The following is a 72,089-nucleotide window of genomic DNA, read 5'->3' on the forward strand; positions in this document are numbered from 1 at the left end:
TGTTGTCTAAACGTTTTTTTTTTATTCTTCTCCAGGAACAGGAAGGAAAAAGACTTTCAGTGATAGCGATTGATGAGATTTAGCAGTTTGGACAATAAAGCTGTGCCTTCCATTCTCAATGGATAATAGCTGATCATGCCACTTTGTTTTATATTCAAACACATTCAATGACTGCAGATAAAATCACTGTAATTCCAGTTTTAATATTTGTGGTCTTCCTTGTACATAGCCATAACTTTTTAAGCCACTGATGTATGCTGACTTACTGCCATTAAAGTTATAAAAATATTTGTCTTGTTTGTCAATTACTTTCAAGTATCTTCCAATAATTGTTGATATCTGACTACAGACAGTTTTGCATTGTTTTTGGAACTGATTGCTTTCCTTCAGGTAGTTCTGTTATTCATTTTACAGTGAAGGTTATTGCTCTGGTTTTGATTTCAGCCTGTTAGCAGAAGTCTGTTGGGTTGCCACAGAATGCTTTTTTTAGTTCGTAGACTTTGTGTTATTAAGAAAACTGCCTCTTATTTGAGATCCGAGTGGGGTTATGTGTTATTAAATTGCTTAGATTTTCACTTGGGAAAACATGTTCAGCTTAGTAACTGGTCAATGGATATCTCTGGATCCTGTCTTACGAATAAAAATGATTTCACATTGTTGCTACTACATGTTGCATCAGTATTATAGATGTTTAAGACTGAAAGTTTTCGTTATCTTAAATATACATTTGACATAAAGGGGGGAGGTGAGAAGGTTACCAGGGTCATTAATCTTTAATAAGAGTTCTTAGAACCAATTGTTTTAGTTGTTCTTCCATTGCTATACAGGTAAACAAATCTTTGGTACATAAGGACTTGGGAGAACTTTAACCATGGGCAAATTACTCCATAGCAATAGGCTTTGTGCTGGCATTGGGAATAGGTCCTTTCAGTAGTAGATATCCTGGCAAGCTGGATAGCTTGCTAGTAACCGTCTTTCAAATGCTTAGACTAGAAAAAGTGACTTTACAGAGAGGACCATTTCTCCAACAGTTGAATGCATTCCCACTTAGAATTTAAATGCTTCATTCATCTTAGGGAGGAACTTACTCCAAGACATTGTCTCATAAAAGGTTCGGTATCTACAGTATTCCTTAACCCTTTCGTTACCAAGCTGCCCGAAAAAATTTTGATTAATGTGACCAAACCTGCCCGTATTTACCTATTCATATTTAAATGAGAATATCGGCAAATCTCTTTGGTGCATTCGTGAAAACAAGTGATTATATTTCATAAACAGTTCATCTACAGTTTTGTACAACGATCGAAGTGTAATTTTAATTCTGTGGATTTTGGGGGATTTTTTTCCGAAATTTGTTCCTATTGTTTTCAAAATTTGTAATTCTGACAAAAGATGGATATGAATTTCATTATATCAAGCAGCGAGTCAGAATTCGAAGGACTTTCTACTGAAGACCTTGTTAAATCTGTCTACGACTGAAAAAAAAAAAGCATGTGGTATTTGATAGTGAATCTGATGTTTCATTTTCCAAAGTGAAAACTGAATCTGACAGCGATAGAGAAATGAATTGGCACCTGGATGGAGTGAAATTTTAAAACCTGTTTTTTTCTGAAGAAACTGGACCAAACCACAGACTTTCCCAGGAGAGTAAAGCCTTAGACTATTTCTTTTTACTTTTTCGAATGAGCCTATTTAAAATCATTACGGCGGAAACGAACCGTTACGCTGAATGTAAACAAAGCAAAAGAATGGATAGTTAGTGGTTTCCCACGACCTTAAATGAAATAAATATGGGTATCAGAAAGTTACCCAGAATAACAAATTCTATAGTAAAATTTTGTTGTATACCCAATTGAATATTAGCTAATAACCCATTTTCTATAGCGATGTTTGAACAAAATTTTAATAATTTTATATTTTGTTGAATCTACCTGCAATTAGTCGCTTTGTGACAAAAATTATAGTATAGAATATTTCATTAAATTATCTTCCAAAAATCAGATTAATATATTGATAAATAAAAAAGTTATAGTTGTTTAATGAAACCAGACTAAATTTAGAAATTAATTGAAACACATGAGGGGTGTATTTTGGTCAGAAATATAGTAAAGGGTTAATAGGACCTGGTTTCAGGTCACAGTTCACTATGTACAAGCTATTCTGTTTGTACTGGCTCAGACATACTGTGGATAACCATTATTTACTTCCTGACTACGTTGATTTGGGTTCAGTATCTAGAAATTTGTGGGTTTGGTTGACAAGCCTGTTATGTATCTGAGTAAACTTGCATTCTCCCCATCATCTGCTTGCTGGTTACAAACAGTGGCCTTGCTATTTATGCAGATGGTGTCATTCTGTTCTACCACAAAAGTGCAACTACATTATCATTGTTTAACATCTTGCCATGCTAGCATGGGTTGGACGATTGGACTGGCGAACCAGATGGCTGCACCAGGCTCAAATCTGGCAGTTTCTACAGCTGGATGTCCTTCCTAATGGCAACCACTGGCACGAGGGCCAGTCAGGCGGTGCTGGTAACAGCCATGCTCAATTGGCACAGGCAATGACACCTCAGTTGAATGTTTTTTCAAGTGCCAGTAGAGCAACGCTAGTAACAGTCATGCTCGAATGGTACTTTTTACATGCCGCTGGCATGGAAGCCGGCTGCTCTGGCATCGAACACACTTTTGGATGGTGCTCATAGCGCTCCACTAGCACGGATACCAGTCATCAAATACTGCGCTGTCTTAGGCAAGTTTCCTTCGACTGATACAATTTTCTACATAGCCATGTTTTTGCTGTTTTGATAGATTGGCATCTGGTGGTTGAAAAAGTGCCAGCATATTTTCATGATCTGTACCCTCATGGAAGAGTAGACATTAAAGTTATGATTTGCTGCCAATGGATTGATACAACTGCTTAGTTAGGATATGGTCTACAGTGATCATGGACAGTTCCACTAGTATGATTTGGTTGTACCTTTTCTCTGACATTCGTAGCTAGAGGTATTTTCTTCACTTTTCGGCTCGCATTTAAAATGAAAGGATTTTACATGCCTGGATGTCCACATGTATAGACGTGGACTCACTTATACACACTTATAAATTGAGCATTCCACCCTTAGAAGGATGCTGTTTGTCCTAGGTCTGTTCATGTGCACTGAACTGTTTTCAGATTATATGGCTTTTAGAAGTAGCACTGAAATAGAAGCCCTTTTATTTTTGCACCAGCCAAGTGAAAGAGAATTTTTGTTTTTGTACAAAGTACCAAATGGCATAGTTTATGGGGAATCCTTTTGTCCTCATTATCATGAAAGTCTATTTTCTACACTAGTGACCCTAACGTGGTGTGGCAGCAAGTAACACCTTAATATTTTAAGTTTTACCGTTAGATAGCATTGAATTCAAAATATTTTCTCCCAGCGGAGCTTTTTTTCTTCTAACTACTATAATGTTCCCCTGACATTATATGGCAGTTGTAGAACTACAGTGGCACTGTTATTACAAATGCTAAAGACAACTCAGCCACTGCTATGCAATATTTACAACAGTTGTTTACATCCTGAAAATCCTTATTTGTACACAGATTTTTTTTTTTTTTTTGCCATTTAAATAAATTCTTTGAATACTCTCTGAAAAGCTGCTGGTTGTGGAATCTGCCTTATGTGGTCTATCAGAAGGACCAGCTATCCAATTTGATAAGGCAATGAAGACTGGGGAAGGACCACTGCCTTTCAGAATTCATCACAGATGCTTAGGATATGTGGCAGTGATTATATGGCCTAGCCACCTGTACAGTTAATCATATCCATATCCAATGACTAGCAGTATTTATAGTCAATTGCTACAAATGTAAAAGTGATGCCCAAGTTAATTTTAGAGGTGCCAATACAAACTGAGAGACTAGGCTGTTATAGTTCGACTTAAAGCCTTGATGAGATGCAATTTGGTTTTGTATCCAGGGAGAAGCACCTGATGCTATCATCCTGGTAAAGCAGCTGCAGAAATATTTAGCCAAGAATAAACCTGAACTTGGCTTTTGACATGGAGGAAAGCCTTTGACACAAATTCCCTGCTCCCTCATCTGGTGGTCAATGCAGAAGCAAGGGATGAGTGGTTGGTGAGAGCTGTTCGGGTAATGCTGTCAGTAAGTTGGTGGTTGGCAATGAATTCAGTGTACGGGTAGTTTACTAAGAATCAATTCTTATCCCCTTCTTGTTCATCAAAGTCCTCCAAGAGATAACAGTCTGCCCATGGGAGCTCTTGTTCTTACAGCTAAGACACTATTCTAAAGTAGAGGAAATTTCAGGTTTGGAATCTAAAGACCTTAGAGTTAACTTAGCAAAGACAAGTAGGAAACACAATTCCCATAAGGTAGATAGCCCTGCTTGATATGGAGGAAAGGTGTTGGCAGAAATTCCAAATGATGTAGCCAGTGCAAGCTATGCGTGCTTTAGTATCACAAGAAGTAGTCTTTGTGTATGGCAGATGTGCAGGTACAGTAAAAAAACTAAGAATCACCAATATCAGAAGGAACCCTTAGAAGTACTAGATGGCTTCTGTTACCTTGAGTATTAGCATTAAAGTAGGTATTCTGAAAGTATAGTTGCTAGTATGAGAACAAGCTGGGCAAAAGGCCTCCTTCAGAGTGAAAAGCAGATTGTATAATGCCTGTATACATTACAACAATGCTACATGGATTACGACCACAGAGGATCTGCAAAGGTTTGAGAGAAATGAAGCCACTTACATTACCTGTTCAGTTCCAGTTTAACCCACTCTCATTACTGTATTTATTTTGAGATGCTCTGTGTTTCTTTCAATTACTCTAAATATAACAAAGAATTTAGTAAAATAACTTCGTTATCATTAAGCTGGTGTTAGGAACATAAATTGTGACTAAGATTTGGTGGAAGATTTTAATTCAAAACTTATGAAAACAAGACATTTGTACTACAGAGCCAGGGCCGGTTTCAGCCGGGTTGGTAATGAAAGGGTTAAGGCAGCGAGCTGGTAGAAACGTTAGCATGCCGGGCAAAATATTTCGTCTGCCGTTACGTTGTGAGTTGAACTTTGCCTTTCATCCTTTCAGGGTCGATAAATTAAGTACCAGTTATGCACTGGGGTCGATGTAATCGACTTAATACCTATGTCTGTCCCCTCTGTGTTTACCCCCTTGTGGGTAATAAAGAAATAGGTAGTGTAAGTGTGCACGTACAACAGAGTAGATGAGAAAAGTAGCATTCAGGAGAGAAAATTGCTGGTATGTATGGATGAGGACAGCTACATTAAGAAGTGTCCAACTTTAATTGTGGAGAGAATGTATGGAAGGGGTAGAAACATGGAATGAAGTGGTGAGAAAGGATCCTTAGACATTCTGCCTCACTGGGGAGATGACAAGAGACTGAGACTCCTGGCAATTTGCTGTGCTTGAGGAAGAGTGTCAAACTAAGTAAAACTTTGGCTTTCCATACACATAGGTATGTCCTTTACAGCTATGCCCCTCTCTCAGTCAATGCTGTAAAGTGGTCGATGTTTAGCTGTAGAAACCATGCCAAAACTGATAATTGGGGCTTGGTGTATCTCTCTGGCTTGTCAGCTCCTGTTATACCGTCTGACCCAGGGCAGGTTGGAAATGGACGTTAAATGATGATGTTAAAAATAAATATCTATTTTCTAACACTGAGATTTACATTTTCACAAATTTTTGATCGAAATGAGAGCTCTGGAACATAGTCCCTAAAGTAATCCACATTCTATTGAAGTCTTTGAAAGTTTTTCTCTAATGGTCTTAATTCTAACTTAAAAGTGTAAATCTTATCTTTATTTAAACCTGCTTTACAAAGACTATTAAAATAACAGGCACATCAATAAACCACCAACTTCAAAATTAACATCAGCAACATTCTTATAATCACTTTTTCCTGCGTGCAAAATAGTCCTGTCACAACAGTGTCTGCTGAGCAAGTCGTCCTCAAAGTTTTACAAACCCCATCTTCCATTCATTACAAATCCTTTTAAAACTTTAAAAAATGCATGATAGCACTTCCAATCACATGGTTTTGAATTCAGGTCCACAGCATCGCACCTTCAGCAAATGTCTTGAGCTTGGGATGACCAAAGCCTTCCAAGTGGATTTGGTTACAGAAACTGAAACTGTTGTGTGAATGTGTGTATATTGTCTTGACATTATGTGGGAGGCATGCACCATCTGTTGGTATATTTCTGAGGCCTTTTGCGCAACCTGCACAGCAGAGTCCAGTCAGTCCCCGTACTCTTGAAATACCTTACCTGTCATGACCATACGGCTGACCAACACAAGTTATCAACCCAGCTGGACCTTCCATGAAGAGAACACAATAAGCAGGATAACCTTGTAAATAAGTGTCTGTCATTCATCTCCAATATTCTGCACATACATGTCTGGCAATGGGAAAATGTTGCCTGGCTTGAAAACAGGTGAAGGTTGACAACAGGAAGGACATCCAGCTGTAGAAAAGCTGCAAGCATGGAAAAGTGGACAATAATGTTTAAATTTCCAGTCATATACAACCAGGTGAAGAAGACAAACATTTAGTATCCACTTCTGTGAGTAAATCAATATTTTTCACTCTTAAGAATCACAGTATTCAACTTTTCTATCATTGTCATCATGATATTAAATATTTTCACTTACGGCCATATCACGTTGAAAGCACCGGTTCTCGTCCGATCACCTAAGTTAAGCAACATTGAGCCTAATTAGTACTTAGATGGGTGATTGCTTGAGAAACCTAGGTGCTGTAAGCGTCACGCAATCTATAGGTGCAGGAGTGGATGTGTGGTAAATAGCTTGCTTACCAACCACATGGTTCTGGGTGCAGTCCCACTGCGTGGCACCTTGGGGAAGTGTCTTCTACTATAGCCTCGGGCCGACCAAAGCCTTGTGAGTGGATTTGGTAGACGGAAACTGTAAGAAGCCCGTCGTATATATGTGTGTTTGTCCCCCCAACATCGCTTGACATCTGATACGGGTGTGTTTATGTCCCTGTAACTTAGTGGTTCGGCAAAAGAGACCAATAGAATAAGTACAAAGAAGAAGTCCTGGGGTCAATTTGCTCGACTAAAGGAGGTGCTCCAGCATGGCTGCAGTCAAATGAGGGAAACAAATAACGAGTAAAAACACTTTATATTATATTGTTGACCAACTGACAACTCATACATTTGTTCCTTTTATGACATTTATTTAACCTGTTAGCATTCAGATTACTTTGTCAAATGTTGACATTGTTTTGAATTAATCAAGCATTATCTTGTAGGTGTGATTGCTTATTTTTAGAATGACACTAAGGAGTAGGCATGACGGCTGGATTTGATCAGTTTGTTTACAAGACAGGTAGAGTATCTGGTCATCAAATCTAAGTAGAGACGTCAAACTTGAAATCTTCAAAGCCACAGTCGAACCAATTCTACTATATGGCTCAGAAACCTGGACGTTATCAAAGAAGCTTGAGAGGCGGTTGGATGGAACCTACACTCGCCTCCTTATGAGAGCTCAAAATCTCCCGTGGAAGCGCCATCCAACCAAAATGCAAATATATGGGAAACTACCACCTGTGTCATCTCTTGTGAAAGGTAGGAGAGTCCAGTTTGCTGGACATTGTTGTAGAGCTGAAAAAGAGGTAATTTCTACTCTCCTCTGGAAGCCATCTACTCGCAAGGCCAGAGGGCACACACACTCTCCTACCCTGATGTAATCTCCAGGGAAACAGGCATCCAGCAACAGGACCTCCGTAATGCTATGATGGACCGTGAAGTCTGGCGTAGCATGGTAAATTCCATTGTCTCGACCACGGTTGAACAATGTTGATGATGATGGGTTGGACAGTTTGACAGGGACCAACAAGCCAGAAGGTTGTGCCAAGCTCCAACAAAATTTTTGGCATGGTTTTCTACAGCTAGATGCTTTTCTTAATACAAACTGCTTTACAGAGGGTACTGAGTGCTTTTTGCACAAATCCTTGTGAAAATATTACAACCCATGATCTGCAGGACCAAACAATGATGATGATGATTTGGGCTGGATATGGCCAGTTTAAATATAAGCATTTTAGAACAAGTAATCTCAGCTGAAAGGTTAATAAAGATTTGTTAAAGACATGTAGAAACTCTATGAGATGCACCAAGTGTAAGCTATGGACACATAAGAGATGCAGCAATGTCAAAGGAAGGCTAACTAGGAAGATGGTTTTTGTATGTGGCAGATGCTCAGGAACAATAAACACTGAAAATGCTCTGAGACCAACTTCCGTCACTTTCCAGGGAGAAAAACTAGAAATAGTTGATAGTTTCCGTTACCTAGGTGACCAAGTCAGCAGCGGGGGCGGGTGTGCTGAAAGTGTAACTGCTAGAGTAAGAATAGCTTGGGCAAAGTTCAGAGAGCTCTTACCTCTGCTGGTGACAAAAGGCCTCTCGCACAGAGTGAAAGGCAGACTGTATGATGCGTGTGTACGAACAGCCATGCTACATGGCAGTGAAACATGGGCCGTGACTGCTGAGGATATGCGTAAGCTCGCTAGAAATGAAGCCAGTATGCTCCGATGGATGTGTAATGCCGGTACTCACACTCGGCAGAGTGTAAGTACCTTGAGAGAAAAGCTGGACCTAAGAAGCATCAGTTGTGGTGTGCAAGAGAGACGTTTGCGCTGGTATGGTCATGTGGCGAGAATGGATGAAGATAGTTGTGTGAAAAAGTGCCACACCCTAGCGGTTGAGGGAACCTGTGGAAGAGGCAGACCCAGGAAAACCTGGGACGAGGTGGTGAAGCACAACCTTCGAACTTTAGGTCTCACTGAGGAAATGACTAGAGACCGAGACCTCTGGAAGTGTGCTGTGCGCGAGAAGACCCGGCAGGACAAGTGAGTCCACAACCCGTGGCCTTCTACATGGGATGGAGCCAGCCTACGTATGCATACCTTCCCTTCTTGGGACACAAAACTCTACTTGTGAAGACGTGTTGAGGCAAGTGAGGATCAGAATCGAAATCGATCAATGGAAATTGCGGATGTGCTACCAGTGCCGGTGGCATGTCGAAACTCTGCCTGTGAAGACCCATTGAGGCAAGTGAGGATCAGAATCGAAATCGATCAATGGAAATTGCAGATGTGTTACAGTGCCAGTGGCATGTAAGAGAACTTTCTGTTTCGCGACCGTTGCCAGCACCGCCCCGTTTCGTGTCCGTTGCCAGCCTCGCGTGGCCCTCGTGCCGGTGGCACATAAAAAGCACCATCCGTTCGTGGCCGTTTGCCAGCTCTGTCTGGCACCAGTGCGGGTGGCACGTAAAAAGCACCCACTACACTCACGGAGTGGTTGGCGTTAGGAAGGGCATCCAGCCGTAGAAACACTGCCAGATTTGACTGGGCCTGATGAAGCCTTCTGGCTTCCCAGACCCCAGTAGAACCGTCCAACCCATGCTAGCATGGAAAACGGACGCTAAATGATGATGATGATGATGATGTTAATAAAGATTAGTTAGTAACTGCAGAAATTATTTACAGACAACACAATAAGTGAATATTTTGATGTTTTTTAATCAGAGTAAGTGTTTACATACAATATCAGTAGTGCAAAAATTCATGGCTATATACAAGTGAAACCACATATGTAAAGAACTGAATAAAAGTGACTTTTCTGCAGTCACTGGATGTGGATGTGGTTGTGATTGAATGTAAAAAAAAAAAAAAATCAAGACGATATCACCATCTAACACCCAATAACAACGGAAGCCACAGCTGTCTCATCCAAGATGTTAAATCTCATCTGTCGCTATCACTATAAGTCCTTTTCTTACCCGTTCCTTTAAAAAAAACAAAACATGAAACAAAAATAAAATTGTTTTGACAATATTGCAATTAGGAAATAAATACTCAATTATCTATCTCAAACTTCAAACTAAAATGCAAAACGAAAAAAAAAAAAAAAAAAAAATGGTTTATATACCAATACTGTTTCGTCCGCCACTATAACCTCTGTTTCGACCATAGCTGCTGCCGTAACCACCACCACCACTGCCGTAGCTTCCGCCGCCACCATAACCACCACCACCACCACCGTAGCCTCCACCGCTACTGTAGCCTCCACCACTACGTCTACTGCCATAGCCACCTCCGCCATAGCCACCACCACCACCACCGTAGCCACCACCACCACCATAGCCACCGCTACCATAACCACCACTTCGGCCACCATAACCACCACTGCGACCTCCATAACCGCCGCCGCCGCCGCCACCACCACCGTAGCCACCGCCACCATAACCTCCACTGCGTCCACCATAACCGCCACTGCGTCTTCCACCAGCATAACCTGCAAATAAAGTTAAAAATTCAGAAAACCATAGCTGTTGACTTTCATGAACAGGATTTCATCATACTTATATTGGAACTAATAAAAACAAAAAATGAATTAGCCATCAACATTTCCCTGTGTAGACCCGACACCATAAATGACAACTTTATACTTAGACACCTAAACTTATAAAGGTCTAATTATTTAAATATAATTTTAGTAATATGCAATATAGCCGAAAAGCTGCAGAAAAAATCCCGATAGACAATATTGCATTATACTGAACACTTTGCCTATCACGTGTGTTACTGGTGATTCCCACAGTACAGAATTGATATAATATTTATTCTGTACTGCGGGAGTCACCAGTGACACTCCTGCTATACATCAATGTGGTAAGTTTATATAATGAACTGGAACATATACATATTACGGAGATGTACTTGCATAGCAAGTGATTTGATCTGAGATCGTGAGCTGGAACAAAAACAATTGCAGCATGGAAGGTGTTTGTAAGCCATTTAAGAAACACACAAAAGCCGTTCGATTCACTTCAACATTTAAGTTTAATTTGTCAAAATATTTTTGTCAGTGAACAGGTTGCGGTCTTATAGCAACGAAAATATTTTGACAAATAAAACTTAAATGTTGAAGTGAATCGAACGGCTTTTGTGTGTTTCTTAAATGGCTTACAAACACCTTCCACGCTGCAACATATACATAGTTAAAAAGAAATGTTTAAATTTATAATGAAACGAGGTTGCTGGTGCAAAAAGAAAATATGACATGAAATGGGTTTGGTAGGCCAAGTGTCAGTCAATTTTACTCAAATGCACCTCATACATGATTGGTTTCTCCTCTTTTAAAATATCTGACAGAATGTACTTTAACCCTTTAGCATTTAAACCGGCCATATCTGGCCAAAAGTATTCTGCCTGTTTTATGTTCAAAATGGCCAGATCTGGTCTCTCACACCAACCCTACAATATCATTTTAAGAATTAACAGCTACCTCATCAAAATCTCAAAGCTACAAGATAATGCATGATTAGTTCAAAACAATGTGGATGAAAAAGCATTAATTTTGGCAGATTAATGCGGACACTAAAGGGTTAATATTTCATTCACAATAGGTCCTAACAAAATGAGATAAAATCAAAAGCTACTGTACCTCGATTTCTGCCATCGTTGTCACCTCTGTTTCTTGCAAAACAGCAGGAAACAGTTCTGCCATCAATATCAGTACCATCATATTTGTTCAAAGCACTTTTGGCTTTTGATACAGATTCAAATTCCACAAACGCAATTCTAAAATAAAAATTTTAAAAGATGGAAAATTCCACTTTGAAAATAATTCATTATACCAAAATCAAACAAAAAAATACACTATATCATGAACAAATGTTAACTTGCTTATAAATAACAAAGTCATTTTACACACCCTTTTGGTTTTCCTGAATCTGAAAATATTGGCATTCGTACAGCAGTAACATCTCTGAAATATGATCGCAAAGAATCTTCTGTTGTCTCATAGGATAGATTTCTCACTAGTAGCACATTGGATTCTTCAGGTTGATCTTAAATTGACAAAGAGGAAAGAAAATACATACATTAAAATTAAGTTAATTCAAAGTAAATCATTTAATTTCAATCCAAATTTCTATCAAATGAAAGTTTAATAAAGGAAATAAAATTACCATCTCTAAAACCTCTCCTTTGCCGTGAAGTACCTCCTGCATAGTCTAAGAACAATTTTCGGTCCCCACATTCGGTCCCCTGTTTGTTTTCAACGGCATCCTTTACTTCTTCAGCAGTATCAAACTCAACATAGGCAAACCTGAAGAAACAAAAACACACATATTACATTTAGGAAAAAATGTTTTTTATATAAAACTTGCTTGTACCAACCCTTACTAGTTAAATTAATGTGCTTTTACATTTGCTAAATGAAAAAATTTGTATTGCAAAACACATCTGATACTACTGAAAAGAGAATATCTAAATATGTGACTGTCTAACTGGTAAGCATAATTTCAATAAAACCATCTCTGTAAACTTACCCTCTATGTGTATCTCTCTTGCATGGAATTCGGACATTTCGTGCATCAGGAAATATTTCCATCAGACTGTTCCTAATACTCTCTTCTGAATCATCATAGGACAAGTTCTTCACAAACAGTGATTTTGAATCATCTGAAAAAAACAAAACAAGAGTTTATAACTGAAATTATATTGTTCAGAGAACAGGAAAGGGCATTTTGTATAATTAACTCAAATGGTAACAGTGTATCTGAGACAACTCAAGTTTATCTATTCATACTGAAATCAAAATATTGATGTAAATTATTACTGCATTAGTATTAACTATTTCACTAGACAAACACTTGCCATGTACTGTCTGGCATTCTTATAATATGAATTGTATTCTCTAATTTTTTCTAAATCTTTATCTTCCTCTTATCTCCATAATGTATTATCCCTTTTAAAACTTTATAAGCTTCAGGTTTAGAAATAAAGAACCTGAAATTGAACAATTTTTGGAATGCAGTAGATAAAAAAAAAAAATGTAGCAAACATAGCACATGACAGGTTGAACCAGATGCTTCAAATTACAAGGGTTTAAATAATGTCAGGCAGCAGTAGTGAATGCAATGATATCCAGAGTGAAACTTAAAATATTTCTCTTCCAAATTTTTTTAGAAGAAACCAGACTTCAGTCGGTTTTCTCAAAACTAAAAAAAAAACCCCACTGATTATTCACTTTACTTTATTCCATTTAAAAAGCTACATAGAATAACAGCAAAGATTAACTGCTATGCAAAACACAGCAATACATTTAATGGATAGAGCTTGTATATTGTCATACAAAGCCAGTCTAAACTCACAAATATTTTAGAATTACATTCATACTCAGAGAGAACATAAACATACCCTTATCTCTGTCTGTTCTTTCTGGTTTTGATGCCCCCATGGGCTTACCCTTCTCAAATATCAATATAGATCCTTTATATTCCATATCCTGCATGGCTAGGACTGCATCAAGGTCATCAGGATTAGCTAAGTCGATATGTGCAAACCTATAAAAGAAGAATACAAAAAATAAAAAATGAATGATAAAGAAGTAGTGAAAAGCACAGAAAAACAGGCATAAAATGGGTAATAAATAAATCTAATACACACTTTTTATTGTCTTGTTTACGGACAGATGCAAATTCAATTCCTTTCTTCTTAAGAAATTTCTCAAATTTCTCAGCAGTCACTTCCTGGGGAACATTTCTACACAGAACTGTCACTGGTTCTATAATGGATTAGAAAAAGTATTATATTCAGTCTTCATAACTTAAAATCATTACTCATATGGAAAACATTTTAAATTAATCTCCAACAACAAAAACTAATACATATTCTCAGGAGACAAAAATACACTTTTATTTACATTTCAACAACAATGCTGGGGGATTTTAATGGCATCGTACAAATATACAACCCCTCAGCATAGGTTACTCAGTAGTGAGTTCAAGGTACAGGCATGAAAGAAACCAAGAAGCAAGCCAGTTTGGAAAAGAAGGATATGGAAGCTTAAGGATCCTTTGAATAGTTAGAGATTTAGAGACATCCTAACTGAAACATTTAATGAGAAATAGGAGTTGCAGACTTGGGACAGTTTATTACTGGAAGTTCCTGCAAGGCAACTTGCTGAGAGCCACAGACCAAATTTATGGTTAGTGCAAAATCCCAACCAGACCTAGGTTAATGTGGTGATGGAACAGTGTAGTTGACAGGGCCATTAGAACAAAGAAACAGGCTTAGAAGGACTGGAAGTGTGGTGGTAGCAAGAAGCTACATCAGGCAGCTAGGAGGCAGGTATACTTAGCCAGGGGTGAAGCAGAAAGGAAAAAGCTTGCCAACGTTATGTAGCATAAGGGCCAGCAGCTTGAAGTGCTTTGGCTTGCATTGCAAGTCAGTGTGCCAGGGAAAATTGTGATATTGTTGGAGAGAAGTGTATTCACATGGATGATGGTTCACATGCAACGAAAGAGGTTTGAAAGTGCCACTATGAAAGGCTACTAAATGTAGCAAACTTTCAGGAGGAGGATAGTCTACCTACTGTGGATACAACAGAGGGACCAGCAATCCAAATAGAGAGGAGCATGATAGATAAAGCCATGAAGAATATGAAGACTAGAAAAGCCCCCAACCTTTCAGGAATCACTGTTGAGATGCTTAAAATATCTGGCAGTATGGGTTATGGCTTAATCACCAGTATAGTTAATCAGGTTGTACATGAGGGAGTCATACCTAAAGACTGGTGTAGCAGAATCATAGCCAACTGCTACAAAAATAAAGGTGATGCCTAAGACAAATAATTACAGAGAGGGTCATAGCCCAACTAATTAGGAAGAGAGTTAGTCTAGATAAGATGCAGTTTGATTTTGTGCCAGGGAGGAGCACCACCGGTGCTATATTTCTGGTAAGGTAGCTGCAGAAGTACCAATCCAAAAATAAACCTCTATACTTGACTTTTGTTGACATAGAGAAAGCTTTCAACAGGGACCCCTGCTCCCTTATCTGGTGACCAATGCATAAACTAAGGATAGATGAGTGGTTGGTGAGAGCTGTACAAACTATGTACAGGGATGCTGTCAGTAAGGCGATGATTGACAACAAGTAATAGCAATGAATTCAGAGTACAAGTAGGGGTTCACCAAGGATTGGTGCTTAGCACCCTCTTGTTCATCATAGTCCTCTAGGCAATAACAGAGGAATTTAAGTCAGGCTGCTGATGACCTTGTTCTTATAGCTGACTCACTACCAGAACTAGAAAAGAAATTTCGGATGTGGAAGCAAAGTCTAGAATCAAAGGGCCTTAGAGTTAATTTAGTAAAAACCAAAGTCTTAGTAAGTAGAAAAGAGGACAAATTACAAATCCCTTCAGGTAGATGGCCCTGCTCAATATGTAGAAAAGATGCAGGTAGAAACACTGTAAGATGTACCTGGTGCAAGCTATGGATACACAAGAGGTGCAGCAATATCAGAAGAAGGTTAACAGGGAAAATAGTATTTGTGCATGGCAGGTGCACCAGTACAATAGACACTAAAAGTGTACAGAAAATAGATTCCATCAAATGGCAGGTGGGGGGTACCTAGAAGTAATTGATAGTTTCCCCTATCTAGATGACCAAGTCAGCAGTGGAGGTGGATGCTCCAAGAGCGTAGCTGCTAGAATAAGAATAGGCTGGGCAAAGTTCAGAAAGCTCCTACTTCTTTTGGTAACTAAAAGCCTCTCCCTCAGAGTAAAAAGCAGATTGTATGATGCTCGTGTGCAAACAGCCATGCTACACAGCAGTGAAATATGGGCTGTGACTGCTGAGGACATGCATGGGCTTGAAAGTATTGAAACTAGCATGCTTTTCTGGATGTGCAATATCAGTGTGCATGTATGATAGAGTGTGAACGTCTTGAGTGAAAATTTGGGCATGAAACATCAGATGTAGTGTGTAAGAGAGACGACTGTGCTGGTATGGCCATGTGATGCATATGGATGAGGATAATTGTGTAAAGAAGTGCTGATCTCTGTGGAAGAGGTAGACTCAAGAAGACATGAGATGAGGTGGTGAAGCATGATCTTTGAACATTGGGCCTCACATCATCATTGTTCGACCGTGGTTGAGACAATGGAATTTACCATGCTACGCCAGACTTCACAGTCCATCAGAGCATTACGGAGGTCCGGTTGCTGGATGCCTGTATCCCTGGAGATTACATCAGGGTAGGAGAGTGTGCGCCCTCACAGAAGCAGTGACAAGTGACCGAGACCTCTGGCGATATGCTGTGCTTGAGAAGAATTGTCAAGTCAAGTCAAGCCAAGTGAAATCATAGTCATGGCTGATGCTGGTGTCATGTAATTGACACCTGTGCCAGTGGCACATAAAAAGTACCCATTACACTCTTGGAATGGTAGGCATTAGGAAGGGCATCTAACTATAGAAACCATGCCAAGTCAGACAGGAACATGGTACAGCGTTCCAGCTTATCAGTTCAAATCAAACTGTCTAACCCATGCCAGCATGGAAAGCAGATGCTAAATGATGATGATGATGATGAATACAAAGTTTCAAAATCACACAAAAATGCTGATGGATTACCAAAACTTCAGATCCAAGAGTCAATATAAAGAGTACCAGAATCAGATTTAGTTTACAGGATTGTCAAGTATTGGATGAATTTGATTTACAACCATCATCACCATCATCCTGATTATGAGCCACTGTCATTACTACAATCCCTGAACAAGGATGTGATACTTGCCATCATAAACAGTCATCATTATTGTTATTTCAAATTACATAATAAAATTTTGTATTATTTTATTGTTGAATGCTAAACATAATTTATTATTAATTTGAAATTGCAATCAACCACTGACATACCTGACAATTTAACTATTTTTGTTTTTATTTTTAATTATTCATATATTATTATTGGCACAAACTGCTGAAGTGAGCACTGCTATATTTCAACATCTTCATTTAATGTCCATTTTCCATGCTGGCATGGGTTGGATGACTTGACAAGAGCTGGCAATGCCAAAGGCTGCACCAGATTCCATAATCTGTTTTTGGCTCGGTCTCTATAGCTGGATGCCTTTCCTAATGTAAAACACCTTACAGAGTGCACTCGGTGCTTTTAAGATGGCACCAGCACTAGTGCTCTTTACATGGCTTAGCTACACATATAAAGTTCCACCATCATATTCCAGGGAATATGATTACTAGAATAATTATTGATTCAAAACCTCAACACGTCATTGTTGATGTAAGAGTTAAAACTGAAATTATTTTATTTCTTAGTTGATACAGCCTCAGCCTACTTTCATAACAACCAAAAAAGATGCCAGCAGTAACTCCACAAACAATGTTGGGTATGAAATCTTTTTTTTATTAAAATACAGTATTTAGAAGTCAACAATACAAAATTTTCTCTAAGTAGACTTCATCATACACACACACTAATCTTTCAAATTTCAAAGCATCTTACCATCATCAACTTCCTTCTTACGCTTCTTGGCTTCTCTCTCACCTGGTGTAGTTAAAAAAGAAAGATTCTATTTCAAACTATTTAACAATGGAAACAAAACCATGTGCGTCATAATTATGAAATACTATCAAACATTCATAAACAGAGAAATTAAAGTATATTCAAATTTAACTTTATGTACAAACTGTACAAATTTATTTATAGTCAGCATATTAAACAGCATTATGTAAACATGTAGCAAACATTTTGAATATGCAACACCGATTGAATTAGCAAATAAAAAGTGATCAAACTGAGAGAAACTACTGAATAGAGAAAACAAGCTAACAGAAATAACTTACCATTAGATTTTCCATTAGCTTTTGAATTAGGGGAATCATCTGGTTCTAAAGCAGAAGATGAGTTTTAGTTAAATATTAGAAAAGAGGGATATTTCTCAGTGATACTATCTACCAAGATATAGTTTATTTTATCAGCAATCAGAATAAAAGACCATCATATACCTTCATTAGAATTTTCCTCGTTAGAATTCTCTTCATCAGAATGACCTGACTCAGCAGCCGGTGTAGTATTTTTTACTGCTGCTTCCTCCTCCTCCTCCTCATCTTCCTCTGCCTCCTCACCTTCATTGCTCTCACTCTCCTCATCTTCAACACTTCTCTTCCCATCTGCCTCACTGTCGCCAGATTCTTCATCTCCTTTTGCTGCATACAAAACAAAGACAGACAACATTGAAGACTGAATCAGTATAATGTATTCAAGGCAAAAAATCCACTGTCTTACAATACTGGTATCACTTTTAAACTACAACAGTCTACAAAGTAATGCATTGTATTTCACATATCAAAACACATTGATATGATTTACAACAGCCATATTCCTACCACTCTATGTCACGCTGGTGAGACCCATATTGGAGTACGGGATTCAAGCCTCTACTCCTTATTTCCTCAAAGACATACATCATCTTGAAAGAGTCCAGAAGCTGGCTACTCGCATGGTTCTTGGTCTCAAGCATTTGTCTTATGAAGAAAGGCTGAAGACACCCGACCTTTATTCTCTTGAAAAACGCCGCCGCTGTGGTGATCTCATTCTCGCTCACAACATCATAAGCGGGAAGTGTAACCTCTTGAAAGAGCTGTTCTTCACACCTGCTCTAGAGTGTGGGCTGCGGGGTCACTCCTAAAAGCTCTATCTACAACAATTTCATCTCAATCGAAGGAGAGGGGCTTTCTCCGTCCGGGTTGCAGATCCGCGGAATAAGCTGCCGGATGAGATAGTGAAGATGCCGACGACTGCTCGGTTCAAAGTCTCTCTTGACCAGAAATGGCCTGAACTCTTTGTATGACCACCCTCCCTGTACATAACTTCCTGTCCCCCTACATGGCCTTGCTCTTTGTATGACCACCCTCCCTGTACATAACTTCCTGCCCCCCTACATGGCCTTGCTTTTGCTTTTTGAGCCAATAAAAATTGAATTGAACAAATCCAAATTACGAAAAAATATCTAAATGTGTGGGAAATTCAATTAGCAGGTATGACTATATTATCAAGCGATTCAATTTTCACTTGCTTAGCTTCATCTCACTGTGAGTCACTTAAGTGTCATCTACCGTAGTCTTGGGTAGAGAGAAGCTGTATTAGAGAAACTGGACAAACTGAAACTTGTGTGACCTGGTTTAACACCAGCAGAATTCACTCTACTAGAAGCAATTGGGATAACTTTTCTTGACCAGCCCCTGAAGCACTAAAAAAAAAGCCACGTAGACTGTTCTTGGAAAATAAATACAAATAAATAACACAATATCTTTCAGTAACTGTTTCCTATCCTACTTAAATGTTTTATATCAGTCTGAAACTCTAATGGTGCATGAGAAAATGTTTGTCATTAAGCCAGGACATATTGCAAAATTATGAATGAGTGATTGAAATACAAATATCTTAACCTTTTCATTACCAACCTGCCTGAAACAGCCTCCGGCTCTGTAGTACAAATGTATTGTTTTCGTAAGTTTTGAATTAAAATCTTCCACCGAACCTTTAACACTAGCTTAATGATAACTAAGTTATTTTACTAAATTCTTTGTTATATTTAACCCTTTCGTTACCAACCCAGCCAAAACCGGCTCTGGCTCTGTAGTACAAATGTCTTGTTTTCATAAGTTTTGAATTAAAATCTTCCACCAAACCTTTAACACTAGCTTAATGATAACTAAGTTATTTTACTAAATTCTTTGTTATATTTAACCCTTTCGTTACCAACCCGGCCAAAACTGGCTCTGTAGTACAAATGTCTTGTTTTCATAAGTTTTGCATCAAAATATACCACCAAACCTTAGTCGCAATTTATATTCCTAACACTAGCTTAATGATAACTAGGTTATTTTACTAAATTCTTTGTTATATTTTAAATAATTGAAAGAAACACAGAGCATCTTAAAATAAATACAATAACAAAAGGGTTAAAGTAATTGAAAGAAACACAGAGCATCTCAACAGAAATATGGTAACAAAAGTGTTAACCAAATCTTACCAGGTGAATCGTTATTTTGTTTTACCACATTAGCATTTGTAGCTTCTGCAACTTCCTAAAAAAAAAGAAAGAAATCAAAAAAATTATATATAAAACAATAAAAATTCATATAAAGAAATCATTTTTTAAAAATCAACAGAAACATCTGGCACAATGAGTCTGTCGACAGGTTGCAAGCAATTGCACCAACTTTTGTAGAAAATTAACATCAAGCCACTCATACTCTTCCTGCTAGGTTAAAAAATTTAGAGCTACTACATCATCATCATCATCGTTTAACGTCCGCTTTCCATGCTAGCATGGGTTGGACGGTTCAACAGGGGTCTGGCAAGCCCAAAGGCTGTACCAGGCCAGTCAGATCTGGCAGTGTTTCTACAGCTGGATGCCCTTCCTAACACCAACCACTCCGAGAGTATAGTGGGTGATTTTATGTGCCACCGACACAGGTGCCAGACGAGGCTGGCAGACGGCCACGCTCGGATGGTGTTTTTTTATGTGCCATCGACACAGGTGCCAGACGAGGCTGGCGAACGGCCATGATCGGATGGTGTTTGTTACGTGCCCACAGCACGGAGGCCAGTCGACGCGGTACTGGCTACGGCCACGTTCGGATTGTTATCTTATGTGCCACCGGCACTGGTACCACAAGGATACAAATTCCATTGATGTTCATCTATTTTGATTTGGTTTGATTTAATAGTTAAATCTAGAGAGAGTATAGAGATGCTAAAGTGTTGTAAATATGATCTAAGAAGGAATGGGGTCTCAGCCTGCTTCCTTAGAAGCAAGGAACACAGGTACAAATTCCCCTGGGTTAGTAGCAGCAATGATGTGGGTGGAAAAGGCATGTTGTTGGCAGAGAAATGTATTGATAAAATAACTGAGCCACAGAATATGTAATAGAATAATTAAGTTAAGTTTTGTCTTGGACAATATGAGAGACAGTTATCTCTGTATATACCCTACAATCAGTTAATAGATGAACAAAATGGCCGGTTCTGAGACTCTCTTATAGAATACCTCAATAGTGAATGACTAACCAGCTTATAAAAGCTGGTGATGTTAATGAATATGTTGGCTAATACATGTCTTTTGTGGCTATGGTTATTGTTGAAGTAATAAGAAAGAATCAAGGCCTTGGAATTCTGTGACACTGATGACCTAACAATTTGCTAACACCAACATCATGAAGAGGACCAATCAGGTGAATACATAAACTAAATTGATTTCATGCCTCCCTGGAAGTGGGACAGGTTGTTGTGAAAAATGTAATACCTAACATAGACAAGTACTCGGAGTAAGAGCTAGGAAAACTCATAGCATAAGCCAACTTGAAGATGTAGACACTTAAAGAGCCAATGACCAGTCATAGGTTCAGAGAAGTGCTGGACACCTACCTACAATAGGGGATAATAGAGTACCTATGACACAAAATGCTGAGGGATACAAACTAGATCTGTGGCTGGTGTAAGCTTATAGCTAGATAGGTGATATACTGGTGGAATATGGAATACTGTAGATACTTGAAACTAAGAAACAGATCTGGAAAAATTGCAGGAAAGAGACAACAAAGAGCAATACCAAGCAACCGGAAGAGAAGCTAAACATCAGATATTCAGAGCTGAAATAAAGAGGTTTACAGAGGTTCGGGAATGTGAAGTCTTTCAGATTAGAAGGTAGTATATGAGAGAAAATCAAGATGTCATTGAGAAACGTATACAAAATGATAATGGTACACTTACTCTAAATGAAATGGAAAGAGGCAAAAAAGTACAATTGTAAGAGACTGTTTAATGCAGAGAATGTACAGGAAAGAGAGGGTGTATTCCATGTAAACCCTGCAAAGTTGACAGCATTATATACAGTTGCGGCCAAAATGTTCAGAACGGCATTGTTTTTGTCAGAAAAGTAGGTATAAGTTTTTATCAAAGTTGTTTTATATTCTATAATTTTCACAGACAATAAATACGATATTAATTATTATTGTCTGAGATTTTGGTGTAATTTGAGAGGATAATACAAAAGTTATGGATGATTTAGTGATTTACTGCAAAACCCATGGCAGCCAAAATGATCAGAATGGTTGAAAAAATAATAAAATAATCAAAAATGACAGAGAATACTGGAATTATTTAATATTTAGTGTGAAGCCCTTTAGCTTCAATCACACTTTGACAACTTCGACTGCATGAGGAAATTAAATTTTCAATTTCTTGCTGGGTGATCTTATTCCATTCTTCCCGAAGGGCATTCCATAATTGCTCGGTTGTTTTAGGATTTCTGGCTTTCGAATGTTCTCCTAGAATATTCCACACATTTTCAATAGGATTGAGATCTGGGCTTTGAGCAGGCCAATCCATAACAATAATCTTTTCAGCCTTGAGAAAGTTCATGACCACCTTAGCCTTGTGACATGGGGCATTGCCCTGCATGAATATGGGTGGTTGCTTAGTTGAATTTCTCAGCACAGGCAAGACATGATCTTTTACAAGTTGTTTATAAACTCCTGCATTTACCTTTCCATGTAATCACACCAAAGGGCCCACACCATCTCCAGATATCATCCCCCAAACCATGACACTTCCTCCACTGAATTAAACCCTAGTCTTAAGGCATTTAGGCGACAATTTTTCACCTACTTTTCGACGAACATAGTTTTTCCCCATCTGAGCCAAATAACAAACTTAGATTCATCACTGAAATGCACCGTTTGCCATTTTTCTTGAGACCACAACACACGTTCGGTTGCAAGGGTAAGACGACACTTTTTATTCTTGGAGCTGATCAGTGGCTTCACTGCAGGTGCTCTTGCTTGTAGGTCATGTTCAACTAAACGACGAGACACAGTTTTTCGAAATAAAGTTTTCTTCAGTACAATGCTCATTTCCCGAGAAACAGCAGCAGCAGTTTTAAATCTGTCCTTTTTAACCAACTTTACCATAGCACGATCTTCTCTCTTGGTCGTTTTTCTTGGCCTGCCTGTAGACTTTCTTGCTTCACACGAACCACAATCATCATAGACCTTAAGAATACCGTGAACAACACTTTTTGACTTGTTAACAACCTTTGTAATAGACCCAATACTTAAATTATCCTTCTTTCGAAGCTTAATAATCTGCTGATAACAAAGTACACTGCAGATATTCTTACTAATGTTTAGTAAACGAACTGTCAGGTAAACAAATTCAAAACATTGGAGTTCACCAGTTAAAACACGGAGTAAAAGCAACCGTTCTGATCATTTTGGCCGCCATGGGTTTTGCAGTAAATCACTAAATCATCCATAACTTTTGTATTATCCTCTCAAATTACACCAAAATCTCAGACAATGACAATATCGTATTTATTGTATGTGAAAATTATAGAAACTAAAACAACTTTGATAAAAACTTATACCTACTTTTCTGATAAAAACAATGCCGTTCTGAACATTTTGTAGTTGTAAGTGAAATTAAGGATATAAAGGCAGATCATGGAAATTGCAGAATGAATTAATTAGAAAGAAAATTAACCTAGATGAGATGCATTCAATTTTGTGCTACAATTTGTACCATCTCTCTAGTGAAATAACTGTAAAAGAACTTAGATAGGAGTGAACCCTTTTGCTTGGCATTTGGCAACCTGGAGAAAGCTTCTGACAAGGTTCTAAGTTCTGTGATCTGGTGGTCAATAAGAGAAAGACAAATGGTTTGTAAGGGCCATACAATCCATATACAAAGGCATCTATTATAGTCTTCCAGGTTGTAAACAGAGGACTTTAAAACTGGCTGTCTTTGAGACATACTACTGTATATTGATGATCTACTTCTTATATTTGAATCTATAGAAGAAATTTCAGACCTGGAAACAAAATCTAGAATTGAGATTTCTCAAAATAAACATGGTAAAGACTAAAACTTTATTACGTAGGAATTCCATTCAGTATACCTGATGTAAACATGAGGTGCTGTAAGACCATAGACAGACTGATAGAGAAGGTAGCCTTCATTTGTAGCAGATGTGTAAGGTTAGTTAGTAATAATACCCATGAAATACATATTTTTCAAATGCTGAGAAGTCTCAAAGATGTAGTTGAGGTGGTGTATTGAAAGCATAAGTGACTAGAGTAAGAAGGGAAGTATAGAAAGTTCAGGAAGTTATTATTGCAAAACAAAGAGCAGAATGTATGGTGATTGTGTAGTGAAACACAGACCTTAAATGCAGAGCATCTATGGTATCTGGAAAGAAATCAAACGAACCTGCTTTATTAGATAAGTGTGCAAGAAAGAAGATTGTACTGGTGTGGGTATGTAATGTATACGAAAAAGGTCAGACTTAGTGATGAAGTGGTGAAGACTGACCTCAAGAAGTTAAACTTAAAGAAGAAGATGACAAAGAACAGTGATAGATGGGAACACATAGTGCTCAGAAGACCTGGCCACTATGCAGGCATGGCAAAATAGTTAAAATAATGGTGATGGTAATAGTGGCTGGAATATATATCATTGGATCTTTTGCCTATTATATTCCTACCAAACCTCCATTTGCTACCATATTCATTAGCCTCTCATCTATCCTATTCACTTCACTATGCTGCCTATATAACCAGAGATGTTATCTGATTTGTTTGCATTCAATCCACTCACCACCATACAGCTACCACGCCACTTCTCTTCCATCATGATGCTTGTGTTAACATGCATGGAATCTTCACCCTCAACTATTAACCACCATTCTCCACACATGTAACTCTTCATTAACTTTTACCAATCTCACCCTCATCCATCTCTAATGTTGCCCCTTAGTCACTCTCTCTTACCCAGTTTTATTACTTATCCATAACACTAATCATGCTGTTCTCTATTCAATCTCTTTATCAATAACAACAAATAGTCATCAATGTCTCTCTTCCATCACTCCTTCCCCAACCATTCTATCACTGTTTCACTCCATCACAATCATACTATCTTTCTCTCCTCTTTCACCCTCTTGACGAACGCTTCTAATCACACTCTTGGTTATGTCTGTCTTGAAAGAACAGAGACTACATAGACAGAACTCTTTAGTTTTGCAAGGGATAAGGCAACTTTTCTAATGGTGGTACTACAATAAAATGCACTTTATAAACACTATAAAGTGATCGAATAACAAAGACAACACAGAGTAGAGAGGATTTTAGTCGTACCACTTTGATGCTGGTCCCATGATAAAATGCACCCAGTACACTTAAAATAGTTGGTGTTGGGTAAGGCACCCTGCCAGAGAAACCATGCAAAAAAAAAAAAAAAATGAAATGTACAAGCAAGATAATATCTTGCAACCCGTTTAGGAATGTAGTGATTCCGAGACAATGATGATATGTCCAAACCATGACAGCATGGAAAGGGCGGCATAAAATAAATTATGATAAGCATATTAATATTTATTAACTTTGAAATAAGAAAATAAAAATAGAATATATGAACTTACAGCATCCATTTCTTCTGGTTCTGAAAAAGACTCTTCATTAGATTCTTCAGCTTCAGCTGACTTTTTTGGATTCTATTTCAAATTATAAAATTCAGTAATTGAAACAAATATTCAAACTCAAGTACATCATCGGGAAAATATAAGCAAACAAAATAAGTATATTTTGTATAAAATTATTGTACCCCAACTGAATGCTTCACAAAAGCCTGTGATACTTCTGAACTGCAGTAGCCGTCTAAACCTATTTCGCATCCCAGCATTACTTTATCCAGCGATTCTATGTTTTCTTTTATACTAGATCTGAATTCATTACCGCCAAGAGGTTCTGGTCTCACTATTAGAGAACTCGTGTTTAAGGGACCGATTAGTATTGAATTTATTTATCAAATACTCTCTAGTGTTGGTCGATTTTCTACCACGAAAGCATTTAACACGTTCTGCTCTTGAATCTTGCTTCCAAATGATTGGCGAAGAACGTCATAAAATCATGTTTTCCATGGCAATACTTCTTTTAAAAACATATTTAATGAAAGTTCATTTCTTAACAGACTACGCTGGAAGCATTTCAATCTTATGTTCACCGCCCTTCCTCCACATATCTCCCCAAAATATAAAAAAATGCAGAAAAATTATTTTAATAAAACATCACTAATACTACTATCTACACACTGATCAAGATCGGTTGGACCTTATGATAGTCATGAAACTCATCCGCATTAGAAAATAAAATTCACTAAATACGAAGTGACCATAGGCAATATCAAATAAAAAAAACAAAAAAAACATTTCTTTGTCGTTAATTATGAATTATTAATGAACGAGACAGATATAATAGTTCATAAGCAGAGAATAACTGCTTAAAAATTCAGTTAGATGCCTGAATTTCGTGAACTATTTTAAGGATCAACCAAACATTTTACAATGACAAACGATATATTTATTTATTTTAACACAATGGTTAACAGATTCTTTGTGCTAGAAATGATATCACAGTTCGAGAAAAGGGTTTATGAAAAGAAAATATGCAACATTGATTGCTCAAAATTTTCAGTTAACTTCACGTTTTGAAAATCTTATCTTCGTTACGTTTCTTGTTATTTTAATTGCAAATGTCATGGTTGATAGACATCGTATTCCGATTCCTTGCTCACTTATCTGAAGTGGTTCGAGACAAGAAAACCAGAAGTAAACACAACTCATAAGCTACCCAAACAGACGTATCTTCGTATTTGGGGCCCGCATTTTAATATTACATCAAAAGTTAACAAATAGAAATAAATAGATAAAAATTGATATATAAACAGGCTATTCTACAAGATGTATAACACAATTGCGTAAACTTTTTGATACAATGGTGTGTTGTACAATAAATAGTTTGTGCCGACAGAACGAACTCTCGTGAGAATAATTCTGACCATGACAAGAAATCATTTCTCATTCATGACAAAGCAATTAAGATAACCGAGCAACGTGCAATGACAGACAACATAGAATTTAACAGTATATAACTGAAAAAGTGCATCATGTTTACCTCATACCCCTTTTCATGGCGCAGCTTAGCCTTCACCGTAGACTCACAATACCGGTTAGTGGGTGTTGTTGTAAGACCAGGTTGACACCAGCTTGCACACAAACCAGGAAATCCATTGCAGCATCCAGAATCATGTGATAGTCGATAACCACTTGATGTTTGCACAGTAACCATTTACCGAAACACGGCCAAATCAAAACGATATCGCAGCCAATGGCTTATTTTCAGTAGCTCTCGAGCCAATGGCATTACTGACCGACACACGAGGAACCACGACAGGCAAATTCACCGCATGGGTGAAAAGACGCACGTACCAAAGCGACACCATAATTGCGAAAATTTACCGAATCGAGATCTTGTTTGTTTAATCAGTAAAATGTAATGATTTAATCATTATTACAAATTAGATCCTCTAAATTCCGAACAGGACCTAAATAATGATATAATAAAAGTCTTCCGCAAATCGCAACGATAAAAGGTTTTTAAATGTTATTGTTTCTAAAAGGTAACTAGAGAAAATAAAATATCAGAATTTCACAACCATATGTACTCAGGAATGCATTTTATGTAGTAATATAATAAATACACAAAGAAGTCCTAACTTCTTAAATCTATCGCCGTATTACGTTCTGCTAATTTCAGTTGACCTATATTAAGAATGTGTATGTAGTCGTCTTTGTCAGTTCAAACTCGTGGATCAAGTGCCACCGTTTATTTTTCACAGCTTCTACAAACAATGGCCTCTTTTATTTACAAACTAAACCAAGTTGTTTAAAATTAAGGTTGCATATGTATATAATAATATACATAAAAATGATATAGACAAATGCATATATCTTGCTTTTTCCCCATTTCTAGGAAATAAGCAATCAGATGAAGATGGGAGAAAAATTTAGGTTAAAACAAGTACTTGATATTTTCCATTTTAAGCAAAATCCGTGTATTTTGTCCTAAGATGCATATATATAAATACATATAAATATTTATCTATATATATATTTATATATATTGCTAATTTCCTAAATAATGTAGTTATACGAGATCTTAATAGTTATTTGTAATTCGGGGAGATTTGTGGGAGATTTAGAAATATTTTACACTCCCATTTCCTTCAAGATTAATGTTGTAAATATAAACCCGTTTACAAATAAATTTTATGTAATTCAAAATATTTTAGCCTCTAAATAAAACAGGAAACTATCGTAACATACCTTATTCTTTCTAGCAGCCATTTCACTTTGTTTTCTGGGATAATATACCGAATAAAAAGTTCAGCTGCTATGAATGTTCTCTGTAACTGTAGCTCGAAGCTGTACGTACACTTTTCTTAGCAGTGGCAAGGTATAGCCACCACCATGTAGTTTCGTATCTATTGAATAAATGTCTCCAGCATTTGATTCTATAATTAATTTTAATTTTATTACCATTTATTGCTGGATAATAAAAGCTGAGGTTATTTCATTGAACCCTTTACTCAGTGTAAATATATTTATTGAAAATCTACTGGAGTGATATCAAATTACGAGAGGTAAAATGGGCGCTAACTGGGTAAAATGTCGTAAATCAAGAAATAGTAATTAAATAAGTAAAATTATTTTCTTCATTGTCCTTAGCGACGAGTAAAGAAAATAATTACAATAAAACAAATGACTAATGAAAATAAAAGGACCGGGAGACAACCCTGGAAATTTGATAAATTAAAATTAATTGAATATTGAATGCAATGAAGAGTGAGCTAGTACTATGACAACTCTGAACATGTTTTAATATTATTAGACCTCATCAGTGAAGCAGGAATTAACCATAACATCATCTTACAAAGACTGGGGAGAGTATAGGATTTCAAAGAATTAACACTAAGGGATTGAGATAATTTGAAACAATGACTTGAAAAATACATAAATACACTTGCTACAGTAAAAGACAGGGGACGGAGGCAGATAATAGCTTGGCAGAAACGTTAGCATGCTTAGCGGTATTTTGTCTGTCTTTACGTTCTGAGTTCAAATTCCGTCGAGGTCGACTTTGCCTTTCATTCTTCAGGGGTCAATAAATTTAGCAGCTGTTGCCTACTGGAGTCGATCTAATCAACTGCCCCCCTTCCCCAACATTTCAGGCCTTGTGCCTAGAGTAGACAAGATTATTTTTACTGAATTTCTGTAGAATAAAGTGAGTGACATAGTTGAGTAGATCACCAGTAGATCTAACTCTAAGAGGCTGTACAAGTGATAATTGATGAGGGAGAAAGACTCAAAGTATTAAATTAAAGAATTGTTAATAACTATGTTTATAACTATAGTGATGTTGTTTTTTTAGCCTTAGGTATATCCTGGACCAGGACACCTGTTACCAAATGCAATCCAGCTGTTACCTTTCTGCTTTTATAGTAATTAGGACTATGGTCTCCATTATGTTTCCTTTTAAAGACAATGGGGACTTACTTGAAAAAGATTCAGCTGTTATGTCTAGCAGATGAAGCAATCACATAAAGGCTCCTTTGTTATGTCCTCTTTTAAGGTGTTGGAGGCAAGAGCAATAGACCAGAAAGGTTAACCTCTTCTTAGCCCACACACTCCTCTTGTACCAAAATTATTATCACAAAAGCTGAACCCAAATTCTGAATGTTGCAACAATAAGCATCACCACTCATTCATATTCCTAACACTTAGTTTTATGTGTGACCTATTTGCTCTAACTACAAATAACTCTCATTCTTCTCTTGACCTTCAGTACAGACATCATCAACATGCAAGCATGGTATCTCACCACAAACCACCATTGCCTCCATGAAAAGAGACCTCAAAAATATTTTCCAAAAGGGAGATATTAATCTTGTTTCATTCAACTGCATAAAGGAAGAATCACTGCTTATAGAAAGGAAACTGTACTGTACCTCTGATTTTCTAGTCTTGGACAATATGCAATTGAAACCAACCCTCAAAGTTTTTACAAATATGAGATATCACTATCTCTGATGATTTTCTTGGCAATGCTACACACATATCATGACTGAAGCCTCATCACAAAGACCAGCCTTCCTCTTTAATACTAGAAAATACTTCAGATCTCATCATCATTAAACGTCCGCTTTCCATGCTAGCATGGGTTGGACGAATGACTGAGGGCTGGTGAACCAGATGGCTGCACCAGGCTTCAATCTTGATCTGGCAGAGTTTCTACAGCTGGATGCCCTTCCTAACGCCAACCACTCCAAGAGTGTAGTGGGTGCTTTTTATGTGCCACCGGCACGGGAGCCAATCAGGCAGAACTGGCATCAACCATGTTCAGATGGTGCTTTTTACAGGCCACCGGTATGGGGAGCCAGTCAGGCGGAACTATGGGGCCAGTCAGGCAGTACTGGCAACGACCTCACTTGAATCTTTTACACATGTCACCGGCACAGGTGCCAGTAAGGTGATGCTGGTAACGATAATGCTTGATTAGTGTCTTTTACGTGCCACCGGCACGGAGGCCGTTAATGGTTTCTTATAAGTCTCAAATAAGACCCATAGTGTAGTACTGCCCCTATATCTAGGACAGTACTGGTACCAATTGTAACCTTCAAACAATCTTCACCATAGACTTAATGCAAAATTAGAAAAGTTTTTTGTAAAAGTAATTTCACATAAATATCTTACCCTTCTAAAAATTCATTATTTAACTTGCAACATATTGTTTATGCACTAAGCATACATTTACTCTAATACATGTAAGTCAACAGCTGACATCGTATAATGTAGTTATTATTAGATCACTCATAAGCTGCACTGCAGTCACAAACATGTTACACTGTTGACTCTAGAGTTTTAAAAGTGTAGTTTTTTTTGGAGAGAGAGACCTCTCTCTCTCTTTCACACACACACACACACACACACATAATATGTATGTAATTAATAAGAAGTTTGGGTAAGGCTGTGAGTAGCAGTTATAGATGCACTAAAATGAACTGACACAAAATGATTTAGTTTATTTTTATAGATTTTATTCAACCAATACAGTTTTCCACATCTACAATGTATTGTAAGTAAATATGAATGTTAGTCAGTTGCAATAGAATATCCCAAAGCTTGTAGCAGTGGGCTACTTTTGTGTGGAAGGAAGAAAGTAAATAAGGCAAGACTCATCGTTTATCTTTTAACGCCTGTTTTCCATGTTAGCATGGGTTGGACGGTTCAACTGGGATCTGGGAAGCCAGGAGGCTGCACCAGGCTCTAGTCTGTTCTGGCAGTGTTTCTACTGCTGGATGCCCTCCCTAACGCCAACCACTCCGTGAGTGTAGTGGGTGCTATTTATGTGCCACCGGCAGAGGTGCCAAGGGAGGCTGGCAATGGCCATCATCGGTTGGTGGTTCTTACATGCCACCGACACGGAAGTCAGTCAAGGTGGCGCTGGCATCGGCCATGTACGGATGGTGCTTTTTACGTGCCTGTGGTGGCTGGCAATGGCCATGTACAAGAAAACTTAATGTGAATCTGAAATCTAGATCTTGGAGAAGATTGCTAAGTAACTAAAGCAGACTGTCTGAAAATGAAGTAACTCAAGTTTGTAGCTAACCTAAGATTGCACAATGGATTGGGTTGAGCTATGTGAATTGGACTCAGTTTCACCTGAAATCATTGCAAATTTGAGAGGTGACACAAATAAATTCTGAGTGTAGATTCTGATAAATAATAGAAGCACAAAGATGGTGTGTGTGTGTGTGGGGGGGGGGGGTCCAATTCCCTGTTATGAATTACATACATATATTTGTGTGTACATACATATATATATGTAGGCACATACATATGTACACACACACATATCCTTCTAATAATGAGTCAGAAAAGTTTCCAGAAGGAGGTTTTTTTGGTAAGTATATAATAGAATTAATGTCTTAGGGGAACCACAAACTAACTAAAGAACTTAATGCTGTGAATGCATGGTATCAAATATTTATTTCAAGAATTCTGAAGAATTGCAATTTTGTTTTGTTCTTGGCCTAGTAATTGTTAATGCATTTGAGAAACAATATGAAATTTGCTACATATATCATAATTGGCAATATTGAAAAAAAAAAAAGGAATATAAGAAGAGAAATGAAAGGAAAGAAGTCGGGATGATATAGGTGAAGGTGAAATGGGTGGAATAAGGTGCCCAAGTAAAACTGCTAAATTCTAGTTTAGAGTACAAACATGTAGACAAGATACTAGTTCTAATTTGTGGGGAATATAAACAAGTGCATCTAATTGATTAGTAGTAGAGAAGTAGTAGAAATTTATTAAAAAGTGTCTCTGATTTGATGGTTTGGTTTGAAAAACATAAAGCCAAGAATGAACCTAATTGTATGACTGAGTAAAAAGTTTTGGGTTTTGGGGACAGATTATGATAATTGGCTGCTGTTGTTAAATAGTCTGATTTTACATTTATCTGAAGTAAAAGAAAAATTAATGATAGAACATTATATATAAATCAATCTAACTTAGATTGAAGGAGAAAAGAAATTAAATCAAAATGAATGTCTGTAGAACAGTAAATTCATGAGAAAGAATATGAGGCCTGATAAGACCGAAAAATTACTGTTGCTTTCTCTAGTTGCTTTAAAGAGCAGCTCAATTCTAATCTATTCTGGATCCATTCTAATCTACGCAGTCTATCTTATCCAAAAATTTCGATCAACTGATCTTACTGGAGTTATTTCCCTTGTTACACCAGCATGCAGAATACGCTCCGAGATATTTTCCCATCAGCCATTTTATCTATATTACGTTTTTCTTGAGTTTAAGGTTCCTTTCTCTGTTGTGTATAGACGTTCGAGATTTCATACGCATTATTAGTGTTGACTTTTATTTGCTCTTCCTCCAACTTTTGAAATCTCAAATACAGTGCTTCATTGTTTTAAAAAAAAAAATCTTAATGTAATATTTTGGAATCGTATTAGGTGAAATTTGAATTAATAATTGTTTCGTTACTAACAATCATTATCTCTATAATAAAAACAAAATCAAATTCTGGAGATATTTAATCAGTAAATACGAAACTATATCGTAGTGGCTACGCCATAAAGTGAATTAGACTGTGCGCACGTATTCATTCTTCTTTTACAGAGAAAATTCAGAGCAAGTGAAAATTTTGTTCGATATAATATTCCAGAAAACAAAGTGAAATGGCTGCTAAAAAGAATAAGGTATGTTGTTATGTTGGTTTCCTCTTTTATTTAGAGACGAGATATTTTGAATATATCAATTTATTTATAAGCAGGTTAGAATTGCAATATAAAACCTGAAATCCAAGCAAATGGGGACGGAATCCACATTTTTTAAGAGTATTTATAGATGGGAGTGCATCTCCAAAGAAATCACAGCAAAAATAACGATCGGTTAAAGCTTGTATTATGATGGCTTTGAGAAAATTCAATATCTATATATATATTTACCTAATGGCAAATAAATAACTTAAAATTTAAAATATCGGGTATTTTTTTTTAAACCTTAATAGCTTTCACTGCTTGATCTGATTGCTGGTTCATTGAAATAGAAAAAGCATATCCCTAATTTTAAACATTCAGTTTATAACTAGGCCATTCATTGTTGAAGAAATGTCTGGTGGTACTTGATGCAGGAGTTTGAATTGACAAAGATGACATATAAATATATATGATCAAAGGAAATTAAACACATAATGCTGCAGAGATTTAAGAAGTTAAATCTACTTCTACTTTATTATATATTAGTACCTTAGTTCTAAAGTATAATAACTTTTTTAAAAAATGAGATACTTTTATTGTCCATCTATAAATATTAATTAAAAATCAATTAGGTTAAGAGTTTTGTTTTTTTTAATAGATCAAGCATTTTAGACTTAGAATTTACAAATATAATTTGTAATAATGATTAAATCATTACATTATACTGATTAAACAAACAAGATCTCGATTCGGTAAATTTTCGCAATTATGGTGTCGCTTTGGTACGTGCGTCTTTTCACCCATGCGGTGAATTTGGCTGTCGTGGTTCCTCGTGTGTCGGTCGGTAATGCCATTTGGCTCGAGGGGTACCGAAATATAAGCCATTGGCTGCGATATCGTTTTGATTTGGCCGTGTTTCGATAAATGGTTACCGTGCAAATGATTCTGAATGCTGCAATGGATTTCCTGGTTTGTGTGCAAGCTGGTGTCAACCTGCAACAACACCCACTAACCGGTATTGTGAGTCTACGGTGGAGGCTAAGCTGCGCCATGAAAAGGGGTATGAGGTAATCATTATGCACTTTTCAGTCATATACTGTTTAAATTCCATGTTGTCTGTTATTGTACGTTGTTCGGTTATCTTAATTGCTTTGTCATGAATGAGAAATTATTTCTTATTATGGTCGGATTATTCTTAACCCATTTTGTTCTGTAAGCAGAAACATTGTATAGGAAGGCGGCGAGTTGGCAGAAACGTTAGCACGCCGGGCGAAATGCGTAGCCGTATTTCGTCTGCCGTGACGTTCCGAGTTCAAATTCCCGCGAGGTCGACTTTGCCTTTCATCCTTTCGGGGTCGATAAATTAAGTACCAGTTACGCACTGGGGTCGATTTAATCGACTTAATCCCTTTGTCCTTGTTTAGCCCCTTGTGGGTAATAAAGAAATAGGTATTTCGTCTGCAATTACGTTCTGAGTTCAAATTCCGCCGAGGTCGACTTTGCCTTTCATCCTTTCGGGGTCGATAAATTAAGTAACAGTTACGCACTGGGGTCGATGTAATCGACTTAACCCCTTTGTCCTTGTTTGCCCCTTCTATGTTTAGCCCCTTGTGGGCAATAAAGAAATAATAAACCTTGTATAGAAAGGGTTAAAAATGTATGAATGTAGACAAGATTGTATTTTGTGTACACAGTGTTTATGTCAATTTGGTAATTTTTAACGTAACCTTAAAATCCAATGCTTTTTGCAAAAGAAACAGATTTGTTTGCAAACTTTTGATTAGTTTCTGGAGGTATTTGTCGTGACTGAACCTAAACTAATCGTCTTGTTTTATACTATCTTAGAATTTATTTATATGTGAGCAATGAAGTGAAATACGATGTCAATCGGCCATGACATTGCAATTAAAATAACAAAAAACGTAAAGGAGATTAAAATTTCAAAATATGTCTAAGTTAGTTTGAAGAATTTTTTCCCCAACTCCCATTTTCTCACACTATGTAATCCTTTCCAGTACAACCATTTATCAAAATCGTATATCATTTGTTGCTGTGGCATAACTACATATGTGTACCCCGACCCACCACGACATTGCATCCTCATAACTTCCAGGAAAATGGATACTTTTTATCGAAATTTTCAACAAATAGCGCTGGATTTAAAATATATAGGGATTTATGGGAAAGAGTTCTGGGGGTGGGGGTCAGAAAACTTACACGATAATAAACCAGCCTGCTGGGTATTAACAAGTATGTAGAAAATGAATATGAAAAAAATTGCGCTAACGACCCGTGCAGGGTGAGGAGGGCTTTCAGAAAATCCACAAGATCCGATTTTCCGTCATAACTTTCGCTTTTTTTTTTTTTTTCATATAGAATCCCACGTTTTTGGTTATAGAGGATTCGATTCTGAAAAAAGAAATTTCAGAAATCGCATTTTCAAAATTTTAATCCCCCCGCCTCATTTTCCACTTTTTCCGGGAAATAGGTAGAAAAATAGGAAATTTCCGGAAAAAGTGAGAACTGAAGGGGTGGGGAACGGTTGAAATTTTTTAAATGCGATTTTTAAAATCTTTTTTTTCAGAATCGGATCATCCATAACCAAAAACATGGGTTTCTGTTAAAAAAAAAAAAATTTATATATATATATATCCATTTTACCGAAAGTTATGACGGAAAAATCGGATTTTGTGAATTTTCTGACCCCTCCCCCCGGGTCTTGGCGCAATTTTTTTTTTTCATATTCGTTTTCTACATTCTTGTTAACACCCAGCAGGCTGGGTGGGGGGTTATGCTCGGGTGAAGATCTGTATTTTGAGCCTTTTTTTCTCTCATAATTTTTAAGAAAATGAAAATTTTTTAATGAAATTTTATACAAATACCTTTGAAGCGGCATAGATTATGATTATAAAGAAATTTGTGGGGAAATTTTCCCGAGGGAGTGGGGAGAGGAATTTCGGATCAGGAAGACCAAAGAAGTTGTAACTACTCCGTTTTGTCGGGGATTCCCCCCATCCCCTTTTTTTTATTACACCACAGCCTTTGAAATGAGTGGGAGGGGGCATCTTTTTGTGAAAAAACTTTTAAACCCCCCACCACATTCCTCACCATCCCACTCCGGACCAATTTTTTTAACTTAAAAACTATGGGAGGAGCCTTTTTGATAAAAAAAATAAAATAGAATAAAATGTAAGTATTTTCAGTGGAAAAAGGTGTACGATTCAAGGGAGATTTGGCTGTTGTTTCTAGCACATCCCACTCTCACATGTATTGATGTTTTTTCAATATTTTTCTCCCATTAAGCATATTTTATGGAATGGTGATACTGAAGTAACACGTGCGCGGTCCATTGGTTGAATATACCCCACCTCAATCAAGCGAAACCGTGTGTGTGTATAAGAAAAAACATTTTTTTAACAGTAAAGTATGCTATTAAAATGAATTGTCTTTTACATAGCTCTTTTTTTTTTAAATCACTGGATAAATGCCAGTAATGATCTTCTCAGGCTCTAACAAACAATCGGGGGCAGGGTGTGAGGTTGCAAAAAAAAAAATCATAATTTTTCAATTTTTTTTATAGCATATAAATGTATTTATTGGGGAGCAAAATATTGAAAAATATCAATACATTCGAGAGTGAGAAAGAAATGAGGAGGGTTGTCTTGGGATGTGCTAGAAACACCTGCCAAATCTCCCTTAAATCACTCACTTTTTCCTCAGAAAATATTAATTTTTGAAATTTTTTTTTTACTGAAAAGGCTCTTCCCATGGTTTTGAAGTGCAAAAAAAAATTGACCAAAATTGGTCTGGAGTGGGATCGAATGGGGGTGTACAAAAAATTTTCAAAACTTTTTTCACAAGAAGATGCCCCCACCCCATCATTTCAAAGGCTGTGGTTAAAAAATGGGGAAAATCTCCGTCAAAATGAAGTAGGGTACTTTTTGGTTATCTCACCCTCATTAAAAAATTGGGCCATCCCCCCCCCGTTTTACAAAAAAATATCTATTTTTGGTTATCTCCTTCAAATAAAATGTTTAGCCCTCAATAAAAAAAAATAATAAACATAAAAAATGGAAAGATGAAACATCATTTTCAATCTGATAATATTTTTTATAACAAATCATACAAAACTGAAAAAAATTAATAAACATGAAAATGGTAAAAAATTAAACATCTTGCTGAATCTGATATTTTTATAATAAATCATACTATGCCTATTAGAGGAGGCCAAACGTCAGCAATGTGTTGAAGTATTGAATCAAATGGATCTCTTTTAATCCAATCTCTTGTTGCCATATTAACTCAATTTTTTGGCGGGAAGATAGCCCAATTTTTTTTAATGGGGCTGGGTGAGATAACCAAAAATTACCCAAAGTAGTTCCAACTTATTTAGTCTTCCTGATCTGAAATTCCTCCCCCTCCTCCCAGAAAAAATTTTCCCCGCAAATTTCTTAATAATTTTAATCTATGTCATTTCAAAAGTATTTGTATAAAATTTTACTAAAACATATCCGTTTTCCTGAAAGTCGCGAAGGGAAAAAAGTCAGATTGTGTGAATCCACTCCACTCAAAAAATTCTTTCCCATAAATCTTTATATACTCTGAATCCACAGCATCTAAGTGGTATTTGTTGAAAATTTCATTAAAAAGTATCTATTTTCCTGGAAGTTATGAGGACACAAAGTCAGAGGGGTACACATCTGTAGTTATGCCATTGCTATAAAATGTTTGTTTCGTTTTCAAAATAGTTCACAAAATTCAAGCATCTAACAGAATTTTGATGCAACTGTTTTCAAATTGTGAACCATTGTTTGCCCTGTCAATAATTTGTAATTTATGATTTGAATGTATTTATTTTTGCATATGTTTCTTATAATTCAACTGTGTCAATGATCATTTATTCTTGTATACTGAGAATTTTTGTTTCCAATGCTGATGAATTTCATATCTACAGTAAGGTCCTCCCAGTCTGAGCTTCGTGCAGATTATGATGTCATTTATGTTAATATTATTATGGAAGATACATTTCTTTGCATTCTTTGAAAGTAATAAATCATACAAAAAAAAAGACCCCTGATTTTATGGCCATAAGAAATCAAACATCACTAACTTTGAAGACATTTCTTTTTAGTAAAAAGTTTGAAAAAGTTTAATAATAATAAAAAACTTAGACAACTTCTCTGAAAGTGGAACCAAAGAGTCTTGATGTGTTAATATAAAATTAAGATCCAGCAGAAAAGATGAAATTTTGTACAGAAAAATACCTGTTTGTGTTGATAGTGGTTTCAATTAGTATTTTTATTATTTGCGCTAGACTCCAAAAAAGTTTGTAAAACCTGTAGAACCTGAAGAATCTTCAGAGGATTCCTCTTCAGAATCAGAAGAAATGGAAGTTGTAAGTTATTTTATTATTCTTTTCATTTTGCTTTATTTGTATCAAAAGTCTAGTAGACCTCAATTATGAATAAAGTAGTATAGTACCTGTAAAATTGATGGTCGTTGAGTGTTTGGAATATGTAAGAAAATTTTTTGGATAGTGTGTATATATAGTAGAAAAAATTATTATGGTGGTGAGGTAGCAGAATCGTTAGTGCTCCAGGCAAAATGTTTAGCAGTATTTCATCTGTCTTTACATTCTGAGTTCAAATTCTTTTGAGATTGACTTTACCTTTCATCCTTTCAGGGTTGATAAAATAATTTGATGTAATTGATTTAACTCCTCCTCTGAAATTGCTATCTTTGTGCCAAAATTTTAAACCATTATTATGTTATATATATATATATATATATATATATATATATAAAATGTGCATTTCTGAATTAGCCCAAAGGCTGACAGTATACTCAGTTGATTTCAATTAATTGTATACATAACCTGAGTATCCTTCTGCCACTACTTCTGTACCAATGTTGGTATTTGTTTATAATTGCTGTGCATGCATTTTAATTCAGACCTAACCTGGTGCCTTACCTTTAAGTGCCTTATTCATCTGACACTATATATATATATATATATATATATATACACACAGATATGCATATATATCTTGCAGACTCATATACAGAGATGTATTAAATGAGTTGAGGCAGCAAATTGCCTTGCAGTCTCTCCAATACTCTAATGTATTTATTCTGTCTTCTGTGCATTCATCATCATCATCGTTTAACATCCCTTTTCCATGATGGCATGGGTTGGATGGTTCGACTGGGGTCTGGGAAGCCAGGAGGCTGCACCAGGCCCCAATCTGATCTGGTAGTGTTTCTACAGCTGGATGCCCTTCCTAATGCCAACCACTCCGAGAGTGTAGTGGATGCTTTTTATGTGCCACCAGCACAGAGACCAGAGGAGCTGGCATTGATCATGATCAGATGTGCTTTTTACATGCCACCGGCATGGAAGCCAGTCAAAGCAGCACAGGCATTGGCCACATTTGGATGGTGCTTTTTATGTGCTACCAGCAAGGGGGTCACAACTACAATTTCCATTTGATACTGATATTGATGTACTTGACTCAATAGGTCTCCTCATGCACAGCATGTTGCCCTACGATCCAAGGTACTTTTGAGTGCCTCGATCTTTTGTCATTGCCTCTGTGAGGCCCAATGTTCGAAGGTCATGCCTCACTACCTCATCCCAGCGTGGCCGCAGTCAAATGACTGTAACAAATAAAAGAATAAGAGAAAATGGAATATCTGCTTTGGAAATGTCAGTTTTATTTTACTTATGTTTAATCTGCAGCTGCAAGTTGCATGTCAAAAGCAGTTTTAGAAAATATGAAATTTTAACTTGTGAATTTGCAGTTTACAATAGTGATGCTTCAAATAAAAATTTTAAATATGCTTAAGGAAAAAAATATTGCTTATTTTTAGGTAGCTCCTGTTATGAAAACTAAGAAGCTGACAAAAAGCAAAGAGACACCTGGTAAGGCTTGATGAGTATTATCCAAATATAATAATGATTTTTTTATTTGTTGTTACACTAAGGAAGTAGTGTGGAAATGAAAAGCTGTCAAAGGATAGAGAGTGACTGAGGGTAGAAGTAAAATGAAAATGAGTGGAAAGATGAGCTGTTTCTCTGTTACATTTGACTGGATTATTAAATGGGAAAAGTTAGCAAGAGAATTTAATTGAGAATGGGTTAGAGTAAGAAATGTAACAAAAGGTTAGTGAGTATCTTTCACAGTTGGGGTTTCATTGACAAAGGGCTTGAATGAATATGTGTATATCAAAAGTTTTAGTCTTTTAGAATTTAAACTGGCCACATTTGCCTCAAATATTTCTACCCATTTTATGTTCAAACCAGCCAAATCTGGCCTTTCACACCTATCCTACAATGTCATTCTAAAAATGAACAATCACATCATTGAATTCTTGAAGCATGATTAATTTAAAATAATGTGAATAAAACAAGCATTACATTTCACAATAATTTGAATGTTAAAGGGTTGACATCCACTTTTCTATCTTTGCCTGAAGTAGATGAAATTCAATGCAGACATTGTACAGCTGAATGCACATCCTGTTGCTAACACTGGCTTGCTTTCAACAAGGTGTGTCTATAGGGGTGAAAGTCAAGATTTCATTGAGTTTTTCCCATATCTAGGTTTTTCAAATAATCTGGATTTGCTGTGTATTTGATTTTTTATTTGTGAAATGTGTTCTACTTATAGTGGAGGCGCAATGGCCCAGTGGTTAGGGCAGCGGACTCGCAGTCGTAGGATCGCGGTTTCGATTCCCAGACTGGGCGTTGCGAGCGTTTATTGAGCGAAAACACCTAAAAGCTCCACGAGGCTCCGGCAGGGATGGTGGTGATCCCTGCTGTACTCTTTCACCACAACTTTCTCTCACTCTTACTTCCTGTTTCTGTTGTACCTGTATTTCAAAGGGTCGGCCTTGTCACTCTCTGTGTCACGCTGAATATCCCCGAGAACTACGTTAAGGGTACACGTGTCTGTGGAGTGCTCAGCCACTTACACGTTAATTTCACGAGCAGGCTGTTCTGTTGATCGGATCAACCGGAACCCTCATCGTCGTAACCGACGGAGTGCTTCCATCCATCTACTTATAGTTGTTTATAGTCTTGTGATTTGTGAGTGATATAAGAAGTCCAAGGCAGAATAATTTACTCTATATTGGACTTGATGTATACATTGAAGAAATTAAAATTTTTCTACCTTGAATAGATTATACTGCTTTATTCTTTCATTAACAACTTACTTTTGTTTTGCATGTAGCTAAGAAGGTAGAATCTAGTGACAGTGAGGAAGAAGAGGAAGAAAGCAGTGAGGATGAGGAAAGTGACAGTGAGGAAGGGGAAGAAGAAGAGGAGGAGGAGGAAGATGAAGAAGATGATGATGAGGAAGAAGAAAAGGCAAAGGTGAAAAAACCTGTAGCAGCTGCTGAATCTAGTGACTCTGATGAAGAAGAGGATTCTAGTGAAGAAGAAACTAGTGAAGGTATACAGCCTTTTTTAGTCAGTTAATAATTGATAACGAATTAAGATGTCTTGGTAAATAATTTCACTAGCAAGTGTTTCTCTTTTATTAAACTAAAACATAACATCTCTGCTTTAAAATTTAGATGATGCTCCTAAATCAAAGGCCATTGAAAAAACAAATGATAAACAGAAAGATGGTGAGTATTTTCAAATTGTTTTTGATATTCTGCCAATCTGTGGTTTCTTCTAGTATTTTTAATTTATTCAGTTTTTCCTTGCTAAATAACATTCAGAATGTTTGATACATTATCTTGGTTTCTTATTACATTTTTAGATCACTCGATTTCATATATTTATCTGTAAATCATTGCATGTGATTCTTATATGAAGTTTCCTTTATTTATGGCTTAATTTCTCTATTTACGAATGTTTAACCCTTTAGTATTTAAACCGGCCATATCCGGCCAAAACAGTTAATCTGCTTTATGTTCAAACTGACCAGATCCAGGCTCTCACACCTACCTTACAATGTTATTCTACATTAAGTAATTACACCATCAAGATATTGAAGATATGAGATAATGCATGATTAATTCAAATCAATGGGAATCAATAGGCATTATGTTTGATGGAATAATCTGAACGCTAAAGGGTTAATAATGTTTCATAACTGCTACATAGACTGTTGTTTCTATTTATTAACTAGTTACAAATAGAATATTAATGATACTAGATATACTGGTAAGATCTTTTCAATTTTTGTCTACAACAGGGTCAAAAGAGGCCAAGAAGCGTAAAAAGGAAACGGATGATGGTAAAAATGCCAAAAAAGCTAAAGTTGATGGTAAGGAAATTTGAATTTCGAAAGTTTAACGTATGCGTGTTCAAACCAACTAGTGAATATGTATATATTGACTATTTTTGTATATAAATAAGAATCACTATGAATATTTGAAAAATTTAAATCTAATTCTTGGAGAGAATCCAAAAAGAAACATTTTGATACCTAATTTGTGAAATTTAGATGAATATATATGACAATTTGAATGGTCAGCAAATTGGTCAATACCTTGCTTAATTAGGTTTAAATTAATTAGCCATATTTGTGAGGTCATATCTTTGAAACTGAGGTGATAATATCTTCAAATTACACAGATTAATAGTGTTCATGGGATAGCAGTTGCCTGCTTTTTTGGGGGGCAATTTTTGAAATATTTATGTAAAGTCTATTTTGTTGCATGTAACAAACAGTCAATTTCAGATCTAGCTAAATCCAAAAGTACAAGCCATGGGGACTTGAATTTTGGGACGTGATAGCATTCCAATAAAATTTTAGTGGCCTATTAAAATTGGCTACAAACAGTGGAGTTTCATATTAGAACCTTTTGACAGGGATTTTTCCAATTTTAAAAAATATATTTTACCACAGCCTTGGAAATGATGGGGTGAAGCTTTTTATGAAAAAAAAATTTTGGAAAGTTTGTGGGTTTTTTCTTCCCCTTACCCTTCATTCCCCCCTTTTTTTTTTTACACTATGAACTTGAAAAGGATAGAAGGAGCCTTTTCAGTAGAAAAAAAAAACGTTCTTGAAAATATTTTCAAACAAAAAAGCATTTAAACCGGCCATATCCGGCCAAAAGTATTCTGCCTGTTTTATGTTCAAACTGGCCAGATCTGGTCTCTCACACCAACCCTACAATATCATTTTAAAAATTAACAGCTACCTCATCAAAATCTCATAGCTACAAGATAATGCATGATTAGTTCAAAACAATGTGGATGAAGAAGCATTAATTGTGGCAGAATAATGCGAACACTAAAGGGTTAAGGGAGAATTAACTGTTGCTTCTAACACATCCCACAGCCACCTGGTACCTTCCTCGTTTCTTTGTCACTCTGACATATATTGATGTCTTTCAATAGTTTTTCTCTTCATAAACACATTTTATTGATTAATATGAAAGAACACAAGAGTTTTTTTTAACCAAGGGTAGTTCTTGCTGAGATTTAAGCAATCAAAAAAAAAGAAAAGAAACACACACACCTTTACACCTAGCAGTTTTTTTTCTTAATAAATCTGTTCTTTCTTACACATACATATGGATAGCTAGTCAGACTGGTGTTTGACAAGTAGTATCAGTATGCATTAATCCTATATGGGCAGTCATGGTAGTCCCCTTTGTATTGACTTCGCCTTTTTGCACCATTTCATAGTCAGATTCACCAATGGCTGTATTGAATTTGTGAGAAACTTTTCTTTCTTATTACATAAAAATCTTGAAGAAAATATGTTCTTTTCTAACAGTAAAATTTTCACTTTTGTATTTCATAAGGATTACCTGACCTACCTCCAGCAATTTTTTCAGTAAAATAAAGCAAAAGTCTCCTTCATGGCTGTATCATTTTCAACACAAATCAAGTTATAGTGCTCAAATGCATTGAACTTGAACAAGGTCTAGCATTCAGCAGTCAGAAACAAAAAGTGGGACAAACATTGTGAATGGGCTGAAATATGATTGTAATTGAGGGGACCTGCCATAATAGGGAAGTGTCAGATTTTGAGGAAAAGTATACGAGAAGAAAGTTCACGCCCAGAACTTTTGAATGGTATAAAGCTGTCAGTAGGAAAAAATGTATTTTGACATCAGGCAAAGCATGTTTTTGTGTAGTCAAACTCAATGGGTTGAAATATGATTGTAATTGAGGGGACCTGCCATAATAGGGAAGTGTCAGATTTTGAGGAAAAGTATACGAGAAGAAAGTTCACGCCCAGAACTTTCGAATGGTATAAAGCTGTCAGTAGGAAAAAATGTATTTTGACATCAGGCAAAAGCATGTTTTTGTGTAGTCAAGCTGTGCTTGTCTCCCTTCTATGGAGCTCTGCAGTGATACCTAATATAAGCTCTTTTTGATTTTTTTTATTCATAGAAATTGTAATAAAATATGAGTTGATTATTTACTGCTGTTCATTATTTACTGCTGACTATATCATTGGTTATTAAAGTAAGCTAGTATTGAGTCTTTATTTTTTTAATCTTCCTTTTCAGAACCTGTTACTGTTCTGTGCAGAAATGTTCCCCAGGAAGTGACCATTGAGAAGCTTGAGAAATTTCTTAAGAAGAAGGGAATTGCATTTACATCTGTTCGCAAGCGTAATGACAGAATGTATGTATTACAATAGTTTATTAGCCATTTTACATTTCGTGTCCTTTTCTCTACTTTATCCTCATTCGTTTTTATTGCTTTCTGTTATAGGTTTGCCCACATTGACTTAGCTAATCCTGATGATCTTGATACAGTTTTAGCAATGAAAAATCTTGAATATAAAGGGTCTATGTTGGCATTTGAAAAAGGTAGACCCTTAGGGGCATCAAAACCAGAAAGGAGCAAGGGTATGTTGATTTGTTTTCCTGAATTTTTTTTTTTTCTTTTAATTGCACAAGATGTCCTGTTGTGGTGATTCACTGAACACTGCAAATTTCAGTTGAAGTTGATGAACTTTCTTTTTCTCTTCCCCTTCTACAGAGGATGATTCAAAATCCCTGTTTGTGAAGAATTTGTCCTTCGATGATTCAGAAGATAGTATCAGGAACAATCTGATGGAGATATTCCCTGATGCACAAAATGTTAGAATTCCATTCAGGGGGAATGCACATAGAGGGTAAGCTTTATTGAATTGCTTATCAATTAGAGAATCATATGTTTGGGTGTTCTTGTTTTGTCATATTAGATAAAGGTCTTTGCAGTAGTTTTGCAAAAAGCGACTAGATTTTAATAGTTCAAATAAGAAAGGGCTTGTCAAAAATTTTAGAAACGAGAGGGTTCCCATGTGCAAGGCTTAACTCAAACTATTTATAATATTAGTAAAACTACTGCGTATGTTTTTGTCTCATTATTATTATTATTTTTTTTTTTTACACCTAGGTTTGCCTACATTGAGTTTAGTAGTGCTGAAGAAGTAAAGGATGCTGTTGAAAATAAACAAGGGGTTGAGTGTGGGGACCAAAAATTGTTCTTGGATTATGCAAGTGGTTCTTCAAAAAACAGAAGACGTGGCTTTAATGGTAATTTTTGCTTTTTTTTTTTTGTATTTGTATTTGTTAGGGATTCGGATTGAAACTAACTCAAGTTAGTGTGTGCATTAATATCCTATCATATGTCTGTTTTCCATGCTGGCATGGGTTCAACAGTTTAATCGGAGCTGGTAAGCCAGAGAGCCCCACCAGGCTCCAGTCACCTGTTTTGGGTTGGTTTCTATGGCTGGATATCCTTCCTAATGCCAACTACTTCACAGAGTGTACTGGGTGCCTTTTACATTTTACCAGCATGGGTAACTTGCAAGGCAAAGGCCCCTTGGTTGAGAGAGGGAGTGAATCAAGGGGATTAATGTGCCAGACAGGAGGTTGGAGTATGATGGAAGGACAGAGGTAGTCATCTTACTAAGAGGAATTATCTGGCTATCCTAGTAGGAGAAGGGAGTTAGGAGAGAGAAATAGATGGTGTGGTGATGTATTGGAGTTTATCCACAGGGGAAAGTGGAGGGGAGTATAGGTTGTGCAGAGGGGATAGAGAGGGATGTTCCATGTGAGTGTGAGGGTATATGTTTGGGGATGAGGAAGACATGACTGTAGTAAGTGATAATGAGGGAAATTAGAGTGGTTGGGAAAGAGGTAGGGAAGGTATGTGAGGCATGGGGAGCATGTAGACAGACACATGAGAGAGTGGAGGGGCCTGCAGCATGTGAGGTGCATGAGGGAGGAGTCTGGTGGCAGTTTGACAGAAGTTGGGTATTGTGTGGGTGTGGGGTGGGGATATGGCTGAAAAGGACATGCGTGCATATGTGGATAACCTCAAATTCACTTGGCTTGTGTCTTCTCAAGCAGGAAAATTGCCAGAAGTCTCAGTCTCTTGTCATCTCCTCTAAGAGGCTCCATCTCACTTCACATCTTCTTGGGTTCCTTGCACAGTTAGGGATCAGTACTTCTTTATGCAGCTGTTCTCATCCATACCAGCACACTCTTCTGTCTTGCACACTACATCTGATGCCTCTCATAGCCACTACACACACATACACACACTTGATTTTTTTTTTATATTTTAGATCAACCTGAAGAATCCAGTGTGCTGTTAATTAGAAATCTATCCTATGATTCAACAGAGGATTCTTTGCGATCATATTTCAAAGATGCTACTGATGTACGAATACCAATGTATTCAGATACTGGAAAGCTAAAGGGGTATGTAAAGATAGCTGCTGCATCGCTTAGGATGTTTTTAATTTCTGGCTGATCATTTGTATGTTTTCCTTTTTAACATCAGTTATGTTTGTTGATTGCTCTTGAAAAAGGACATTTATTTATTTTGTTTAGAATTGCTTTTGTGGAATTTGAATCTGCATCAAAAGCTAAAAGTGCTTTAAACAAACATGATGACTCTAACATTGATGGCAGAACTGTTCGATGTTGCTTTGCTAGAAACAGGGGTGATGGTGATGGAAGAAGTAGTGGAGGTACAGTAACTTTTGATTTACTTCATTTTGTTAGAGTGGATTGTGACATCTGACACAATCTGATTGTATAGGGTGTTGGTCTGAAATATTTTAAATATTGGTATATTTTACTCTCTTATACTTGTTTCGGTCATTTGACTGCGGCCATGCTGGAGCACCGCCTTTAGTCGAGCAAATCGACCCCGGGACTTATTCTTTGTAAGCCCAGTACTTATTCTATCGGTCTCTTTTTGCCGAACCGCTAAGTGACGGGGACGTAAACACACCAGCATCGGTTGTCAAGCAATGCTAGGAGGACAAACACAGACACACAAACACACACACATACATATGTATATATACGACAGGCTTCTTTCAGTTTCCGTCTACCAAATCCACTCACAAGGCATTGGTTGGCCCGGGGCTATAACAGAAGACACTTGCCCAAGATGCCACGCAGTGGGACTGAACCCGGAACCATGTGGTTGGTTAGCAAGCTACTTACCACACAGCCACTCCTGCGCCTATTTTATTTAACCCTTTAACGATCGGATTACTTTGTCAAATGTAATGCTTATTTACTCACACTGTTTTCAATTAATTATGTGTTACCTTGTAGCTTTGAGATTTTGATGATATAAATGTATATTTTAAGAATGATATCATAGGGTACGTGTGAGAGTTGAGAGCTGGCTGGTTTGAGCATAAAACAGGTAGAATATTTGAGCCAGTTAGGGCCGGTTTAAATGCTAAAGGGTTGTGTTCTTACTTCAGCTTTTATGCAGTAAACATGTTAAAATTATATTCAGATAATTGAACTTCTAATTTCTTTGTACCTCTAAATATTGACATTGAGCTCATCACTACAGTCAGGTGTTAATAGACAATTCTTTTTTCGAGACCAACAAAGATATTTGCTGACTGTTTTGTTAACGTCTGGCTGTTTTAATTAGTTTTGAGGTGTCTATGAGAAATTCTTTTCATGACCGTCATAATATTGTTTAGTGGCTAGTTCAGTTATTTTTTTTATCACACTTTAACCTTTAAGTCCTTTTATTACCATATTTCTGTTAAATCACACTGACTTTGTTTTAATTATTTTTGAAAATAATGAATTTATTAAGATAACTTTGTCAGGCGTGGATTTATGGTAAAAAGTTTGCTTCCAAACCTGGGTTCAGTTCCACTGTGTGTCACTTTGGGCAAGTATCTTCTACTATAGCCTCAGGGCAACCAAAGCCTTGTGAATGGATTTTTGTAGATAGAAACTGAAAGAAGCTTGTCGTATGTGTGTATGTGTGCATTTGTACCCCACCAGTTAACTAGTGTTAGTGTGTTTACACCCTGTAACTTAGCAGTTCGGCATAAGAGATTAATAGAATAAGTACTAGGTTTTAAAAAAAAGATGTCCTAGAGTCAATTCATTTGACTAAAATTCTTCAAATTGATGCCCCAGGATGGCCACTGTCTAATGACAAACAAGTAAAAGACAAATGATTATTATTAAGTTAATGTATGGAATATAAATTGACATGAAATTTTGATGCAAAGTTTAATTTAAAACAAGAAATTTCTATCATAGAACCAAGGTCAGTTTTAGGTGGATTTGTATTAAAAAAAGGTTAAGCCTTGTATAAACCAGATAATTAATAGATTGTTTTCAGGAGTTAAGACGTGTGATTTTCTTAGTTTGAAATTTGATTGTGCAGGTTACAGTGGTAGACATAGTGGCGGAGGTTACGGAGGACGTCGTGGTGGTGGTGGCGGTGGCGGTTATGGCAGACGTGGTGGTGGTGGTAGTGGTAGTGGTGGTGGTGGTAGTGGTGGAGGTGGCAGACGTTTTGGTGGTGGAGGACGAAGTAGCTTTGGAGGTATGTAAGGCCTTTTTTCTTTCTTTTTTCTTTTCTTTTGTTTTTGATCTTGTGTTTTGTATTTGAAGTTTGAGATAAATAAATGAATATTAATTTACTTGTGATATTTTCTAAACAATTTTTTTTTTTTTTGCTTGTTTGTTTTTTAAAGGAACCGGGAAGAAAAAGACTTTCAGTGACAGCGACTGATGGTATTTAGCAGCATGGAAGTGAGAGCTGTGGCTTTTGTACCTATTGAGTGATAGATGGTCATTTCACCTTATTTTATGAATTCAATCACAAACATCTAATGACACCAGTAAAGTCATTTTAAATTCTGTTTTAAACATATGTGATTTCATTTGTACATAATCATGAGTTTTTTTCACCATTGATATTGTATGTAAATTTAATCTGATTAAAATATTCAAAATATTTGCATTTTGTGTTTTTTTTTTCTGAATAATTTCCTGGAGTTGTTAATGAGTATTTTGTGCAATCACAAAAGCTAATGAAAGGATGTGTTGAAGTGTGGTTAATGCTTTACTGTGATATATCAAGCAGCAACCAGCTTATTTCTTGTGAGTGGAAATTAACTGACAGTAGCAATTTGATACTTGCTTTGTAAATGATAAATGCCATTGTGACTTCTTTCACAGAGGATTTGAGTTTCATCATCATATAGGACACAGGAGTGACTGTGTGGTAAGTAGCTTGCTTAACAACCACATGGTTCCAGGTTCAGCCCCACTGTGTGGCACCTTGGGAAAGCGTCTTCTACTTTAGCCTCGGACCAACCAAAGCCTTGTGAGTGGATTTCATAGACGGAAACTGAAAGAAGCCTGTCGTCCTCCCCACCATCACTTGACAACAAATGTTGGTGTGTTTATGTCCCTGTAACTTAGCAGTTTGGCAATAGAGGCCGATAGAATAAGTATTAGGCTTACAAAGAATAAATTCTGGGGTTGATTTGTTCGAGTAAAGACGGTGCTCCAACATGGCCACAATCAAATGACTGAAACATAAATGAATCATCGTGATTGTTTATTGTCCGTCTTCTATACTGGTATATGTTGGTCGGTTTGACATGGAGCCGGCCAAACTCCAATTGTCTTGTGGTATAGGTTATACAGCTGGATGCCCTTCCTAACACCAACCACTTAACAGAGTGTGCTGAGTGCTTTTTATGTACCACTGGCACAACAGAAAGAAGATTGATTCCATTGGCTGAAGTCAAGCTATCTGTTGGCTTTAATTGACCTTTATGCAAGTTGGCACAGACTGAGTGACAAAGACGTTCCTAGTAACAGATTCCCATTTCTTTTTGCCAAAACCTTAGTACAACATTCATAAAGCATGACTCCAACGACTGTTAAGCATATTGCACTTCATGTTAACTTGTGGTACTGTTTTCAGTTCATAGTTTTGAAATGTGGAAGCAGCTACCTAAACATCATCATATATTGGGTGAGTAACAATTAGGATTTGTATCTGTTTGTCCATGTGGGTTCCATACACTGTGTAGTGGTTTTCTTGTTTGTTCCTTCTCGAGCCACGCCTGGCTCATAAGGGCCAGTTTCCTTGGCGTATAGGGTCCACATCTGGACAGAACGCCAGTCCGTTGCAGGTGAGCTGCAAGATGCAGTAGGAAAGAGTAAAAGAAAATTGTGAAAGAGTCAGCAGAAGTTCACCATTACCTTCTGCTGCAGCTGTGTGGAGCTTAGGTGTTTTCGCTCATAAACACACTCATTACACGGTCTGAGATTTGAACCCACAATCCCTTGACTGCGAGTCCGTTGCTCTAACCACTAGGCCATGTGCCTCCACCTGTATAGTGGTGATACCTAAGAAAACCAGGGGTAGATAAATGACTTGTGAGAGCAACACAAGCTTTATATTACATCTGTTAGCAATGTTTATCAAGCATTTAGGCTGGTTGTCCAATAGTTTTGTTCTTGTTTCTTTCCTATTTATTATACTTCTCTCTATCATAACAAAGAATTTAAGATTGGGTGTCCTTAAAAACTGTACCAACAACTCACTTTGCAAAGTTGAATCAAAGAACGAGTTCCAAACAAAAGCAGCCTAGAATCAAGTCTAAAATTAAATGTTGCAAGAAATATTGGACTGTACAGCCATGCTTAATGTACGGAAAAAGAGTTGGTGGGAATTCTACTGTGTGTTGATGGATGATATGCAGAGATCACTGGCAGGTTGAAATAGATTTTGTACCAGATATACTGAGTAGTTAGTATGAGTATCCATGAAACATTCTTTCAATAGCTACTATTACTCAGCGACTTAATCAGCAGTGGAGGTGAGGTGAGTGCTCTTAAGACATAGTATCCAAAATAAGAAAGCAGAAAATGTTCAAGAAGCTATTGCACCTGTTGGGAACAAGAATTCTCTCCAAGTGAAGGGTTGAATGGCTATATGTTTTTACACAAAGTGCAATATTGCATGGTAACAAATCAAGGGCATTAAATGCAGAAAATGTGCAAAGGCTAAAAAGAAAGGATGCATTCTTTGTTCAATGTGTAATGTTAGTGTACCTGAATGATGAAACAAATATGTTGTGATGAACATGCAAGCCAGATAAATGTACTCTTTAGGAAACAAGATAGCAGCTGCTAGTTATGAATGCTCTGTCTTAATCATTCTAGCATGGAAAATGTATGTTAACCCTTTTGTTACTAACCTGGCCAGAACTGGCTCTGTGGTAAAATGTCTTGTTTTCATAAGTTTTGAATTAAAATATTCCAAGCCTTAGTCACAATTTACGTTCCTAACACTAGCTTAATGATAACTAAGTTATTTTACTAAATTCTTTATGTTTAAAATAATTGAAAGAAACACGGAGCATCTCAAAATAAATACAGTAATGAAAGCGTTAAATGATGATAATGGTAATTCTCTTATTTTTATATAGTTTTACAATTGTCTAAATAAGGATACAACTTTCAGTTTTTTTTTGTAATAGTTTTATTAGCTTTAGCTGGATGATTTGTTTTTAAAATGTCAAGATGTCTTAAAGGTTTTAAAATTTCAGCTGAAAGAGTATTATAAAATGAAAGACGTTTTATTTTTAGGGCAGTGGGGTCAAGAGAATTATCACAAACTATATGTAATCATTTTGGTGTTGTTGACACTTTGTCCACTTGACATCAAGGGCGGAGCAAGGACATAGCAATACCTGCACTCTCGCTATTGTTGCATTGGTTTGCAAAATGAAGTTTTAATGTACTCCTGGTCAAACCTTAATCATTCTATGTTGGTGAATGGAGGGAAAATACTATTATTGTTTTAAATTCAACTGATCTGGATCTTGTTACAAACTTTGATGTCCATACAATAAGGGTATTCTTTTACTTGTTTCAGTCCTTTGACTGGCCATGCTGAAGCACCACCTTTTAGTTGAGCAAATTGACTGCAGGATTTGTAAGCCTAGTACTTATTCCATCAGTTCTTTAGCCGAACTGCTAAGTTACAGGGATGTAAACACATCAGCATCGGTTGTCAAGCAATGTTGGGGGAACAAACACAGACACAAACATACACACGCATACATACATATATATATATATAATAATTATTATTTGAGGGAATAAAATCCAAAACTTACAAGGAAAAAAATTCAATTTAGAAATACTAAATCAAATTTCACACAATATAATATATATATAAAAAGTTAGAAAAAAACCAATTTTCATTAATTCAAAAGGAACAATTAAATTACACCATCTAGAAAATTATATATATATATATTTGGAGACCAAATTCACTCACAATGCTTTGGTCGGCCCGAGGCTGTGATACTTAATTTTTTTAGTTTTCTGATAAATAACATAACACTCTTGATGATTTGGGTAAATACTAGTTTTAAAGTAATTTGATTTATGTACCACAATTATGTAATTATACATTTGGCAGTGTTTATCTTAATGAAACAGCTGTTGACTACAACTGAAGTATGCTCTATTTGAAATTTATGCTAAAAACGTTGCTCTTAAAGATAATATTAACCAACTATATCATCATCATCATTTAACGCCCGCTTTCCATGCTAGCATGGGTTGGATGGTTCAACTGGGGTCTTGGAAGCCCGAAGGCTGCACCAGGCCAGTCAGATCTGGCAGAGTTTCTACAGCTGGATGCCCTTCCTAATGCCAACCACTCCGTGAGTGTAGTGGGTGCTTTTTATGTGCCACCGACACAGGTGCCAGACGAGGCTGGCGAACGGCCACGCTTGGATGGTGTTTGTTACGTGCCACCAGAACAGAGGCCAGTCGATGCGGTATTGGCTACAGCCACGTTCGGATGGTTTTCTTATGTGTCACCGGCACTGGTACCACAAAACTACAAATTCCATTGATGTTGATCGATTTTGATTTTTGATTTTCACTTGCCTCAACAGGTCTTCACAAGTAGAGTTATGCGTCCCAAGAAAGAAGGTATGCACAGGTGGACTGACTACGTCCCAGGTAGGGGCCATGGGTTATGGCCTCACTTGTCCTGCTGGGTCTTCTCGCGCACAGCATACTTCCAAAGGTCTCGGTGAGACCTAAAGAGCGAAGGTCGTTCTTCACCACCTCGTCCCAGGTTTTCCTGGGTCTACCTCTTCCACAGGTTCCCTCAACCGCTAGGGTGTGGCACTTTTTCACACAACTATCTTCATCCATTCTTACTACGTGTCCATACCAGCGTAGACGCCTCTCTTGCACACCACATCTGATGCTTCTTAGGTTCAACTTTTCTCTCAAGGCACTTACACTCTGTCAGGTATGAACACTGACATTACACATCCAATGGAGCATACTGGCTTCATTTCTTGCGAGCTTACGCATATCCTCAGCAGTCATACAGTCTGCCTTTTACTCTGAGCGAGAGACCTTTTGTCACCAGCAGAGGTAAGAGCTCTCTGAACTTTGCCCAGGCTATTCTTACTCTAGCAGTTACACTTTCGGCACACCCACCCCCGCTACTGACTTGGTCACCTAGGTAATGGAAACTATCAACTATTTCAAGTTTTTCTCCCTGGAATGTGGCGGAAGATGGTCTCTGCGCATTTTCAGTGTTTATTGCACCAGAGCATCTGCCATATACAAAAACTATATTCCTAGTTAGCCTTCCTTTGACATTGCTGCACCTCTTATGTGTCCATAGCTTACACTTGGTGCATCTTATAGAGTTCCTACCTACGCCTTTTCTACAGATCGAGCAGGGCTATCTACCTGAAGGTGTTTGAGATTTGTCTACCTTCCTTTGGTCCCATTTGAATTTGTTGCAATGTAATAACTTGTCATAGTTTAATGACATGCTATTGAGCTCTTAATTACTGTGTATTTATTTCTTGATGTTTATATATCAATTCTTTATATGGATATAATGTATTCAGACATAGCTGTGAGGTTAAGGAATTCACTTTTGTAATGCCTTTTTTTCTAAATTTGGCTCAGTTGCCTGGCACTTTCCATATATGTTTCCAACTGTTACCTTGAGTTGTCTAATGCTCTGTAAATGAAATTTTGTTGGTGGAAATTGTGTAGAAGTTTGTTATGTACATATATGTGTATCTGTATTTATGTTTATTTCATTTAAAAAAACCAATGTGGGTAACTATATCCTATAACTTAACAGTCTGACAAATAGAGAGTGATAAAATAAGTAACATACTGAAATAAGAATTCAGCAATAGTGTAAGCATAGTCCAATTACTGAAACCAGTTAAAAAAATGTGGGTGTTTGTATGTATAATGAAATCTTATCATTTTCACACTATTCCTTGCTAAACTAATCCAACCATAGTACTAAATTCCTTTTTCATTGCTTTCAATTTTATCTACATCATACCTAGACTTATCTGCTGCCATTCCTCTAGTCCTCTTATCAGCAATCTTCAAAAACAAAGATATTCACTAAAATAATACATATGCACTCTACCATTAATAACACTTAGCACTACTTCAAATTTGTTGACCACCCAATTGTTTCAAGTGGAATTGTCCAAGGAGGTGGTACAAACTTAGCAATATGTGTTTTATGGTGATAACAAAATTTCCAATCGAATGGCAATTTTCTGTTCTAGTTTAACTGTTTTAAGTTGTCATGGAAACGCGACCTAGGTTGCAAATAGGCATATGAGTATCATATAAATTTTATAATTGAAAAATTGACTATATTTTGAACATACAATTGCACCCATGGGCAGGGGTTTACCCGCCCCTGGGTTAGAGCATCAGGCTTACAATCATGAGGTAGTGAGTTTGATTCCCGGACTGGGCTCTGTATTGCGTTCTTGAGCAAGACACTTTACTTCACACTGCTCCAGTTCACTGAGCTGTAGAAACGAGTTGTGACAGCACTGGTGCCAAGCTGTACTGGCCTTTGCCTTTCCCTTGGAGAACATCAGTGGTGTGAAGTGGGGAGGACGGTGTGCATGGGCAACTACTGGTTTTCCATAAACAACCTTGCTCAGACTTGTGCCTCAGAGGATAACTTTCTAGGTGCAATCCCATGGTAATTCATGATCAAAAGGGATCCAGTCAATCATTTTTCTGTTCATATTGCAACTTATTTAAAATCGTTTCTGCCAGTTATGTCTCATACTATTTTAAATTTGCGATGGTGAAATCACATGACAGGGTGCTTATGGTGTTTGGTGCACAATCATAAAAGTCATAATTTTGATTCTCAGACCATGTTATGTCCTGGAGGAACATGCTTCATTTCACATTTCTTCAATCTGCTCAGCTGTAATAAAGAGTACCAGCTACAGTGCTGGTACAATCCTCCCACTTGCAAGGCATCATATCTTGGATGTTCCACTCGATTAAGGATGAGGAGGCTGAGATGGTGTCTATGTCTGTTCACTACTACACAGGCATCTAAGACAATCAGGGAAGGCATGGTACATGTTAACAAGACATACTCATCAATAAGTGACAAGCTGGCTGTACTAAGTTTGCAATGAAGCAGAGAAGTATCTTTGAATTTGAATTGTTACATGAAAACTCATGATATTACTTATATGAAATTTACCCGTCTCCATAGTTTTCTGGCTGAACTTTGTTCAGGCTATAACAAAAATGCTGGTGCTGACACTGCTTGATGTTAGTAATGAGACTTGTGCATTATGTAATTACAATAAGCTATTTTTTTAAATGTGCAATTTGTAAAAAAAACTGGGGTGCAGTTAGATGCATTGTTTGAAAAATGGTGGAATTGGTATGAAAAAAAAACCTCTCTCAAATTCACAAATTTTGTCCTTATACTATCATTCATTGTTAAACTTAATCATTTTTTCAATTTTGTTGTGGTGCTAGTTATAGAAGAACATTTCATCACAATTAAGCGAATTGCCAGGCTACTTTTTATATTGAAATTGCACTAATTTTCTAGCAGTAAATGCACTACAAAGCACACAAATATTAATTATGTTATCATTTTAGTAACACAAGCTGAAGTTAAAGTAGCCTTTATTCATGAAAAGTAGGCCAAAGTTGTATCTTCCCCTGGAAACCTGCAGCAATCTCAAAAGAAAATAAATTTCATACATGTTAGCACTCCTTATCAATTTTAATCATGACAAAACAACATTTTAAACACTTTAATCTTAAAAGCACAAGCTGTAACTGAGTGTTTAAATGAAGTTTTGAAAAGTAACAATGAAGTTAAGGAACAAATGCAAAATTTAAGGAGCATTAGAACACTAAAAGGAAAATCTATAATAAAAAATGGTTTCAAATTTTGGCACAAGGCCAGCAATTTCTGGGTGGGGTAAGTTGATTACATTGACCCCAGTGCTCAATTGGTACTTATTTTATTGACCTTGGAAGGGTGAAAGGAAAAGTCAAGCTCATCGGAAATTGAACACAGAATGAAATGCTGTTGAGCATTTTTGTCTGGCATGCTAATTATTCTGCCAGTTTGCTGCCACAAAAGTCTGTAATAAATAATAACACAATTAGAACACTTGTGTACACACCTCATTAAGAACTGAATGTTGAATGCATACTCATCATTAAACTGCCAGAGAAATTTTTGAATGACGACTCCTATCTCATTGTAACTCTCATATCAATTCCCTTCAACATCACTGACCATATATATACATATATATATATAACCCCCCAAAAAAACAATATATATATAACCCCCCAAATATTTCAAAATTTTGATGAGGCATTTAAAAATAATCTGATTTCAATTATTGCTTGAATAAATTTTTGACCCCCTTCCAACAAATATACTCCTACTTTTTGACCTCAAGAATTCTCTTTTTGCCTCCAGTGAGTGGGGTGACACAAACTGCCGCCATTGAGAAATACTGATCTAGGACCTCAAGTTTTGTAATCTTCGCTGATCACTACTTCTCATTTGTTATGCATATTTCTGTTGCAAATACCTGAGCAGCATACACAAGTGGATTCATCCTGAAAATTTATCTCTGTTTCAATACAATTGTAATTACCTGCAGAAAATTTCAAATACTGAACCTATTTATACAACATACAATTTTTTAAATGAAGTCTACACCCTCTATATAGTTTATGAAGAGTCACCTAACATCTTGCATACATTAGTGAGGTTTGATTGAAATATCCAACTAAATTGCAAACTGAAAAATATGTCTAAAATGTTGATGAACATTTTCCACAATGTTGAAAAATGGTTTCAGCAAAAGTTTCTTTTCCAGTAAATTATTTTGAAAGCAGTTGCTTGAAGTGATATATTTTTGGAGCATTAATATTGATCCCATAATTAATTATTCAAGAATGCAAATTGAATAAAACTGGAACTTGGCATATGTTTATGTGGCTTGTATGTTGCACTTAGGTTCCAAACTATATGATTGTTCATAGAATCTTTACAAATAAGATCAGATGTGGTCCCAGGAATTTTTCAAAGGAAGGGCACAAGGTTAGAAGCAGCACTGGATTAACCATTAAGCAAAATATGTACATGCTTACGGCATCAAGGGAAGGAGGGGGCACTACAGAAATGGTCAATGATTTATCGTACAAGAGAAATCACTTTAAACTTGCTAAAATAATATTCGGGATGCCAGATGTGTTACCTAAAATTAATTTTGAGGATGTGATTGAAGACTTTCCAATTCAAAAAAGTTGGAGGAAGCTTTTCAAATATAAAGTGGAAGTATACAAAAATAAACATTATTTTCCTTCTCTTTTACTTGTTTCAGTCATTTGACTGTGGCCATGCTGGAGCACTGCCTTTAGTCGAGCAAATCGATCCCAGGACTTATTCTTTGTAAGCCTAGTACTTATTCTAACGGTCTCTTTTGCCGAACTGCTAAGTTACGGGGACATAAACACACCAGCATCGGTTGTCAAGCGATGTTGGGGGGACAAACACACACACACACATATATATATATACATATATACGACGGGCTTCTTTCAGTTTCCGTCTACCAAATCCACTCACAAGGCTTTGGTTGGCCCGAGGCTATAGTAGAAGACACTTGCCCAAGGTGCCACGCAGTGGGACTGAACCCGGAACCATGTGGTCTTACTGTTTTGCTTCATTTTGAAAAATAAAAATTTATTTTATGGTTTGTTATTGTTTATATTAATCTTTTACGGAGGCACTAAAATCTTATAAGTGCTTAGGGCTTCAATGGATCTTAATCCAGCCCTGGTCAGAAGGGAATGCAATTCCAGGAGAAAAGGGCGTAGTAACATTATTTAGAAGGGCGCACTCCTTTTCTTGGGGGGGGGGACACGTGCCCCTCAACCCCCACCCCCAGTCCGCCCCTGAAGATGAATATCTAATAAGTTTACTTTTAAAGAAGATTACCAATTTATGAAAGTAAATAGACAATGGCAATAATAAGTCAGAGAGGGCAAGAAAACTCTTATATTACCACTGCAACAAGGACACTCATTTTGTTCTCAAAATACTTTAACCCTTTAGTGTTCAGCTTAATCTGTTAAATGTAATACTTTTTTCACTCAAATTATTTTCAATTAATCATACATTATCTTACAGCTTTGAAGTTTCGATGGTGTGATAGTTTATTCTTAGAATGTCAATGTAAGTTAGGAGTGAGGGGCTAGATATGGCCAGTTTCAATGTAAAGCATGTAGGATATTTGGGCCGGATATGGCTGGCTAAACACCAAAGGGTTAAGACAACCATTACTACAGATGAACATAAGTCTGCATGACATTAGGAAGAGACCTTGAGCTAGAGGTAAACGCCTCATATAAGACATCATTGTTATGGATTCTTTTGTCTCATTACATATCATAGATCAGTGACAGGAGACCTTTTTTCCAGAAGCCATACACATGAGACATAGCTCATCATTAAGCAGGCCATGCCACTAAAAGATTCAAAGTAAGGCTTTTGTTAGGCATGCCATTCAGAATGTTCCGCAGGTTGCAGGTCGCTTATGAATGTTCTAGATGCTGTGGTAGAGATGGGAGCTAGTATGTTAGCAGATAAACGGAATAAAATCCTAAAATACTGTAGTTTGATGGCAATTTATATTTTTCCGGTATAGTATTAAAGACGTTCTGGGGTGTCAGGTTGCTGACAAAGAAGATTTTGTCATCGTTTATTTCTCCTCTTGGATCCTAAAGTACGAAGTGATACTCCTGAGGCCTGCTTAGCCCTTCCAGTACCTCAATCTCGCAATCTCCCGCTGTAATGCCGTATTTTGGATTACTTTAAAATTTTTGAGGGAAATATCAGTATTCTTCGTTGCTGTATGTATTTAAGAGAGTATGTTTGAGGAACATTTTATGGTGGAAATAACCTAAACGAAGGTGTTCCTCAGAAAATATGCAAGATATGAATGGAGGTATAGTTAATGTAGATGCGAGTAAATATTTCTTTGAAGACGGTCCACAAGTACCACATTGGCTGCTTTGTAATATGTAACCGGCATTCTGCTGCGCACTAGTTTACTTGGGTAAACACCTGCTTTTAACAAAGTAAATACTTCCACTTTCATAAGACCCGGAAATGTGGTACCATTCAGTCACAGAATTCCCAGCGTCAGTGGACATGTCGGTGATCGCGGAGTCCACTAGATTGGATAGCAGTGATGGCTAATGCCCAGGTACGAAGTCCTGTTTTCCGTGCGCCTAGGGTCGCTAGATGGTTCGAAAGGCTACCACTATCATCGATACATATATCAATGACAGCGGCTTCCCAGATTCTATCTCGGAGACTGCGATTCACCTATCTAGTGCAGCGACGAGGTTACAGAAAGGCAAGTGTCGCATATTTGTGCCACCACCAGGCACATATATACCTTTGGATCGGAGTCGGTGACAATGGAAACCTCTTGTATCGCCAGTAAACCGACGACGATGTCCGCCAACGCAATCGGGGAAAAGATAGCTGAAGTCTCTACTTCATTGCAGTGATAGCGAATTGGTTTGGCAATTGCTCATTATAATGCTGTCTGTACGTAGCTAGACAGAGAGAAAGAATAAAAAAGAAAAAAAATAGAGCCACCATAGCAGCTACTTGCTGCTGTCACGTAAACCAATTCCTTTCAACGGAGGCTTTTAATAATTCAGGACGGAGATAGCCGATGTTTAACGGAAATTGCCGATTTTCATTTAACGTCATTCTTTTACTTCAATGAAAAGCGCTTCCTGTGTTGACCTTTTTGGTATGTGTCGAATTAACTTTTACTTTTAATATGTTCATACTTCTTAAAATTGTACCCAATTTATCTTTTTTGATGCATCTTCATTCATTCTATTATTTTATACACCGTTCTTAACTTTGTGCTGTTTATAATTCCATTTTTTTAACGTTTGTTCGGCGATGTCTTGATGCCGATTACGATTATGTTTAACCCACCCATATTTATTTGCCTTTTTAAACACGTATTTTGTCAAAACTCTTAATTTCAAATGCATAAAACAATTCATTAAAAGCCAAAAAGATCAATAGCGTATAATATGGTAATAATTCTTACTATGACATAACTTAACCTTTTTATTACGATAGTATTCACTCCTTTTATGTAATGTCTTAAATCAGCTGGATTTTGACATTCAAACATCCTCTACTTTTGACGTGGGCATTTTCCTCCTTATATTCTTTTTCTTTTTAAATTGTCTTTAAATCGTAAGACAAAATAATTATTGAAATGACTAATTGTTTTACATTATGTATACAATTTCAATCAATGATGGGATTCCGCCAATGTCTGAATTCATGTATCGTCCCCCCCCCCGCCCGCTTTTAAATTAATAGACACATGTCTAACAGTTCTCGTCAATTCAAATAACAAAGAAAAATACAGTAAAAAAATTACATTAAGTGTGAAGTTTATACATTTATAACAAGTATATAGATCAGTGGTTTCCAATGTTTAAATGGTATCATTACTCTATCTCCCAACGCTGAGGATAAGTGACTCCCTTATTTTATTCTAACAGAGAAAATGTGAATTCCAGAGCAAAATATGGGTTCGCACTAAGTGTATCTCTCCCTCAAAATTCACTCCTCCGATTTTAGAATATGGACTTTGATATTTTTGTCAATTGTTATTTAAATCTAAAATCCTGCGACATCCTTAGTTACTGAAGGCTATACAGAACTCCAGGGCGTCGTCGCACACTAGTTGGTAACCACTAATGTAAAGTATATATATATGGTTTGATGGAGTTTATTCAGTAAGTGCTTTTTTTTCTTTTGTTTTTGTTGGCGAGGAAGATAACAAGGACCATTTGATCGGATCTTTGTTAGCTTGCTGTTGTGAATTCAAACCTGTACTGAAATGTGATAAAATGATTACAAGTAATGTTCTGGGGATCAGTTTAATTGTTTATACTCTTCCTGTACACTCCGGTATATTTTAAGTTTGCTTTCTACATGGTGTGTGTGTGTATATATATATATATATAAGATAGATTCACACACATTAGATAGATACAAACACACACATTAATTAGTTATATACACACACACTCACACACAAATACACACACAAACACAAAAGTAGAAAGCAAGCTATAAGTTTGCTTTCTAGATGTGCGTGTGTATATATATATATATATATATATATATATATACTTTATTTAAAGCAGCAGAAAATTCATCAAAACCTGTTATTCTGAGTTGAATTTTCTGCTGCTTTAAATAAAGCATATTACTCTACCACTGGTATTTGAGTACTCTTTTTTCCACCTTGTTTCACATTTATGTGTTTACTCCGGTATATATATATATATTATATATATATATATATATATATATATATATATATATATATAGATAAACACACACATTAATTAGTTATATACACACATACTCACACACATACACACACACACAAAAGCAGAAGGCAAGCTATTATGCCATGACCAAATCAGAATTGTTAGAGCTATTTGTTAAAGCTCTCAACAGAATCTGCAGTTTCGTGAATGATGCATCACAAGAATCCATCCTCTTAATCACTCCTTTCAACCTACACCTATACAACTTTTACACACCTTTACAAAAGGTGTGTAAGTACAGACAGTCTCATGTGCAAAAAAAAATGACATCACACTCACACCCTCCTGCTATTCTCCACATATTGCCACACAACTACTCCAACCTACTTTAATCACCAAGAAATCTGACTCCCATCTACCAAAATCACTATCCCATCCCTTATGAGCAACACCAAAGAACATCTGATATAGCCAACTCACATACACAGTATAAACATACCACACACACTCACACAGATGGATGACAAAAGTATGAGGTGTTACACCCAACTCCTCTACATCATTCACTCTCTCTCTATCTGCTCAGTCGAAGTCGACTCTCGGTCACTCGTTGGATCAGTGTCCTCCAGTCATTAGAATTCTTAAACTTTTGATCCATAGAGTATGTTGGCCAGGATACTGGGATAGGTGGCCAGGTCTTTCCCCAGGCCAGAGCCGTTTAGCCAGCATACTTGACATTAAAAAAGCAAAATGAAGCATATATATTTTAGAGTAACTTGTGCATCCGATTTAGCCAACAGAAACAAACATTAACAATGGTGTGTAAACAGTACATTAGCTCTATCACAGACTTTGTCAGTCCTACTGGGCCCCAACTCTCTGTAGAGCAAAGTGCAATAATCTACAAAAAATATACACTATGTATCAGAATTGGTTGTACATAAGCCATGTATGCAATAGAACAAAAATTTTTAAATAATGGAAAACCATCTGGATGTGTGAGTGACAGTTTGTTGCTGCTCTAGACTTCAATCCACTCAGTGCCAGCCTTTACATAGAAAATCACTTCTAAGCACCCAAATACTTATACAACACCATAGAGCACAAATCAAATTCTATGACTGGCATCCATGCTAGCGAAGTGTTTAGAGCACCATCCGAATGTGATCGTTGCCAGAGCAACAAACTGGCTTCCATGCCGGGGCACGCAAAAAGCACCATTCAAGCGTGATCGTTACCGGTGTTGCCTTACTGGCACTTGTGCTGGTGACATGTGAAAAAACATTCGAGCGAGGTCGTTGCCAGTGCTGCTGGACTGGATCCTGTGCAGGTGGCACATAAAAAGCACCATTTGAGCATGGCTGTTGCCAGTACCGCCTGACTGGCCCTTGTGCCGGTGGCACGTAAAAGCACCCACTACACTCTCGGAGTGGTTGGCATTAGGAAGTGCATCCAGCTGTAGAAACTCTGCCAGATCAAGATTGGAACCTGGTGCAACCATCTGGTTTGCCAGTCCTCAGTCAAATCATCTAACCCATGCTAGCATGGAAAGCAGACGTTAAACGATGATGATGAATATGAGAGTACAAGTACAACTTCCTCAAAATATTATTTCTCCCACTCAGTCCAAACAAAAATAAATGCATACATACAGAAATAGCAACAGCATCAAATCCTCACTGGCCTAAAACAAATATTGGGTGCAAAGGACACCAATTGTTACATTCTGGGCATCACTAGAATCTATGGGTGTTCAGGAATAGACTGGGTGGGGAAGTGAGTGCAAAATGTCTAGACTGTCATTGCTGCATTTTGAGACCAAGACATGGTATAAATGGAAAGATCTGGGGATTGTATGTCATTCAGCTGATTGCCTGCATGCAATAGAACTGCTTGATCAAAGCTGGTATCTATTAATTTCGCTAAGAGAATTATGAACCGACTCTGAATAGCTATGCTTGAAAATAGCAATCAATGGAAATTGTAGTTGTGATACCTGTGTCAGTGCCAGTGGCACGTAAACTGCACCATCCGTACATGGCCAATGCCAACGCCACCTTGACTGGCTTCCTTGCCGGTGGCACATAAAAAGCACCAACTGTTTGTGGCCGTTGCCAGCCTCCCCTGGCACCTAAAATGTACCATCCATACATGGCCGATGCCAGCGCCGCCTTGACTGGCTTCCATGCCGGTGGCACGTAAAAAGCACCAACCAATCGTGGCCGTTGCCAGCCTCCACTGGCACCTGTGCCAATGGCACGTAAAAAGCACCCTCTACACTCATGGAGAGGTTGGCGTTAAGAAGGGCATCCAGCTGTAGAAATACTGCCAGATCAGACTGCAGCCTGGTGCAGCCTCCTGGGTTCCCAGACCCCGGTCGAACCGTCCAACCCATGCTAGCCTGGAAAACGGACATTAAACGATGATGATGATGAATTACAATGGATGTTTTGCATACTACACAAAATGGGTATCTTTCTTCTTTTTGTAAAATAAGCTGTTGATGAAAATTTCCTTCTATCTGAGGATGCTGTAAAGTATATCAGTCCCATTTAAAAATTATACTGAATGGGCGGCTAATGATGATTTGTTTTAACTTAAGAAACAGATGCTCATGATGAAACTATTGCTGCAACATTATCATATGATGGTAGACTTGTGGCATTTTTATGAAGGTCCTTAAATAAAACTGCAAAGAAAAACTCTTGTGACATTGAAAATGAAACCTTTGCGGTTATAGAAGCTGTGACAAAATAGATAAATTTCTCCTCAAAACATTTGAATTTAGCGACAGATCAAAAGTCTGTTTCATTTATGCATGACAAGAAAAATTGCAAAATTTTTTAAATGCTAAAATCCTAAGCTGAAGAATCAAACTCCCCTCTTAGAGTATAAACTATATATCTGGTTCTGAGAATCAGTAGATCATTTGTTTTGTACTTGTGTTACTACTTCTACAATAAATTTAGAATTACAAAGTCCCTAGTACACACCGAACTTTATTGCCTCCACCTTAGCGAAGGCAGAGGTATTGTTTTCAATCATGTTTGTTCGTCTGTGAACAAGATATCTCAAGAACCACTGGATGGATTTGGATGAAACTTTCAGGGATGTTTGGCCTTGTAACCGGCACAAACTGATTAGATTTTGGGATCAATCCAGTGCCAAACAAGGATTCTGGATTATTTTTCCGTTTTTTTTTTACTTAATTTTTGAGAGTAGTCGGGTTCATTTTTAGTATTCTTGTTTGCGAGAACAGTCGAGTTTATTTCAGATATTCTCATTTCAAAAATCATCTTCAGCTAATCGTTGAGAGGACATTGGTGTTGCCTTGGTGGAGGCTTACACTCTCCAAGTGCTCTTGTTCCTGTTAATACACCTCAACTTACATCTGATAGCCCTAACCCTATTGTGAAGAATCCCAAATGTGTGCCACTTTGTAGATCAATGCAAATTTTAAACTGATTGAATGGTTAAATTTATGACTTCTGTTTTTAATAAACTGAAATTATAATATTTTATAATTGATAACCAATGTGAATTTGGAAACTGAAAAGTCTAATATTGTGATTATTTAGAGTAAAAATAAATAAATAAGTTACCTTTTACTTGTTTCAGTCATTAGACTGGCCATGTTGGGACACAACCGTGTAGAAGTTTAGTTGAACAAACTAACACCAGTTTTTCTCTTTTTTCTTTTACTGAACCACAAAGTTATGGGGACATAAACACACCCAACACCAGTTGTCAAATAGTGTCAAATTGTTAAATACAGACACAAAAAAAACACACAGTGGGCTGCTTTCAGTTTCTCTCTACCAAATCCACTCACAAGTGGTCAGCATGAGGTTATAACAGAAGACACTTGTGCAAGGTCCCATGTGGTTAGGAAAAAAACTTCCTACCACACAGCCATGCCTTCTTCCATTCACTTTTCCATGATTGTATGGAACAGAGAGAATTGGTTGAGGCAGATTTTTCTATAGCCAGGTGCCCTTCTTGTCACCAACTCTCAGCTGTTTGCAAGGAAGGTAATATTTCCTCGAGGTCTGACATGTTTTTCACAGAAGACTGGAAATAAATGTTGCTCATTTACAACCATTGTGTGATGTCTGGGTAAGGATATGCATAGGTGCACATTCACACGTATATCATCATTATCATTTAACCTCCATGTTCCATGCTGGTTTAGGTTGAATGGTTTGACCTTATCTAATGTGTCTAAGGACTGCATCAAGCTCTGATGTCTACATTTGCACAGTTTATATACATATATATATCTATTTCTTTATTGCCCACAAGGGGCTAAACATAGAGGGGACAAACAAGGACAGACAAAGGGATTAAGTCGATTACATCGATCCCAGTGCTCAACTGGTACTTTATTTATCGACCCCGAAAGGATGAAACGCAAAGTCGACCTCGGCGAAATTTGAACCTAGGACGTAACGACAGATGAAATACCGATAAGCATTTCGCTATTTAATGTCTGTTTTCCATGCTAGCATGGGTTGGATGGTTTGACAGGAGCCGGCCAGCTGAAGATCTGCCCAGGCTCCATGTCTGTTTTGGTGTAGTTTCTGCGGCTGGATGTCCTTCCTAATAATGCCAACTGCTTTACAGAGTCTACTTTGGTTGCTTTTACACAACACTGGCACAAGTGCACTTATGTGGCACTGGTATGGGTGCTTTTAATGTTCAGTTACCATCTTCCAAATCCACTCACAAGGCTTTGGTGAGCCAGGGCCTGTAGCAGATGACACTTGCGCAAGGTGCTGCACAGTGGAACTGAAACCGAGACCATGTAGTTGGGAAGTAAGCTTCTTAACCGCACAGCCATGTCAGTGCCCATAGAAAGGCTTGCAACAGTGTCTAGTAAAGATCAAACTTGTAACCTCTGGTTTGCAAGACCACTGCGCTAACTACTGTAATGCACTTGATAAATTATGATAAAATGAGAAAATTATCTACTTAGCTCTGAAAACTGTTAATTTTCTTTGTTACTTTATCAGCTATAGCTAGTGACATCTCTTAAATTAATTAATAGATGATATCTGGAACTTTCTTTATCCCAACAAGGAAAATCTTAATTTGTTTTGAAAATCCTTTCACCTATACAATTGTCTTTCTTAAAAAGTTTTACTTCCTTTTCTCTATATTGTAATGGAAAGGTGAGAAATGTTGCATCATTGTAAATTTAGATATTTATATACCATTAGATATATAGTTTTTTTTTACTATTTTTAACTGCTAACTTGGACATGTCATGTTGTCGGGTTAGGTTGTGTACAGTAACATTGTACACTCTTTGTTTACTTGTCAAGTGTAACGTACACAATAGCTTATATATTCATCATCATTATCATCATCATATTATGACCTTGAATTAAATAGTTCATCTTGGCAAAGGAATTCCCAATAGTAATGGTTATTTATTTGGTATAGTTGTCAAAGAAAGTAAATTTGTTGGCCATTTCAAGAAATTCGGCTTATATTAGAAGTATTTTACACAGTAAAATATCTAGTAAATTTGGTAAATTATGTTGTCAGTGAGCAATTTGTAGGCAATGGTAAGTAGGCTGATGCCTTTGGTTTTTTTAAGAAGTTTCTTGACCCTTTTTTTTTGTAGGTAGTTATATGATTGATCATTGCTATTTTGAGTGCATGTTTTGTTCGAGAAGTGAGAGTTAATGTTCATATCTGCTTCTTATGGCTACTCAAGTGATATATTCTACTCTGTTTCTAGCAATCCAGTCTGTTGATGCAAATCAAAACAATCTTTTAAGGAGCTGTAGCCTTCTTTCTTGTTTTCTCCTTCTTTGTTTTATTATCACTCTTTAAAAAAAGGCTTCTTATTCAAATAGCTTACCAGAGATCATTAGAGGTCATTACAATGTCAGATCAAGATCTTTGTATTTTAGTGGGAAAAGGGATTAAATTAGCAGGAGCATTTTCAGTATCTTGCTGTCTCTCTTTAATGGCTTGGCTGTTTTCTCTAATTTCATATTCTTTAATTGCATTTTACCATAGTAGACTGGCAGTTTTGAAGTTTGTTCAGGCTGGGTAATGTGCCATTGGTAGGGATGAGCTTCAGTAGTCTGGCAGTTTTGTTTGCACATATGAAGATCCCATGAGGGTAGGGCAGGGAATAGAGCTTAAAGCAAGCTGGTCTATTTATTGGAAGAGGAGTAGTAGTGAGTTTAAGGTTGACTAACAGATTGTAGTAATTGGAGTAATGGTTGTTGGTCACAATAGTTGGAGTGATGGCAGTTGTGGGTTGTAATTGGAGTAATGGCAGTTAATCATACATGGGAAGTTTAGAAAAGTGGGACAAGAGTGTGAGAATTCTCTGTCTAGTAATCTGACTTGTTTGCTAACTTGGGCAAGGAGGAATGAATGCATATAATAATAGCCACAGCAGGAATACCAGTAATAACAAGCTTATCTATTCAGTTTAAGTTTTGTATTGTAAACTTTGACATTCAGCATAAACTATTTTCTCTCATTGGGAAAGTGACTGTATGATCTTTTACAGGGTCTACAAGACTGGTGGTAGGGAGAGAAAAGGGTCTTTTCCAACAGAGTGGACTCTGCTAAAGGCACCCAAGGTGCCAGGTGGTGGTTTTAAACTGGGTAATGGATTAGGTTTATCACCTATGTAGGCCTCAGCAGGATTTGAACTCAGAATGCAAAGAGCAAGAAAAAATACTGTCAAGAATCCAGTCTGACATTCTTACAGTCCCATTACTCCACTGTCCTGCTTTGGTATATTATTTTATCAGTCCTGAAAGGGTGAATGGTAAAAATGACTTTGGTGAGATTTGAACTTCAAGTGCTGAGAGTTAGAACAAATGCCACAAAGCGTTCTATCTGACACTGATTACTATGCCAGTCTGTCACCAGTATGTATGATATTGAACAAAGAATTGCATTTGTCCTACCTTGGGTTAATTAAAAATATAAATAATTATTCCAGCTATGTTAAGTGGCAAATCAAAATTATATACTTAACATGACGGGTACATTTGTCAGTTTTTAAAATTTGTTTTTGCTATTTTGGTTGGGTTACTCATCATCATCATCATCATCATTTAACGTCCGTTGTCCATGCTGGCATGGGTTGGACGGTTTTTTCAGCATGCCAGCCTGGTCAAACCATTCTATCCATGTCAGCATGGACAATGGACATTAAATGATGATGATGATAATGAGTAACCCATAAAAAAAGAAACTATATCAGGCATTAGTTTTTCAATTATTTATCCTATTTTTTTTTATTCTACTCGTACCAATGCCAGATTATATTACTAGTATTTTGAAGAAAGACTAAATCAAACATGCCACATCACCAGTTATATAATATAGATGGCATTTGGATTTTCACCATCCCATCTATTCAAAGGAAGCCTGGCAGTTGAGATATGAAATGATACTCTCTGACCAAGTTGCTTTTGTGAGTACTGGTGTTTAGAATAGGTACACGCTGTCCCTATTGTTGTAAGAAGTAACTAAAAATAAAGGCATCAGGAAAGATATCCTGTTACAAAACACCACCTCAAAAAATCCCATCTAACTCATACTAGCATGAAAAAGCAGAAGTAAAAAAAACAACCCAACAATGATAATATCCTCCACGCTATATTAAATGATTTAATTTGTTTTCACTTATGTAAAATTGGGTGTGTTTACTTCTTTAACTTTTCTGTGTTTACTTTTCAGTTTTTTCTCATGCTCTGACCTAAAATTAAGTCATGGGTTTTGAGAAAGGAAAAAAAGTTCTGTAGGATAAAGTAGGTTAAATTGTTTGCGTGTCATATAATCTCTACATGAATAGGTTTAAGCATAAGAAACAGTTTTAATGCTATTTTCTCATCATCATTATCGTTTAACGTCCATTTTCCATGCTGGCATGGGTTGGATGGTTTGACTGAGGTCTGGAAAACCAGCAGCTGCACCAGGCTCCAGTCTGATCTGGCAATGTTTCTACAGCTGGATGCCCTTCCTAATGCCAACCACTCTGAGAGTATAGTGGGTGCTTTTTACGTGCCACTAGCACTCTCTTTGCATTTTACCAAACATATATTTAATAAATTACTTGAGCATAAGGCTAGGTAGGCATGCTTTATAAAGAAGTTCAGTTATTAAACACAAGGTTACAGGTTCAATCTCACTATGCTGCATCTTGGGCAAGTGTCTTCTAGTATGGTCCCAAGCTGACCAGTGTGATAGACAGAAAGTGAAAAAACTCTGTGTGTGATCGTCATCATTATTGTCATCACTGGACGGTTTGACAGGATTCGATAGGTCTGGGTACTGCATTATGTTCCATTGTCTACTTTGGCGTGATTTCTACATGTAGATGTCCTTCTTAATACCAATCAATTTACAGAGAGTACTGGGTGCTATCTTTTCATGACATTAACACTAGTGAAGTTGTTGTGCAGGCTGCAAGACCAAGATCCCCTTTGTCTGAATAGGGCTACAGTAAAGAGAGGTGGGTTTATTCTGGGATATAAGAGGTTAAGCTTTGAAAGATGGGACCAGAACAGATCTATGAAAGATGGGACTTGTCAAAGAGGAACTACATGTTTGCTCATGTTTATAGAAGAGTCAATAGGAGTAACTGAAGGGGATTTGGAAAAGGAGTTAGAATAGTAAGAGTGAAGTGTCTTGAGGATTCTTCAAGGTACAAAGTGAATAGAAGTAAGCACAGAAGAACAGGAGTGTGTGTAGATAGAGACAGCAAGAATGCATGGAGAGAGTGAAGGTTATTTAGATTTGGGGAATAGCTGACAGGGTAAATATAATGAATATAGTTATCATTGTCATTTAACATTTACTTATCCATGCTTCCATGGATCAGATGGAATTTGTTAAGGTAGATTTTCTATGGCTGGATGTCTTTCTGTTGCCAACCCATCACCTGTATTCAAGAAAATAATATTTTTTTTTTAGCTAGACATGTTTTTCAAGGAAAACTGGAAAGAAATAATCTCACTTGTATCATGATGATGATGCTCATTTTTAACTATCACTTGATGTCTAGACAAGGGTACACATAAACACATGCACATACACAGAGTTTCTGCATACCAAATGCACTCACAAAGCTCACGTCTGCCTGGGGCTATAGTTGAAGACATTTGCACAATGTGCTACACAGTGGGACTGAACCCAAACTACATTGTTGGGAAGCTTATTAACCACACAGCCATGACTGTACCTCTCTCTCTCTATATATACACACACACACACACACACACACACACACACACACACATATATATATATATATATATAAAATAATAAATATTAGGGAATAATCCAAATTTACAGGGAAAAAATCAGATTTAGGATTAAATCGATTTTATAGTAAAAATTATAAAATATTATTCGAGACCAAACACACTATTTTGCAAAACAAAAAGGAAAGACTTAATTAATACATAAAATTTTAATAAATAGTCAAAAAAACGCCACTACAATCGTTTCTTGTCTTGATCGACAATCTTCAGGTGGACTTCCAATCTAAAAAATCAATATTTTAAATATAAAAATAATAATTTTAAAATAATTAAAGTATGAATGAAAAAATATAAGTATATAATCCATATATAACCTATCTATAATCCATATATAAACAATATATAAACAATATAAACTAAAAAACCTATCAACAATTAATATAAAATATAAAATATAAAATATAAAATATAAAACAAAACAAAAAAAATTAAAAAAATATAATAATATAATAATAAACTATATATACACCCATACGCATATACCTAATTATATATAACCATATCTAACTACATACACTAAATCACACACCTATATATATATCCCTATACATACACATAAAAATGTCTAGGCACTATAAATAAATAAAAGCTAAAATACTTCAACACAATACTTATTCATACTCCCACACACACACACATACAACCCCCATTCACGCTCTAGAAAACGGACATCACTCAAAACTATGAACGGAGAAATGGAATAAATGGAATTAAAAATATATTCACTTGGTAAAACGAACACTACTTAAAAATTATGAATGAAA

At 36.8% G+C, this 72,089-nt stretch overlaps 4 protein-coding genes and 1 pseudogene across 10 annotated transcripts in view; 4 read left to right on the plus strand and 1 right to left on the minus strand.

The window, feature by feature from the left end:
* The window catches only part of LOC115211779 (nucleolin), a 5,800-nt gene extending 5,511 nt beyond the window's left edge, over positions 1–289 (plus strand). Inside the window, exon 11 of the mRNA XM_029780457.2 lies at positions 36–289. Coding sequence (XP_029636317.1) covers positions 36–73 — 38 coding nt within the window. The 3' untranslated portion in view covers positions 74–289. The remainder of the gene's footprint in view (positions 1–35) is intronic.
* A 6,380-nt stretch (positions 290–6,669) lies between these two features.
* Positions 6,670–6,788, plus strand: LOC115212488 (annotated as a pseudogene).
* Positions 6,789–9,548: 2,760 nt separating this feature from the next.
* On the minus strand, positions 9,549–28,241 carry LOC115211796 (nucleolin). Of its 4 annotated transcripts, none has more exons than XM_029780500.2 (14): positions 28,086–28,241; positions 25,344–25,415; positions 19,896–19,950; positions 17,866–18,066; positions 17,704–17,748; positions 17,363–17,404; positions 13,505–13,622; positions 13,256–13,401; positions 12,385–12,517; positions 12,022–12,161; positions 11,766–11,901; positions 11,496–11,632; positions 9,978–10,343; positions 9,549–9,834 (listed from the first exon to the last, which is right to left on the minus strand). In XM_029780500.2, exons 1-14 carry the CDS (start codon positions 28,104–28,106, stop codon positions 9,794–9,796), a joined length of 1,653 nt encoding a protein of 550 aa, XP_029636360.1. In that variant the 5' UTR covers positions 28,107–28,241; the 3' UTR covers positions 9,549–9,793. The 4 variants fall into 4 exon arrangements, with proteins under 4 accessions (XP_029636360.1, XP_029636358.1, XP_036359139.1 ...); XM_029780498.2 differs by lacking the exon at positions 28,086–28,241 and adding an exon at positions 26,875–27,265; XM_036503246.1 differs by lacking the exons at positions 17,363–17,404; positions 28,086–28,241 and adding an exon at positions 26,875–27,275.
* Positions 28,242–32,609: 4,368 nt separating this feature from the next.
* Positions 32,610–49,156, plus strand: LOC115212015 (nucleolin). Of its 4 annotated transcripts, none has more exons than XM_036503248.1 (14): positions 32,610–33,037; positions 38,352–38,432; positions 39,908–39,964; positions 41,274–41,493; positions 41,618–41,671; positions 42,247–42,318; positions 44,522–44,639; positions 44,730–44,866; positions 45,000–45,135; positions 45,399–45,538; positions 46,576–46,711; positions 46,844–46,983; positions 48,672–48,833; positions 48,985–49,156. In XM_036503248.1, exons 1-14 carry the CDS (start codon positions 33,017–33,019, stop codon positions 49,020–49,022), a joined length of 1,512 nt encoding a protein of 503 aa, XP_036359141.1. In that variant the 5' UTR covers positions 32,610–33,016; the 3' UTR covers positions 49,023–49,156. The 4 variants fall into 4 exon arrangements, with proteins under 4 accessions (XP_036359141.1, XP_029636667.1, XP_036359142.1 ...); XM_029780807.2 differs by having other exon boundaries at positions 32,611–33,037; positions 39,908–39,959; positions 41,272–41,493; XM_036503249.1 differs by lacking the exon at positions 32,610–33,037 and adding an exon at positions 33,051–34,104.
* Positions 49,157–60,359: 11,203 nt separating this feature from the next.
* Positions 60,360–72,089, plus strand: part of LOC115211638 (nuclear receptor coactivator 4) — a 29,602-nt gene continuing 17,872 nt past the window's right edge. The window contains exon 1 of the mRNA XM_029780264.2: positions 60,360–60,462. The gene's annotated coding sequence lies outside the window, so the exon portion shown is untranslated. The remainder of the gene's footprint in view (positions 60,463–72,089) is intronic.

Source organism: Octopus sinensis, linkage group LG5 (genome assembly GCF_006345805.1).
Source record: "Octopus sinensis linkage group LG5, ASM634580v1, whole genome shotgun sequence".
NCBI classification, from domain to species: domain Eukaryota; kingdom Metazoa; phylum Mollusca; class Cephalopoda; order Octopoda; family Octopodidae; genus Octopus; species Octopus sinensis.

What these genes read in the sequence shown, in the direction of transcription:
- LOC115211796 (XM_029780498.2), bottom strand. Translation starts at nt 27,048, where the DNA reads ATGGTTACTGTGCAAACATCAAGTGGTTATCGACTATCACATGATTCT. An exon ending in TAAGAAGGAAGTTGATGATG is followed by an intron (nt 13,623 to 17,362) that starts GTAAGATGCTTT and finishes AATCCATTATAG; the next exon opens with AACCAGTGACAGTTCTGTGT. An exon ending in CGTAAACAAGACAATAAAAA is followed by an intron (nt 13,402 to 13,504) that starts GTGTGTATTAGA and finishes CTTCTTTTATAG; the next exon opens with GTTTGCACATATCGACTTAG.
- LOC115212015 (XM_036503248.1), top strand. Translation starts at nt 33,017, where the DNA reads ATGGCTGCTAAAAAGAATAAG. An exon ending in CAAAAAAGCTAAAGTTGATG is followed by an intron (nt 42,319 to 44,521) that starts GTAAGGAAATTT and finishes CTTCCTTTTCAG; the next exon opens with AACCTGTTACTGTTCTGTGC. An exon ending in AGGGGGAATGCACATAGAGG is followed by an intron (nt 45,136 to 45,398) that starts GTAAGCTTTATT and finishes TTTTACACCTAG; the next exon opens with GTTTGCCTACATTGAGTTTA.